The 63,508-nt window shown below is 41.9% G+C and overlaps 2 protein-coding genes across 16 annotated transcripts; both read right to left on the bottom strand.

The window, feature by feature from the left end:
* Nucleotides 1-4,372: 4,372 nt before the first annotated feature.
* On the bottom strand, nucleotides 4,373-37,248 carry LOC122420279 (zinc finger protein 234-like). Of its 13 annotated transcripts, XM_043435244.1 has the most exons (11): nucleotides 37,049-37,229; nucleotides 36,053-36,116; nucleotides 30,137-30,236; nucleotides 28,628-28,754; nucleotides 27,650-27,742; nucleotides 23,549-25,241; nucleotides 14,542-14,587; nucleotides 11,451-11,573; nucleotides 10,581-10,650; nucleotides 5,850-7,904; nucleotides 4,373-4,521 (listed from the first exon to the last, which is right to left on the bottom strand). In XM_043435244.1, exons 3-11 carry the CDS (start codon nucleotides 30,149-30,151, stop codon nucleotides 4,490-4,492), a joined length of 4,254 nt encoding a protein of 1,417 aa, XP_043291179.1. In that variant the 5' UTR covers nucleotides 30,152-30,236; nucleotides 36,053-36,116; nucleotides 37,049-37,229; the 3' UTR covers nucleotides 4,373-4,489. The 13 variants fall into 13 exon arrangements, with proteins under 13 accessions (XP_043291179.1, XP_043291178.1, XP_043291180.1 ...); XM_043435243.1 differs by lacking the exons at nucleotides 4,373-4,521; nucleotides 10,581-10,650 and having other exon boundaries at nucleotides 5,708-7,904; nucleotides 11,447-11,573; nucleotides 37,049-37,228; XM_043435245.1 differs by lacking the exons at nucleotides 4,373-4,521; nucleotides 27,650-27,742 and having other exon boundaries at nucleotides 5,708-7,904; nucleotides 37,049-37,228.
* A 7,185-nt stretch (nucleotides 37,249-44,433) lies between these two features.
* Nucleotides 44,434-62,623, bottom strand: LOC122420283 (zinc finger protein 45-like). 3 transcript variants are annotated; one of them, XM_043435270.1, is made up of 4 exons: nucleotides 62,430-62,623; nucleotides 56,576-56,702; nucleotides 55,605-55,697; nucleotides 44,434-47,002 (listed from the first exon to the last, which is right to left on the bottom strand). In XM_043435270.1, exons 1-4 carry the CDS (start codon nucleotides 62,484-62,486, stop codon nucleotides 45,177-45,179), a joined length of 2,103 nt encoding a protein of 700 aa, XP_043291205.1. In that variant the 5' UTR covers nucleotides 62,487-62,623; the 3' UTR covers nucleotides 44,434-45,176. The 3 variants fall into 3 exon arrangements, with proteins under 3 accessions (XP_043291205.1, XP_043291206.1, XP_043291207.1); XM_043435271.1 differs by lacking the exon at nucleotides 55,605-55,697 and having other exon boundaries at nucleotides 62,430-62,622; XM_043435272.1 differs by lacking the exons at nucleotides 55,605-55,697; nucleotides 56,576-56,702; nucleotides 62,430-62,623 and adding an exon at nucleotides 51,250-51,447.
* Nucleotides 62,624-63,508: the final 885 nt, after the last annotated feature.

The following is a 63,508-nucleotide window of genomic DNA, read 5'->3' as shown; positions in this document are numbered from 1 at the left end:
GAGTAGGATGATAGCTTTAAAATGTAGTTTTAACGTTTTTAGATATGCGTGAAAGACCCCAAAATGCAATGGGGGAAGATCACCGATTTCTACTATTGTTAACAGAAAAGTCAAATAATTCAGAACTTGGCTGCTGAGGACACCTAGACATGAAGTGGAAAGACAAGTTTCGTAGCCTGTTTGATCAATTTCTCAATGCAATCAGGGCCTTTGTACTCAATCCTCAGAGTTACTGAATTTGAAAGATGAAAACATTATTGTTAATTAGCTGTTTAGTGGCCTCAGTCGTGTCCAACTCTTGGCCACCCTACGGACTGCAAGCCCGCCAGGCTCGCCTGTCAAGGGGATCTCACAGGTAAGAATATTGGAGTGAGTTGCCATTCCCTTCTCCAGGGGATCTTCCACCACCCAGGAATCAAACCCGGGTTTCCTACACCAAAGGCAGATTCTTTACCATCTGAGCCACCAGGGAAGCTCCTAGCTGTTAATTCTTGGGCAAATAAGATAAACTCACTAAAAGTAATTTAATTTTTAAAAAGCTGAAAGAAGAATTTTCCTTGTCCAAAGGACAACTAGACATGGAGTGGAAAGACAAATTTCATAGATTGTGTGATCAATTTTTCGATGCAATCAGGGCCATTGTAATCAGAGAGTTACTGAATTTGAACTTTTCCTGTGCTTTTTCTTATAGCAATTTCATAAAAAAAAAAAAAAAACAAAAAAAAAAACCCAGTGCTTTTGGATCCTTTCTCTAACCTTCTGATATGCATGAAAATTTTGTAAGACGCTAAGTAAGCTCTGTAGATCACAACAAACTGTAAATTTCTTAAAGAGAAGGGAATACCAGACCACCTTACCTGCCTCCTGAGAAACCTGTATGCAGGTTAAGAAGCAACAGTTAGAACCAGACATGGAACAACAGACTGGCTCAAAATTGGGAAAGGAGTAGTCAAGGCTGTATATATTGTCACCCTGATTGTTTGACTTATATGCAGAGTACATCATACAAAATGCCAGGCTGGATAAAGCACAGAAGTTTGAGCAGGCTGCCGGAGTTGGTGATGGACAGGGAAGCCTGGCATGCTGCAGTCCTCGGGGTCGCAAAGAACCGGACAACGAATGAGCAACTGAACTGATTGACACTCCTTTAATAATGCGGATAATGAGGCCAGGACAGGGTAAGTAACTACCACAAAATTATACCCCTAGGAAGTGGCAGAACTGGCTGGTAGTTGAGGGAGGCCAGTTGAAGCGCCGGGAGACCTTCAAACCAGACGACCAGCGACTGGGCAGTCCCCAAGTTGGGGCTACAGGAACTTCTCTAAACTGGAGGCTCAGCGGAGGGGAACACAAACTCTGCAGCCGGACGCCGTTTCTCTTACTCTCTCTGAGGACGAGGGTCAGAGACTCGCTGGCTTCACCACCAAGATTAGCCGGGCCCCGGGAATTGAAGACACTTCTACCCGAAGGGAAAGTGAGAGGTAGCCAGTCTCTCCTACAGCGAAAGCACCGCCTATCTGCTAGAGACAGCCGGTGGACCACTTCCCAGAATGCTCCAGCAGTCCATAACGGAAGTGCTCTGTGCTACACGGACCTCAGACTACACGTCCCAGAATGCCCTAGAGAAATGACTGCCACGGCCCCGCCCCCTGAGGTGGAAATACTTCCGAATACCCTGAACTTCTAAGTACTGAATTCTAGAATGCCAGCGCGGAGTTTGGCGAAATTGTTCCGTTTGGGGCTACTACTGCCTTTCTTGAGAATCCCAATCATTCTAGTATTGAAAACTGAACATCACTTTAAGCCACGTTCAAGGGGCTTGAGAGGAGGTCGGGGTAGGGAAGAGAAGTCAGTAGTAAAACGTCAAAGAACTGCCCTATAGGGATAAGTACATAGGGTAATGAATCCCTTTGCTGGAGACTAAAACCAAACTCTAAATTACCTCAATTACTTGAAATCGGATTAGCCTGAATCTTTTCTGTTAGTATCTTCAAGCACTTAAGTCCCGGCTTCCCTGGTGGCTCAGATGGTAAAGAATCTGCCCGCAAAGCGGGAGACACAGGTTCGACCCCTGGATTGGGAAAATCCCCTGCAGAAGGAAATAGCAACCGACTCCAGTATTGTTGCCTAGAGAATTCCATAGACAGAGGAGCCTGGCGGGCTACAGTCAGTCCATGGGGTCGCAAAGAGTCAGTCGGACACGACTGAGCTACTGACACTCAAGCACTTAAAGGGAACAAGTGACAATTCTCTCTAGGGAAGATAACATTATCCAAGGTTTCAAATTACTCCTATAATTTAAAAATAATTAATATAGGGCAAAGTAGTCCTTGAAGAAAAAAGCAGTATAAAATATACCAAAAAAGTTTATAAATGTCAAACTACCAAGAATGGGTTCACATAAATTATAAAGCAAACTTGGAAAAGCAAAACTGACAGAACCACAAGGAGAAAAATTCACTATCAGAATGGGAATTTTTAATACATAATTAGGAAGAAGTGTGGGATTTTGAAAGCATATACTAATAAGCTAATTATTAAAATGAAAAAATCACCCCTTGGTAATTTAAAAAATAAAAAAATACATAGTAAGTAGATGGAAGCAAATGCAGAGATCTATGGAATAGAAAACAAACAAGGACTTCACTGGATGGGGAAGGAAGATCCCATATGCAGAGAGGTGTGGCAAAAAAAAAAAAAAAAACTTTAAAGGCAGTAGTTTTCCAGCCCTTGACTTAACTCACTGAACTATAGAAATTACCTTGAGAGTTGGTGAGCTATTCTGATACCTACTCATAAAACAAAATATAGCATCTAGTGCAATTTGAGGTAGCATGGACTTTCATACTCATATGAAGATGTGGTCTAGGAAATGAATCTGGGAAACCTGCCTCTCGAGTTATATACATCCTCATTTTTGCTGAGTCAAGTTCTTTAACCAAACAAGTGTTAAACATCAGTGAAAAATGAACTAAGAACTAGGAAATGGTATTCAAACTCAACAGGTTGTTCCCATCATGCTTTGTTCTTTCCCTAAGCACATCTTTTCCTTAGGGAAATCTTTGACAAATTTTACCTCCAAGACTTACATATATCGACTCTTTATCTTCAGGTTTGCCCAATCAGTGTTACCTTGGTAAACAATTAAAACACTCATTTTGTAAATTCCTTCCGCCCCATAGCTCAAGTTTCTTTGGGCTTTACAGTACCTGGAATGAACCAGTTACTTTCCAAATCAAATCAAGCACCTGTAAGGAAAAGCCAGTACTCTGGATTATCCATCCATCAGCCCACTAAGGAACAGAACTAAGATGTATAAATTTCTACTGTTGGAATTAAAATAATCTTCTGGGCTGCATGGATTTATGCCTAAACTTCATTAGCTACAAAAATATATAGTTATACTAGCTGATATTCTTCGGAGAAGGCAATGGCACCCCACTCCAGTACTCTTGCCTGGAAAATCCCATGGACAGAGGAGCCTGGTAGGCTGCAGTCCATAGGGTCGCTGAGTCGACGACTGGGCGACTTCACTTTCACTTTTGTGCATTGGAGAAGGAAATGGCAACCCACTCCAGTGTTCTTGCCTGGAGAATCCCAGGGACGGGGGAGCCTGGTGGGCTGCTGTCTATCGGATCACACAGAGTTGGACACGACTGAAGCGGCTTAGCAGCAGCAGCAGCAGCAACTGATATTCTGTATCTTTGAACAACCATATAAATCTCTTTTTATAATTGATTCCCAGAGTTCTATTCCTTAACTTGGCCTCTATATACCACATTTTCTTACTGTGAGGGATTAGTATGACTAGTAATTTTCTGTGTTTTACATAGTTTTTACTACCTACAGTACTATAAATGTCACAGTATTTTACTGTAAAATTGATGCTTAATGAAAAATTTAAAATATGGAATCTAAAATGTGGAAACTCTCTGAAAATCCTGTCACTGTTTACATGAGGGTGAATATCCTTTCACAGATAACAGGATGCATTAACAAACACATGTTTAAGCTGTGGGATGTCCCTAAACTACATCAGCCTGTTACATGCTTTTGTCCCGAGTCTTGGACATCATTTTTCTAGATTTGGTTTCCTATACCAAAATGTATTTAAATAAACTCCTAGTGAATATTTATTTCACTTTTACAAAATTTAGCAGCATCCCTGATGTGCTACTCACCTTTTCTACTTGAATCTCTTAATTGTAAATTCTGCTTCTATGATTTCTGTATCATAGAAGTCACATCCTGTATTTTGATATATACTCACCAACTTCTCTTCAAAAAGCAATTTTTCAACCCATCGCTAGGAAAAGTGTGCAAGTCAGTCACTGAATCAACATATTTGATGAAATGACCAACTTCCAACAAATAATTTTTTTCCTTTTATTTCAGGCCAGGAAGGAGTAGTAATGGAGTAGAGAACTTGATGAAAGTAATCTACTTTATAAACAGCATCTCTTCTCAACTTTGGAAGTCTTGATGAAAGTTAATACCTTTGGAAGACTATCACATCAAAGCCTAGATGGAAATGGGGAGAATAAAAAACCAACAATTGGTTCATTTACCAAGAAATGTTTGTCCTTTGTCACTGTCAATAACTCCTGACTTGAAAAAAGAATCAATAGTATGTTTTCTGTACTGCAACATTAACAATCCATTTTTCAGTAAGTCTGTACTGTCACAAGGGCTTCCCTTGTGGCTCAGCTGGTACAGAATCCTATGTGGGACACCTGGGTTCAATCCCTGGGTTGGGAAGATCTGGAGAAGGGAAAGGCTACCCACAGTATTCTGGCCTAGAGAATTGCAAAGAGTTGGACATGACTGAGCAACTTTCACTTCACTTCACTTCATACTGTCACAAAAAGTAACTGAATTTGTACTGTATAAATCTGACAGAATACTAGACAAACTCTAAGATGGTAAGATCCAACTGGAAGCAAGGCTAGGCAAACAAGAGGAGCTAATCAAAATGGGATTAATACCTCAGACTGCAGTACTGAGTGGTTTACTTATACTTTTAACTCTTTGTCTCTCTGAATTACTTTTAAGGCCACATTTAATTACCTGTTCTGAATAAAACTTTTAATTTTGAGGGTGATTGCAATATAATTTATAAAACATTTTTCATTTACTAATTCAACAAAATTGAGCACCTATGAAGTATTATGGGTTTCCCTCGTGGCTCAGCTGGTAAAGAATCCACCTGCAATGTGGGAGGCCTGGGTTCAATTTCTAGGTTGGGAAGATATCTTGGAGAAGGGAAAGGCTACCCACTCCAGTATCCATGGCCTGGAGAATTCCATGGATTGTATAGTCCACAGGGTTGCAAAGAGTCAGACATGACTGAGCAACTTTCACATGAAGTATTACTTGGCCATGATCAGACTATGCAGATTCAGAACAAAGTCTCTGCATTCTGGAGAGACTACTGGGCATCGAGAGTTCTAATGGGCATTAGTTTTGACCCGTCCATCATACTTTTGTACAAGGCCTGATAAAATCATACTAAGTCTTCTCTTCTGAGTAGTGTAAGGTCAAAGTTGAACTGAAGCCCTTACTATAACCCTTATAAGGGATCTCTGTTATGTGGCATCCTGACTACCGGGACATGTTGAGCTATGGTTAATATACTGACTTTTTAATGAAACAAATGATTTTTTTTTTTCTTTTGAACTTAACTGGAAGAATTCACATGACACTTGAGTTTTTAAAAAATTATTTTATAGAACTTTTTTCCTAAGTTGACTCTCTGATGGTCTTACCACCCCTATGACTTTTATAGGATTTATCAGCAGCATGGATTCTCTGATGAATTGTTAGATTGGAGCGCCAACTGAAGCTCTTACCACACGTCTCACACTTGTAAGGTTTCTCCCCTGTGTGGACTCTCTGATGAGACTGCAGTTGTGAAGACCGACTGAAGACTTTACTACACACGTCACATCTGTAGGGCTTCTCTCCAGTGTGGACACTCTGATGAAGCTGAAGACTTGAGGCCTGACTGAAGTGCTTCCCACACTCCCCACACTTATATGGTTTCTCTCCTGTGTGGACCCTCTGATGCATGTCGAGGTTCAGGCTCCACTTAAAGCCCTTCCCACACTCCTCACATTTGTATGGCTTTTCTCCAGTGTGGACTTTTTGGTGGGCTTGAAGGTGTGAACTCCGACCAAAGCTCTTGCCACATTCTTCACATTTGAATGGCTTTTCTCCACTGTGGACTCTCTGATGGGCCAGGAGATTTGAGGCCTGCCTGAAGACTTTTCCACACTCCTCACAATTGTACGGTTTCTCTCCAGTGTGGATTCTGCAGTGAATTTTAAGATCGGCTCTACGACTGAATCCCTTCCCACACTCTTCACATTTGTATGGTTTCTCACCAGTATGGATCAGCTGGTGGATCTGAAGTCGTGAACTCTGATTGAAGCCCTGCCCACACTCCTCGCACTTGTAGGGTTTCTCTACACTGTGGGCCTTCTGATGGATTTGAAGATAGGAACTCTGACTGAAGCCCTTCCCACACACTTCACATTTATAGGGTTTTTCTCCTGTGTGGACGACCAGATGAACTTGATAATGGGAGTTCCTCCTGAAGTTCTTCCCGCATTCCTCACATTTGTATGGTTTCTCCCCTGTGTGGACTCTTTGATGTGCCTGAAGGTTTGAACTCAGAGTAAAGCCTTTACCACACACATTACATACGTATGACTTCTCTCCAGTGTGGATTCCCTGATGGGCCTGAAGACTTGAAGGCCGACTAAAGCCTTTCCCACATTCCTCACACTTGTAGGGTTTTTCTCCTGTGTGGACTCTCTGGTGAATGTATAGATTTGAGCTACAAATGAAGCCCTTCCCACACTCCTCGCATTTGTACGGTTTCTCTCCCGTATGGACTCTCTGATGGGACTGAAGGTGTGAATTCCGACTGAAGCTCTTACCACACGCATCACAAATGAATGGTTTCTCCCCGGTGTGGACTCTCTGATGGTCTTGAAGGTGGGAGGCCTGACTGAAGGCCCGGCCACACTCCTCACAAGTGTAAGGTTTCTCTCCTGTGTGGACTTTACAATGAACGGTAAGTGCTGATCGACGACTGAAGCCTTTCCCACATTCCTCACATGTGAATGGTTTCTTTATGCTGTGGACTTTCTGATGAGTTTGCAGTTGTGAGCTCTGACGGAATTCCTTTCCACATTCATCACAGACACTGCATTTTTCTATGTGAACTCTCTGATGAATATGAAGAACTGAGCTATAACGGAAGCCTTTTCCACACTCATTGCACATGTGAGACGTCTCTTTTGAGTGTAACTGCTGGTGAAGATCAAAGGTAGAAAGGCTGGTAAAAGTTCTTTTACATTCGTTACACTGGTAAGGTTTTTGTCCTGTGTGAATCATACTATTCTGATCCAATGTGGAAACCTTCGTGCTGTCTTTTCTATAATCATTGTGGCAATAAGACTTTTCATTCTTGTGTACTCCTCGATCATCAAGGTGGAATAAGATCTGACCAATGCTGTCAACATCCTCTTTACACTGACACAGTTTACTTTGCGTGGAAATTTCCAGGTATCTATTCCGATAATTCTGTGACTCAGTCAAGGAACTTTTTCTCCAAGAATCCCAGGCTCTCAAAGATGCAAACCTTGGATTTCCAGTATCACTGGGACCACCTGCTTTCTCATTTAATATATAGTTCTCATCTTCAGAAATTTGAATAGACAGTCCTGCCCCAACCTGGTCGGGGGAATAACCTTGTTTGTGGAACTGACAACTATTTATCATGGAGTCTTGATATCTGGTTAAGTCATTCGCAATTTGTTGCCAGATTTGCCAGCAGGAAAGCTCTTCATGTAATCCTCTCTCTTGAACAGCCCTCAACTCACTTTGATTGTTTTCATCTATAACGACAGAGAATTGAGAGATGTGGTCAGGTGAAAGCTTTGTTTGAAGAGTTAAGATTTCATACTTAAGACACAGTATGAGACTTGAATGAACCCCAGCATGGTTTGACTTATCTTTTTCCCCACAAATAAAGTTCTCAGGTTTATATACTGACAGAAACCAAGAGATGGTCCATTAAACTCCCAAATACTTAACAGTAATGAAACCCATTTAAAACAAAATGCTATCTGACATACTATTTATAGCATCTTTCAAAAATTACATGTCGCTCCTATCACAGTACAGTATCAAGAAAGACAAGCATTTTGTTGTGCTCACAGGCTTCACAATGTCTGGCAGTTAGTTAGTCAGGGCTCAAGAAAGGCATGTACAGGTGAACCCCAGTTTGATTTCCAGGATGCTCGACAATTTTGAATTCCAGATTATGTCTGAATCAAGTCAGAGAAGCAAAAGAGCTTTCAGAAGGCAGGTGTCTGAAAGAGGAAAAGCACTGGAAAGTACAGCATGCTGAAAAGCTGCACCAGAGGCAGCAGTTCATCAAGGGAATTGTGCTGAGAAGGTTCAAGGTGCTAAGAATCAGTGGGGGGGAAAAAAAGCACAAAAACCTATACACTGTTCTGGCTTCTTAGTGCAGTAGGCAGCACGTCAGTATCATAATCTGAAACCTATACACTGGATCCTTCTGAGGTAGCTTTATAGCCTAATATGGCTCCATACCCCCACAAAGTAAAAATCAACATTTACAGGCTAGGGAAGAATGATGTCTCAGCATGGAAGGGACTTCCCTGGTGGTCCCCAATGCAAGGGTTCCAGGTTTGATCCCTGTTTGGGAACTAGATCTCACATGATGTAAGTAAAGAGTTTACCTGTTGCAACTCAGAGATGCCACATGCCACAACTAAGACCTGGCACAGCCAAATACATAAATAAATATTAAGAAAAAAACCAAACTGGCTGCTTACTTAAAAGAAAATAACCACAGCATGGAAAAATTTTGGACATAAATACACTGGCCTTTAACAAGAATGATTTCCAAAGTGAAGAAGGCAGTTTATGAGTGAGGTGGAAATATAAATTCCATAGCTTATGATAAGTATTTAGAAGAACACTAGACACTATCAAAGAATCATCAAAGCAGTCAATGTGAACAATGATCTGAAATCCCTTCTAAAGGATATGTACAAATCCCACACAAGCAAGATGTTTGTAGAGGTAACAACCTAAGATCCATTTCTGGGCTTGGGAGGAAGGAGATGGGATGAAGCTGGGAAAATCTTTTCAGGGCAAGGCTAACTCACCAGTTGGCTATTTTCTGAGACCTTTTCTCCCCGGATATGACGGATAAGGAAATAGAATTCTTTTTTCTTTTTATGAAGAGCTACCTAAGAAGTAGACATAAGAATTGTTCATTCAAAAAATATTTTCTCCCCAAATGAATATGCTTGCTACTAACGGCTAAAGGAAAGTCACAGGGAAAGCATTTCACTCAGTTTGGTTATAATTACAGGTTCTATGCATGTGTCTGCTCAAGTTGATGAGGGTCAACTTGTACGGAAAGGCAAACACCCACATATATACCATGGGACCTGAGAAGTTAGAATTAGGCTAGGAATTCATTTGAAGACACAAAAACATTTTGCAATATCCCTATTCACTCGGATTTGTTCACCAGCCACTGGCTATTTAAATGGTAGGCAAATTTCTCTATCCATTGACTCATCCATTTATTCAACAAATATTTAGAGTCCTTGTCATGTACCAAGACTATTCTAAGCAGTTAGGCTTGTGAGCAATAAATGGAACAGACCAAATTCCTCCACTCTGGGGACTTCCCTAGTGGTCCAGTGGCTAAGACTCCACACTCCCAATGCAGATGGCCTGGGTTTGTTCTCTAGTCAGGGAACTAGATTTCACATGGGCAATGAAGATCAAAAATCCAGCATGCCTCAACTAAGACTGGCACAGCCAAATAAAGAAATCAATATTAAAAAACAACAGTGACAAATTTCTCCATTCCTGGAATAACCTCCAGGGGAAGAGAGAGAAGTGAGAAACAGGTGAACCAAAATGTATGTACATGAGTGACAATCAGTACTCAGAGGTCAAAAAAGGCAGGGCAGAGAAAGAGAGAGAGAACTGGATTTTCTCCAGTGTGGTCCAAAGACAGCCCTCTCTTCCTCTTGAAGGTGAGTGACCTGAGGTAAGTACATAGGCCTGAAGGATTACAGGTGAAAGAGTATTCCATGCAGAGAGGACAAGGAGACACATCTCTTGTAGGTCTGAGAAACAGTAGGGAGGATGATGGAGATGGAAAAGACAGAGTCAGAAGGAGGAGAGGAGATGTACTCAGGGAGGTGGTGGGGTCGAAAAGCAGACCATAGGGGATTCCAGAAGTTGCTTTAGGTGGTTTTTATTCTAAGTAAAACAAGTCATAAGAGAATTTTGAACAGACAACTAACATAATCTGTGTTAAACTTACAAAGGATCCCTTCACCACTTCAAGAACAAACTGTAGGAAGGGAAAGGTGGGAGCAGGTGACAAGTATAGAGATTGTGCAATAACCTGGGAAAGAGATGTCCCATTGGGACCAGGTGATGGACAGCACAGGGCTGCTGAGAAGCACAACGTATGGAGAGTTAACCATGAGAATGAACAACTGCTTGGTGCTTACCTAAATTTCTATCTGGGTCGCTGAATTCATCATCCAAAGCCTCTCTTCTCTTTCTATATGTTTTGTATCTCTTTTGAAGAATGAGAACATGCAGAGGTGCAAGTTAAAATGAACACGTCAGAGCTAAAGTTTACTGGAAAATTGAGTTTCCAACTGCATATTTAAAATACTGAAGAGTGAAGTCTGAACAGCAGAGAAGAACAAACTGTAAACCAGGGACTAATGGTTCTGATTATATTTCCATTATCAAGGCTAATTGTTTTAAGAGATTTTGCCTTGATTATAACAATAATAAACAAATACCTTATGTTTCAAAAAAAGATACTGAAGGCCCTGTTTTTCAAACTTTGCATCATGACCCACTGAAGAAGTAGCATTTATTTCATGACTCAGACACATATGTAGGAATATGCATTACTAAAATGAAGGCTGAATGACCTATCTCTGACCAATGTCTATTTTCCTAAAATCTGTTCCCACTGGCTTTCACACCACTCATGCATCAATCAGGGTTTTTGCTGCAACGTGATCTACTCTTCCTAAGAAGCTCTTGATATTTTCTCTAATATTTGATTTAATTAAAAACACCATGTAAGGCTCGATAAGTTGGCTTTATAGTCCACTAATGGGACATGAGTGAAATCTTAAGAACAGGCAAGGTACAGCAGGATACTGTTCATTTACTGTTCTTTGACCAAAAAAAGAAAAAGACCTGAAACACACTGTTTAGAAAGACCAGAGATAGCCTCTCATGTCCCACTGGAACTGGAAAAGTCTGGTCTCCAAACTCAGGGAACCATTTCAAGAACCCCAGAGCCTTCAAACACCAAGGGCACAAGACACTTGCAGAAAAAGGCTGTCCTCACCCACTGAGACCAGGTTCCAGAAGTTCTCCACCATCACATCCTGGTACAGCTTTCTCTGGGCTGAGTCCAGCAACCCCAGCTCCTCCTCTGTGAAGGCCACAGCCACGTCCTTGAAGGTCACTGCCTCCTACAACAAACAATACCAGCTCAATCTTATAGCCAGTGTCCCATGGAAGAGCGGCAGCACCAGGAGGGAGAGGAGGAGGATAAGAAGTGGCTCTGGCTCCTGTGCAATGCGTAGACTTCCCAGTCCCGCCCCTTCCATCCTGCCAACACCACACACTGACTCTCCTTAGCCTCACCGCAAGTGCAGCTATGAAGAAGGAAGCTTTGTGTATTTACCTGGTGCTCTCAGTAAACTCATAAACAAACTCCCTAGAATTCTAACTGCTGCATCCTGAACTAAAAAGGCTTCACTTTTTATTTTTGGCCATGCCTTGCAGCTTGTGGGATCTTAAGTTTCCTGACCAGGGATTGAACCCGGGCCATGGCAGTGGAAGTGCAGAGTCTTAACCACTGGACCACCAAGTCAAAGTTGTTCAGTTGTGTCTGACTCTTTGCGACCCCATGGACTATGCAGTCCATGAATTCTCTAGGCCAGAATACTGGAGTGGATAGTCTTTCCCTTCTCCAGGGGATCTTCACAACCCAGGGATTGAACCCAGGTCTCCTGCATTGCAGGTGGATTCTTTACCAGCTGAGCCATAAAGGGAACTCCCCGAAAGGTTTCACTTTTTAATTACAATCATCAATTGTCCCTGAAACATTTACTAGTTTAGGCCCGGCAGTATTTGATGGTACCTGCCTCTCACTGAAGTAGGAACCAGGTGAGGTGGAGGGTCATATGAGGGAATTAACCAAAAGGCCATGCCAGGTTTCAAATGAAACCCTCTTTCTTTCCCCGTTTGTCTTTCTCTCATCTAATGGTATACTCTGACTCCAGAGTCTTGGCTTTCTGGATAAGTATGAATTGGTTCCTCATTTTTCACAACCCTTTTATTTAAAACAAAGATAAAACCAAGTACGTACCTCTTTAGACAACTGTTCTGAGGTGTCAATGCAGTGACAAGTGCTGTTAAGTACCACTGGACTTTTAAAATTAAGGTCATGGGTTATTTCGATCAGAAGAAAAAAAAAAACTGGGTTAGCCAAAAAGTTCATTCCATCTCTTCCGTATCACCATACAGAAATATAGGAAGAAACTTTTTGGCCAAGCCAGTACAAGATGGAAAAACAAACAAACCAGTAAATAAAATACACACAGGGTCTGATTCAAGCACAGGAAGACAGACCCTCACTCTTGTCATGAGAAACCTACCAATAGTTATTTTTTCTGTGTGAAGAGGCAGTTTTATCCTGCTGTGCCATATTTGGCTATTTTACCAAAAAATATTCAAGGCACCACTTATAAAATATACTTCAATTCTGCATATCTAGTATGTCAAGGGCAAAAACAGGCAATATTTTTCAGAATATATTTTTTGAGAAAAATGTTAAATCAGGAAAATCGTCACTGTAGCATTCGTAAAACAGTGAATAGTTTAAAAATAGGTACATAAGAAAGCTAAGCGCTGAAGAACTGATGCTTTTGAACTGTGGTGTTAGAGAAGACTCTTGAGAGTCCTTTGGACTGCAAGGAGATCCAACCAGTCAATCCTAAAGGAAATCAGTCCTGAATATTCATTGGAAGGACTGATGCTGAAGCTGAAGCTCCAATACTATGGCCACCTGATATGAAGAACTCATTCACTGAAAAGACCCTGATGCTTGGAAAGACTGAAGGCAGGAGAAGACGACGACAGAGGATGAGATGGCTGATGGCATCACCAACTCGATGGACATGAGTCTGAGCAAGCTCCAGGTATTGGTGATGGACAGGGAAGCCTGGCATCTTGTAGTCCATAGGGTCGCAAAGAGTCAGACACGACTGAGCGACTGAACTGAAGTTTTTTGGAACATAATAAAGCAATTAAAAGTGAATGTTAGGTAGTATTAAATGAGAAAAGTTTTAAAATTGTATCTATGTTATAAAGGAACTTCTCTGTAGCTCAGATGGTAAAGAATCGCCTGCAATGCAAGAGACCCGGGTTTGATTCCTGGGTTGGGAAGGTCCTCTGGCAAAGGGAATGGCTACCCACTCCAGTACTCTTGCCCGGAGAATCCATGGACAGAGGAGCCTGGCAGGCTACAATCCGTGGGGTCACTAAGAATCGGACATGACTGAGCAACTAACACAACTACTACTATGTTATAAATACAAATACACAGCTATGAATATATATGATGAAGAGATTACAGAGATATAAAAGCAGCTAATTTGTAAGCTGGGAAATAGTAAAGTAGAAGATGTTCCTCATGTCCCTTAATTTTTCTTTTACTTAGCAAATAAAAAATGATGAAATAAAACCAAAATTAAAACCAAAACTAATTACATAAGACAGAAAGTTTTTTAAAAAGCACACATGGCTCACAAATGTCTTCACAGGCTTAGACTCTCCTTGAAAAAGAAAAACCCACAGGGAACTACAGTCAGTATTCTGTTATTACAAAATATTTCCCTGTAAGGGAAAAGAATCTGAATATATATATATACACACATATATATACACACACATATATATAACTGAATCATTCTGCTGTACCTGAAACTAACACAACACTGTAAATCAACTATGAAAGTGAAAAGTGAAAGTGAAAGTTGCTCAGTCATGACCGACTCTTTGCAACTCCCATGGACTATACAGTCCATGGAATTCTCTAGGCTAGAATACTGGAGTGGGTAGCCTTTCCCATCTCCAGGGGATCTTCCCAATCCAGGGATTGAACCCAGGTTTCCCACATTGCAGGTGGATTCTTTACCAGCTGAGCTACAAGAGAAGCCCAAGAATATTGGAGTGGGTAGCCTACTCCTTCTCCAGTGGACCTCCCCGACTCAGGAATTAAACCAGGGTCTCCTGCATTGCAGGCGGATTCTTTACCAACTGAGCTATCAGGGAAGCCATACCTCAATTAAAAACAAATAAAGAAAAATCGATGTAAAATCTCTGAGTATGAAAATGGTATTTTTAACAGCAAGAGAGACAAGCTCTACTCACCATGAACATGTTCATCTTCTCTCTCCTTCCAGGGAAGCGCAGAGTCCTAGGAAGACAGAGAGGGAAAGGAGAAAGAAGTCAATGAAAACTGGCTTACAAAAATGTGACTAACCCAGGCGGGGCTCGCTGTCAATCAGCAAGGCACTCAGTCACCAAGTGGATGCAGCCGAGTGGGCTTGAGAGGGATCCTGCACCAATACCGGATGCCCCCGAGACCCCTCTCATTAGCTGTTCAGGGAGCACCTCGCCCACCCACACGCAGTGGCCCCATCAGTGTGCTGCGGCTTCCACAGTGGTCCTTCTTATTCCAAGGTGTAATCAGAGACCATGTGAGTAAGAGCAGGCTTTGGAGTCAACACGCACGGGCTGAAATCCGGGCTATACCACTCACTAGCAGTGTCATCTTTGGCAAATTATTAACATCTCTCTGCCTCAATTCTGTCATCAGCAAGTGGGGGAGAACAGGGGTATCCACCTCATGAGACTGGTGTAAGGCAGAAAGCTCAGAGAATCCCGTCAGGATTTTTTATTTCTCAGCAACTGTGGTAAAGCAGATGATATTGAACAATTTGAAATGATCCTTATAGATGCGGTTTCTAACAACAGAACACTGTCAAATACGGGCAGGTCCCAGGTGGTTGGCCCAAAATGCCAGTTTTTAGAGTTCTGCAAATCTCTGCTTGTATTCCTGGTAATTTTGTTACCACAACATTAATATTTAAACTGAAATAGACAACTTTTTATAAAAGATACAAAAATACATTGTTTCTTTTTAAGCAGGAAGTACCCTTTTGACAATTATGCACAGATGTAAAGAGAACTAATAAAAGCCTGGATTCTGCAACAATAATAAAAAACACCTCAACACTCCATACCAAAAAATTCCATACAGGAATCTGAATTATAAAGAAAGAAATGTTTAAAAAATAAATGGATGAGAAGAGAGAGCTCCTCCCCATGGCAGAACGCAAACTAATAACTGTAGAGTGAAAGACAGAAAATCAATGGGTGCTAAAATTTGGAAAGTTTAGTGAGGAGTAAGACAGCCACATTGTTTCAAAATATTAATTGCAAAAAGGACAACAGTTACTCGGCAGACACCTTAACCTTACTCAGCAGACACCTTAACCAAGCACACAAAACTGAAATCACCAGCTGGGACAAACCCACAAACTGATGTTTGCTTGGTATGATGCCTTAGAGGGCTGCCTCACCACTTCTGGGGCATCACTGTTAATAATGCATAACCTGAATCCAATTATGAACAAATATTAGATAAACCAGGGCTTCCCCGGTGGCTCAGTGATAAAGAATCCACCTGCCAGTGTAGGAGATGAGTTTGATCCCTGGTTCAGGAAGATCCCACATGCTATGGAGCAACGAAACCCATGTGTCCCAACTACTGAGCCTGGCTGTGATCTAGAGCCTGTGAGCCGCAACTACTGAGCCTTTAAGCTGCAACTACTGAAGCCCATGTGTCCTAGAGCCTGTGCTCCACAAGAGAAGCCACCGCAAGGAGAAGCCCGTGCACCACAGCTAGAGAAAAGCCTGTGCAGCAACGAAGACCCAGCACAGCCAAAAACAAATTAAAAAAAAAACAAAACATTTTTTTAATGCATAACCTGAATCTAATCATGAACAAGTATCAGATAAACCACAGCTTCCTTGGGTGGCTCAGTAGTGAGGAATCTGTCTACCAATGCAGAAGACACAAGTTCTATCCCAGATCTGGGAATATACCACATGCTGCAGAGCAACTAATCCTGTGTTTCACAACTACTGAGCCCACAAGCCATAGAGCCTGTCTCCACAACAAGAGAAGCCACCACAATGAGAAGCCCGTGCACCGTAACTAGAGTGTAGCCCCTGCTCACCCATGCAGCAACAAAGACCCAGCACAACCAAAAACAAATAAATAAATAAAATTATTTTAAAAAATAACATATAACCTGAACCTAATCATGAACAAAGGTCAGAGAAACCAAAAAAGTGGGACCTTCCACAACATAATTTACCAATACTCTTCAAAAATATCAAAAGCCAAAAAGTCTGAGGAATCATTCTAGACTAAAGAAGACTAATGAAATGAAAATTAAGTGCAACGCATATAACTGGATTACACCTTGAAGAAGAAAACTGGCTCACCAAGACTTTATTAGAACCAACAAGGACCTACTGTACAGCACAGGGAAATTATACTCAACATTCTGTAGTCACTTGTAAGGGAAAAGAATCTGAAAAATAAATGAATCACTGTGCTGTGAAATAAACATGATATTATAAATCAACTAGATTTCAATTTTAAACAAGATCTTAAAGAAAAGACTAATAAAAAATGTAAATATGGGCTGTGCGTTAAATAATAGTGTGTTACCAATGGCATTAACCTCCTTTTGATTAACTGGCTCTGCAAACGAAAAAATATGTAAGTATGATAAAGCCGTGAAAAGCCACACTGCACTGAGGGCTAGCAACAGAAACAGCTCGAACTTGGTGTTTTCAACTGATCAACAAGAATCGTGTTGAAATGAGAAAAAGACAAGCTGCACCACAACACAGACAAAAATAACCAAAGAACTGGGACTTCCCTGGTAGTCCAGGGCTTGAGAATTCACCGTCCAATTTAGGGAATGTGTGTTGGACCCCTGGTCAGGGAACTAAGATCCCACATTCTGTGGAGCCACGAAGCCTACTTGCTGCAACTAAGACCTGATGCAGTCACTAGTAAATAATATTAAAAAAAAACAAAGAACTGTCCTCTCAGCAGACATGAGTGATGGACCACTTCATTAATAATGACTCCAGTCCCATGTTGTTTCTCTCATCCACTAGATACAAATCATTATGATATTCAGTAGTCAATTGCATCTCCTTCTTGACACCATCCAATCCAGAACAAACCCTTACTGCCTCAAGCTCTCCTCAACTCAGTTAACACAAACTGAAACCACAGAAGCAGCCGTACCTCACTGCCTCTCACCAGGACACCAGTGCTGCATAGGCGTCCTTGCTGCAGTAAGCTAAAACAAAGTGAGCTTTTTGATTACAGGTATGTTTCTGGTGGCTGCTGGCTGGCGGTCACAAATGAGCAACTGAGCAAAACAGAAATAATTGGTGACTCCACATAAAGAGTATATGAGAACTCCTTATGCTATTTTTGCAACTTTTCTCTAAGTTTGAAATTATTTTTATATTATTTCCTAATATTTTAATGAAAATAGTTATAGAAAACATTTAACACAGTATATCAACTATACTCCAATAAATATGTTAAGAAATAAAATTTAAAAAGAGAAGCTAGGAATTAGTCATAGTAATAACAATAGTATTAATAGTAGTGGCTCAATGATGATGACTATGGCAAAAATATCTAGTACTAATTAACAATAACTACTAGTTAATCTTCCCACTTTAGGCACACTTTAGCCTAGTTTATGAGGCTTTCTAGGTGGCTCAGTGATAAAGAATCCGCCTACCAAGCAGGAGACTCGGGTTTGATCCCTGGGTGAGGAAGATCCCCTAGAGAAGGAAAAGGCAACCCACTCCAGTACCCTTGTCTGGGAAATCTCCTGGACAGAGCTGCCTGGTGGGCTACAGTTCATGGGGTCCCAAAGAGTCGGACACAATTTAGCAACTAAAGAGCAGCAACAGCACTCTAGTTTAAACGACAGCAATGAATCTACCCCCAAAAGCCTGGAAAGGATATATCTTCACATCTAATAAACTTCCATTTTGATTCTACACTTGCTAGCTACCTTTCACTCAAGTCAGGATTTTTTGCAAGGATCCCCGACAACTGACAATCATTAGTGGGGTAATAAAATCCTCGGACTAAGTAAAGCTCTGCTTTATCTGCGACATCCAGCAGGGTCAATTTCCTCAGCCTCAGTTTCCAGACAAGATCTCTCCTGAGCGTCTCATATTTTCACATGCAGGGGAGTTACTACAGGATCTTGCTGGAATGCAGACTTCTAGGCCCCCATGTAGAAATTCTAAATCAGAAGGTCTTGAATGGGGCTCAAGGCTGGGCCTTTCTACCCAAGTGATGCCAATGCTGCTGGTCTGTGGACCACAATTTGAGTAGCAAGGCAGTGTAACCTCAGTCTCAAAGAAAACAGCCTCCACTAAACAGACACATAAACAAAGGGTAACCAGACAAAAAGGCACTAAAACATTAACAGCTGTTATCTTTACACCCTAAACTTACGGGTTGGCAAGGAGATCCAACCAGTCCATCCTAAAGGAGATCAGTCCTGGGTGTTCATTGGAAGGACTGATGCTGAAGCTGAAAGTCCAATACTTTGGCCACCTCATGCGAAGAGTTGACTCACTGGAAAAGACTCTGATGCTGGGAGGGATTGGGGGCACGAGAAAAAGGGGATGACAGAGGATGGGATGGCTGGATGGCATTGCCGACTCGATGGACATGAGTTTGAGTAGACTCCAGGAGTTGGTGATGGAGAGGGAGGCCTGGCGTGCTGCAATTCATGGGGTCGCAAAGAGTCGGACATGACTGAGCGACTGAACTGAACTGAACTGAAACTTATGGGTAATTAAAATTTTTCCTTACATTTGCATTACTGTAATGATTGTTACTTCTGTAATATAAACATTACTTGAAATAAAATAAATGACCCAGTTGAGAAAACCATCTTAAAATTGATAGAATAGGGAATTCCCTTGGGGGTCCTTGGTTAGGACTCGGTACTTCCACTGCCATGGGCCCTGGTTCAATCCCTGGTCAAGGAACTAAGATCCAGCAAGCTGTGTGGTGAGGCCAAAGAAACCACACACACAAAACACAACAAACAAACAAAAAAACTTCACAGAATAACCTAAACCTTGCTCTCAAGGTCCCCACAGTTAAGTCCCAACCTACTTTAATGAAGAGATTCTAGTCAGTTCCCTATGCTCAAGAAGAATATATCAAAGAGATTAGCAAACCCAGGTGTTGGCCTCAGCCTACTTGGGGTTACAACCGCACCTCTGCCTCTTACTATTCAGGTGAGGATGGGCCAACAGGGTTGTGTTCCCTAGCTCCATCTTCTTATCTCTAAAGCAGGGAAACAGCAGTACCGATGTACACAGCCAGTGTGATAGAAACGTGTACATCTGTATAAAGCTTTTGGAATGGAACTTAAGTGACCAAGGCTTAGTTACAATCATTACTCATGCCCCATACGTTCTACAATTTATGTATCTTAAATAGAAGAATGCCAAGTTCTACTCCCTTGGGTCTCTGTTGCCTCTTCCTTCGTGTAGTGCTTTTTGAGAAGTCAGGGCTGGGGAAGGAAAGAAGGTTGCGAAATCCCAGGATTGTGTTTGCATCCCCTATATTTCACACCCTCTTGTACCAGCTAGAAGGAACCCTCCCTTTTCTAAACAAGTCCGGAGTCCAGGACAATTCCGTTTCCTGGGCTCACAGAAACTCACTGTGAGAATCCGGGTGCTTCTGAATTACAGTAGCATTAATAACAATCATGCATCAGGCAATTGTTGACCTTTTGCTATCTCTTTTTTCTCCAATACTGTATTAAGAATTACTTTTATTTCTCTTTTACAGAACAGCAAGGGAGGCACAAAAGGGTTAAGCAACTCACCCAATGTGACAGAGTATGAAGCCAAAGAGCGAGCTTCATTAGTAGGAGGTCAGGTTAGTGGTGCAGAAAGCCGAGGAGACCCTCAAATCCCAAAAAGCACAACATGAGCCCGCCCCATCCCGGGACGCTACCAAACGCTCCGCCCAGGGGCACGAACATCATCACCCTTGGCCGTCAAACCTCTGCTTCTAGCCGCTGCTCCTCTTTCTCTCCAAATGAAAGATCAGGAGCTGCCGGCCCCAAGCGCATTTCGGGGGCGTTTGAATGGATCGTGAAAAGCAGACCTGAAACATCATCATCAAGCGAAAGATGGCTGCTACGTCGTCCTCCTGGGGCCGAAGGGCCTGCGAGTACCCGGAGCTCCTGGACTACACTTCCCAGAATTCCGCGGGGAGATATTCGCAGTCCAGCCTTATTATAGCTGCAGTATGCGAGCCTACTAGAGAAGGAAATGGCAACCCACTCCAGTATTCTTGTCTGGAAAACCCCATGGATGGAGAAGCCTGGTGGGCTACAGTCCATGGAGTCGCAAAGAGTCGGACACGACTGGGCGACTTCATTTTATGCGAGCCTACACGGAGCTTTGGACTACACATCCCAGAATGCAAAGGGAGTGTGTGTGGGCCCTCCACACTACTGCCCTCTTGGACTACACTTCCCGCAAAGGTCCTCGCGGAAAACAGTCAAAGCCTCACCCCCTGATGAGGAAGTGGCCAGTTCCCCTGGTTTTCACTTCCCTTAACCCCTAAGGTTTCAGGCAGATGTCTTGCCATTCTACCGCGTCAGCCTTAGAACAGGCTTACACGCTTAGAAGCACTTTGGACGTGTTCAAGGACCTAAGTGACATAAATGCATTACCAGCCATAGAGGCTTTCTGGTAAACCCGAGTTTTACTGTTGAAATAAAAGAGAAGGAAACTGGGCTTTCTTTGGAACGGGCTTAAGTCAAAAGTCAACATACCTCAATCACTGAAATGTGACCAAACATGCTATGTCCTTACTGGTTCCACATCGAGAGGGTCCTCTGTTCTAATTCTGTGTTCCCTCCTCACGCACATCTTTTCAACAGGAAAAGTGAAGGTTGCTCAATCGTCTCCAACTCTTTGCGACCCCATGGAGTATATGGTCCATGGAATTCTCCAGGCCAGAATACTGGAGTGGGTAGCCTTTCCCTTCTCCAGGGGATCTTCCCAACCCAGGTTTCCCACATTGTAGGCGGATCCTTTACCAGCTGAGCCACATATGTAAAGAATCTACCGGCAATGCAGCAGATGCAGGAGACACGGGTTCAATACCTGGGTCGGGAAAATCCCCTGGAAGAGGGCATGGCAACCCACTCCAGAATTCTTAATCTGGAGAATTCCATGGACAGAGGAGCCAGTCAGGATACAGTGCACAGGGTCGCAAAGAGTCAGACATCACTGAAACAGCTGAGCACACTGTATGTGTATCCACTTCGTTTCCAGCTGCTAAATTTCTGCTCTCCATGTCCTATATTTATAGTTAAAGTACAGCAAAAAGATTCAATGGTTGAAGCATAAATTTATCTGTGTATGCAAAACAATCAATTTTTTAAAAATTTTGAATTGGCTTCTGGGATCCTATCATAATTTTGATCTTTATATGCCTTATGACAATACAGAACAATCATCTTATGAGGTGTTAACTACAAGGGATATTTAGTAGTAATTTTTTCAAACTCTATTGTAATTTCCTGCTTTGATGGTACTATTGAATGAAAAAACTGTAACATGAAGTCATAAAATGAAAAAATACCACAACATGCTCCTAACTACGGAAAACCACTATGGAAGAGTATCCCTTTACACATGATCTTATGCATGTCTACATACAGATGTGTGCATGCACACACATACACACACATACACACATACACACACAAAGATTCAATTATACTCCGAAGGTTACAATCTGTGACCTCTCAAAGCCCATATTATGTATCTCTTGCCATTATATTTGCCAGAATTTTAATGGCTTCAGATTAATATAAAAATATAGCAAAACTCAAATTCCTACAGCTGTACACTTATTTCCATTTAAAAAATTCAGTGACATCATTGATGTGGTGCTTATCTTTTTCATATTTTAACTTCATAATCAAAAGCATTCAATTGTATGATTTTGAGATCAAAGAGATATATAACCTATATACTGATAAGTACTCCTTTCCCAAAACCATGCTTTACTGCTACCAACAGGTCAAAGGACATAAATGTCAGTCTTGCCTCAATAATACATTTAATAATTTTATCAAATTCCTACAAGTTTCCTGGGTATTTTCCTCATGGACGTGTGTGAAGAATATGGCATAGCCCCTACCTGAGAAGTTTTGACAGAAGAAAAGCTACAGCATTTAGTAAGCAAACATTTCAAAGTCTGGATAAAAATGCAGGGAATTCGAAATCAGTAAGTTCAAGGTTGACCAATAAAATTTTTTCTAGTGACAATTTTTGTGACGTTTTCAAAATGTTACAGTAAATCCTGCCTTAACATTGACTGACTCACAAAAAGTCAATTGTACAGTTACCTATTGTTGCAAAGTTAGTAACATTTTCAGTTTGTACTGTCAGAAAAAAAAAATCACAAGACAGCTCAATTTATATCAGACACAATCCTTGGAAAACTGGACAGGGCCTCAGACAATAACCCTACTTGAGAACGGAGGCTGTGGGAGGCAAGGAGCCAGTTGCAATAGGCTCATATCATATTAATACTGCAGATTATAATATCAAGTGGTTTTCTGTACTTCAACAAATGATCACTTCCTGAATTAATTTTACTTGGTAGGTTTCCTCCTCTGAAACAATTTTCATATAGTGTACACTTCCCCCTTTTGGTTTATTTAACATACATGAACTGAGCACACATACAAGCAAGAGTCGATGTTAAGGTTGTGTAGATTCAACATCCAAGTCCCTGCCCTCATGGAGCTCACATTCTCTTGGACATCAGTTTTGACAAGCCCATCCTTACACTTTCATTAAAGGCAAGACCAAACTCTTCCTCTCTAAGTGCTATCTCCCTAACTGGTATCTAACAAATGTCAAAGTTCTGAATGCAACCCTGACTGCACCACTCAGAGGAGGTTTCTGCTGTGAGGTCTGGTGAACACTGGGATATATTCAGCTACTGCTTCAACACCCAATACCTTCCCTCCTATGAGACCTGACACTTGCAAGAACTCAGGGTTGCACATGAGTTTTTTGAAACAATCATTTTGTGGAACTTCTTTCCTCTGACAGTTCCCTGATGTTCTTACCACTCTCATCACTTTCATATAATATATCTCCAGTATGAATTTTGTGATGACTTACAAGATTGGAACGCCAACTGAAGCTCTTACCACACGTCTCACACTTGTAAGGTTTCTCCCCTGTGTGAACTCGCCTGTGATACTGAAGCTGTGAAGACCGACTGAAGACTTTACTACACACATCACATCTGTAGGGCTTCTCTCCAGTGTGGACACTCTGATGAAGCTGAAGACTTGAGGCCTGACTGAAGTGCTTCCCACACTCCCCACACTTATATGGTTTCTCTCCTGTGTGGACCCTCTGATGCATGTCGAGGTTCAGGCTCCACTTAAAGCCCTTCCCACACTCCTCACATTTGTATGGCTTTTCTCCAGTGTGGACTTTTTGGTGGGCTTGAAGGTGTGAACTCCGACTGAAGCTCTTGCCACATTCCTCACATTTGAATGGCTTTTCTCCACTGTGGACTCTCTGGTGGGTCAGAAGATGAGAAGCTTGACTAAAGACTTTTCCACACTCCTCACAATTGTACGGTTTCTCTCCAGTGTGGATTCTGCAGTGAATTTTAAGATCGGCTCTACGACTAAATCCCTTCCCACACTCTTCACATTTGTATGGTTTCTCACCAGTATGGATCAGCTGGTGGATCTGAAGTCGTGAATTCTGATTGAAGCCCTGCCCACACTCTTCGCACTTGTAGGGTTTCTCTACACTGTGGGCCTTCTGATGGATTTTAAGATATGAACTCTGACGAAAGCCTTTCCCACATACCTCACATTTATAGGGTTTTTCTCCTGTGTGGATGACAAGATGAACTTGATAATGGATTTTCATCCTGAAGTTCTTCCCACACTCATCACATCTGTATGGTTTTTCTCCTGTGTGGACTCCCTGATGAGCTTGAAAACTTGAACTGTAAATGAAGCCCTTACCACATACTTTACATACATATGGTTTCTCTCCCGTGTGAATTCTCCGATGGGCCTGAAATTGTGAAGGTTGAATGAAACATTTACCACACTCCTCACATTTATAAGGCTTCTCTCCTGTGTGGACCCTCTGGTGGATATGCAGATTTGAGCTACAAGTGAAACACCTCCCACACTCCTCACATTTGTATGGTTTCTCTCCAGTGTGGACCATACAATGACTGTTAAGTGCTGATCTGCGGCGGAAGTTCTTACTACATATATCACATTTGAATGGTTTCTCCCCAGTGTGGATTCTCTGATGTTCCTGAAGATGTGAAGCATGAATGAAGGCCCTTCCACATTTGTCACAATTGTGAGGTTTCTCTCCCGTGTGTAATTTACAATGAACAGTAAGTGTTGATCTATGACTGAAGCCTTTCCCACACTGCTCACATCTGAATGGCTTCTCTACAGTGTGGACTTTCTGATGAATTTGCAGCTGTGAACTCTGGCTGAATTCCTTGCCACACTTATCACACTTATAGCGTTTCTCTCCCGAGTGAACTCTCTGATGAATGCGAAGTGCTGAGCTGTAACAGAAGCTTTTTCCACACTCACAACATGTATGAGACTTCTCTCCTGAGTGTATTTGTTGATGAAGATCAAAGTTGGAGAGATCACCGAAAGATTTTGTACATTCATTACACTGAGAAGGTGTCTGGCTAGTGTGAATTACAGATAGTCTGGCCCCATTCTGGCCAGGTGAGTCATGTTGGTGGTGGAATTCAGAATGTTTTATCCTGGAGTCTTGACACCTGGTTAAGTCACTTGCAATGTGTCGCCAGATCTGCCAGCAGGAAAGCTCTTCATGTGGTCCTACTTCTGAAATAGTCTCCATCTCACTTTGGATCTTTTCTTCTGCAAAGACACAAAATTCAGAGATGTGGACAACTGAAGGTTCTGTTCGCTGTTTTCAAGATTTCACATTTAGGAGAGAGTATGAAACTTGAATGAATCCAGAGAATGTTCCGTTTGTCTCTTCCATTGTGTGTCATGTGCTCTAGTTTGCATGCCAATGGAAACCAAGTGGTGGTCCAGGTGGCTCCTACCCACTACCACTAAACCTAACAAAACCCATTGGTGCGAGTTTCCTACATGAGGTGCAAATTAAATGTCAAAAATTTAACTTGAAAAATTGATAATTAGATGCAAACTGTTCACCTATAGACACTTTCTATTGGGTCAAAGGCAGTGTAGAATCTCAGATAGTAAACTTTATCGTTAGTAAATGATGCAGACAAAAAGTTATAGAGATAATAAAATATGAATCAACTAGAACTTTAAGAGAAAGCAAAAACTTTACTTTTTCCAAGTAAACAAAACTTGGAAGCAACTAAGATGCCCTTCAGCAGGTGAATGTATAAATAAAAAGTATGTATAAATAAATAAATAAATGTATAAATAAAAAGTATTCCACACAATGGAATACTATTCAGTGCTAACAAGAAATGTACTACCAAGCCAGGAAAAGATGTGGAGGAAATGTAAATACTTATTTCTAAGTTCCAAAATGGAAGCCAATCTGACAAGCATACATACTGTATAATTCCAACTATATGACATTCTTGAAAACCCAGTGCAGCCAAATGAAATAAAGTAAATAAAACTACATGTTTAAAAAGAAAAAAGAACCAGCATCATCATCAATAGGAAAGGGGTCATCACATGAAATACCTATGAAAGTGATATATATAAATCTCCAACACCTGAAATGCAGGTTTTGGTTATCACAAAGCATGCATTTCTTACCATGGTTCAGGTTTTTTTTTTTTTTTAAACCCTCAAAAACTGCGTTTAACTTCTTGAATTACTTTGCTATACTGCAGAAATTAGCACAACATTGTAAATCAACTATTCTTCAATTTAAATTAAGGAAAGAATCTAAAATAGAAAAAAATTGGGAAAATTGACTAAATTTTAAAAACTAAAAGGAAGAAAAAAAGAAAGTAATAAGATAGGCAATCATCAAAAGACAAAAAATGCTCTGCAACCTCCTTCCTTCACTCTGGTTTTTACATGACCTATAAATATCCCATTCACACTGAGAGAAACAGAGGTCTCCCATCACATCCATCAAACTTACAGAGTCAACAAATATTTACAGATGCCTGCCACATACTGGGCTGCTCCCGGTACTCAACAGGACAGACAAAACTCCACACTCCTGGTGATCACACTCCAGTGCTGAGAGAGGAGTGATAAATAAGCAAAGTCTGTGAGATCCAGTAAGATGCAGAATGAGGAGAGAAAGGAGAGGATGGAATTTTACACAGGGTGGTCAGAGAAGACCTCTCTCATGATGTTGGAACTGAGCGGAGACCTGAAGGCAGAAAGGGAGGGAGCTGGAAGACTAGTGGTAGAAGAGTAGGTCTGGCAGAGTTAAGGGCTCAGAGGTGGAAGAATCTGCTGTGATCACAGTAACTGTCCCCCAAAGAACTCACATCCTGATTTTTGGAGCCTAGACTATGTCAGACTATGTGGCAAAGGGGAATTAAGATTTCAGACAGGATTAAGGCTGCTGATTAGCTGACCTTAAAATTAAGTGCACCCTCTACTTTGGGGTGGAGTGGGAGGCTCAATGCAATCAAAAGTCTCCTATGAACCAGAAGCGTGATGCAGGAAAAAAGCGAAGAGGGACACGTGACAAGGGAAGATGGGGCAGAGACAAGCGATGTCGCTAGCTGTGAAGCTTGAGGAAGGTGGCCATGAGCCACTGGAAAGGCAAAGACACAGATTCTCCCCCAGAACCTCCAAAGTGAAACCATGCCACACCTCTGACCTCTGGAAGTATAAGATGTTCAACGTGTGTTGTGTTAAGCTATGGTGTTTGCAGTCATTTGCTCAGGCAGTCATAGGTGATGCAGCATCCCTGGCAAGGCTGAGCCTGGCGTGGTGTGCAGCATGGGTGGGAGACAAGGAGCGAGAGGAAAGGAATCAGAGGGACAGTGGGGGACCATGAGCAGATCCTGGAGGACTCCAGAAGCCACTTTAAGAGGTTTAACTTTAAGAAAAATAAGAAGCTACAAAAGGCTTGGAAGAGAGGAATGGCATCACTTTCCTAAGTGATTTCCTCATGGCAGTCCTTCCTAAGCATCACTCTTGGCTACTACCTGGAGAACAGACTATAGGAGGGGCAGGGCAACCAGTACAAAGGTGTGTTAAAGAAGAGGTCTGGCAGTTTGGATGAGATGACAGCCAAAGGGTTGGAGAGAAGTAAAAACACATGGGAGGGCTTCTCTAAGGACCCCCATCTGCCTGGTTCTTACCTGACTTCCCTTCTCTTTGAGTTGCTGTCTTTACCACCCAAAGCCTTTTTTCCTTTTCTAAGTGGAATATGTGATATCCGAAGCGGTAACACCCTGTGAACATGCAGAGTAACATATTTAAAATGAACACACTCTGTGGCTGATTCATGTTGACGTTTGGTACAAACCAACACAATACCGTAAAGCAATTATCCTTCAATTAAAAACAAATAAATTTAAAGTCAGGAAAAAAGAAAAGAAAATGAATATACTAACAGTACAATTTACTGGAAATTAAGATTCCTGTATCTAAGGTTGGTCAATGAGTCAAAACGAGCATAATGAAAATATTTTTAAGAAAACATGACCTATTTGAAAAAATACTGGAACTTCTCTGGTGGTCTAGCAGTTAAGACTCAGAGTTTCTATGCAGGAGACACGGATTTGATCTGTGATCAGGGAACTAAGATCCCTCATGGCCCAAGGTGCAGTCAAAAAGTAAAAAGGAAAACAAAAAAAAAACCCCAAAATACCAATATTTCAAGACCTGGACACATAAATACAGTAAGTACTACAGAAACCAATTTCTCACCAGTGCCTATTTTCATTAAATCTCTCCCTCACTGGTTCTTATATGACTCACACAAATGGCCAGAGTATTTCCTGCAATGTATTCCATTCTTCCTGACAAATTCTGATATTTTTCTCCCTTATTTTATTTTGTTAAAAAGACTTTGGTATGAAACTCAGGTCCCAAGTGCCATTTCAAGACCCCAAAAGCCTTCCACATCTGAGGACACAAAGCCAAACCAGGGAGATGACCTTGTTAGAAAAGGTGCCTGGGACCTCTCTGGTGGTCCAGTGACTAAGACTCTGCACTCCCAATGCAGGGGGCCTGGGTTTGATCCATGGTCAGGGAGCTAGATTCCACATGCCGTGACTAAGACTCGGAGCAGCCAAGTACATATTTTTTAAAAAAGACAGGGCGCCTGTGCTCACCCACTGAGACCAGATTCCGGAAGTTCTCCAGCATCACATCCTGGTACAGCTTCTTCTGGGCCGAGTCCAGCAGCCCCAACTCCTCCTCCGTGAAGGTCACAGCCACATCCGTGAAGGTCACTGCCTCCTACAACAAACAAACTCAGCTCAATCTTTCAACCAATGTCCAGTGGAAGAGGGACTACGCCAAGGAGAGGTGGTTGATGGGAAGATATACCAGCTCCTGTGGAAATGTGTAGACTTTCCAGCCCCCATCCTTCTGTCCTGCCAACACCACACACTGACTTTTCTCAGCCTCTCGGGAAGTGAGGCTATGGAAAAGAAAGGATGGGTGAGAGGTGAGTTAAGATTCTGAAGGATTTCAGTCAATTTGTAGAGTTTCCAGCCCTTCTTCTATCCTGCCAATGCCACACACGGATTCTCCTCAGCCTCAGTGGCTTCCTCCGTGATTCTCCTTCCTCAGTGGCAACAGACTGACTGAAGTCCCTCAGACTCTGGACTCACTTCCTACCCATCCTCTCCACCTTCTTGGCACTTTCCCTTTTTAAGTAGCCACTGATCCTAAGATGCACATTACATGTGTCTGGTGTTATACCAACATTTTTAAAAAATATATTTATTTATTCATTTGGCTGAACCAGGTTTCAGTTGCAGCATGCAAATTTTTAGTTGGGGTGTGTGGGACCTAGTTCCCTGACCAGGGATTGAACTCAGGCCCCCTGCATTGGGAGTATGGAATCTTAGCCACTAGACCACCAGGAAGTCCTCCGAAATCTTTTTAACAAACTAAAATCCCACAAGCCATGTGGTGCATCAAAAAAAAAAAAAAAAAAAGAGAGAGAGAGAAAGAAAGAAAAGAGAGATGTGCCATGTTGTTATTTGGATATTCTACCTAAGAAACAGCCAACACAACACAGATCAAATATAGTTCTTTCTATATTGAATGCATAGTACATCAAGGACAAAAAACTGACATTGTTTTCACAACTGATTTGAGGGGAAAAGGTATCATGGAAGAAAGCTGTCACTGAAGGGTTGCCTAGAACAGTCAAATTTGTAAACCACCTAAATGTCTACAGGTAGGATGTAGTCAAAAATAAAAAGCTGCCAAAAAATAAAAAAAAGGTGTATCAATACAGTGGCAAATGTGAAGTACCCATTTAAAAAAATATATAATATTAATGGAACAAAGTCAAAATTTAAAGTTAGATGTACACCTGAATACAAATACAGTTATAAATGCACATGAGGAAAAGACAAAGAGAAAATAACAGTTAGTTTGCCAGTAGGGAAGTAATGAAATGGGAGAGTTATTCATTTCTAGTCATTTTTCTACTCCATAAAATATATAATAATCACATAAAATAAAAACAAACACAAAGAAAACTCAAGAAGGACAACGTAATGTCTCCCATGTCTCCTGTTCTGCTTGAGGCATCCCAAAACAAACGTGCAACTATCTGAGCAACGAGATGGAACTTTAAAGTGAGAAAGGCAGGTACTACTCACCTTGAGTGTGGTCATGTTTCCTCCTATGCCTAGGGATGGGCACAGTCCTGAGTTATACAGGTTCTAGGAGGTCAGAATTGTCTGAGCGAGTTCTGAGAGTCTGAAAGGTAGAAAAAGACATGAAAGAGTAGCTTGGGTCACAGATGCTTCTTGTGAATGAGTGCATGAAAGTTCAAAGCAGCATTACTCATAATAACCTACAATTGGAAACAACTGGAATGTTGGCCTATGTATGAATGAACAAACAGAAGACAGACACAAAAGACTACATACTGTATCATTCTATTTATATGAAATGTCTAGAATAGGCAAATCTATGGAGACAGAAAGTATGTTAATGGTACCCTGGCTTTCTGGGGAGAGAATGGGGGTTAACTAAGGAATCCAACTGCAGAAATGAAATTGTTCCAAATTATCATGGTGATAGTTGTGCTGCTCAGCAAAGTTACTAAAAATCATTAATCTGTACACCTGAAATGGGTGAATTCTATGATACATATATTTCAGGCTGGTAAAAATAAATGTTTATTAATCTACATGTCATTTAGGTTTGCAATATGAATTTATGGATTGAGTCAATACTAATATTTATATATGAATAAATAAATAAGTAGGGAAGGAGAAGGTTCTCTTTACAGTAGAATGTAAGTTAATAAATGTATCTCCCTATTAAAAAACTTTAATAATTAAAAAAAGAGATAACTTTACAATGAAGAAATCTGACAGACATTACCTGAGTCTAGTAAACAAAGCTGAGTTTACTAATATAGGGATATACTGATATCCTTTGGCTCCAGCTATGTTGCAGTGACAAGGACACCTCACACTTCTGTGAAATCCCTGCCAACAGTGCATAATCTGAACTTAAAAATGGAAAACAAAACATCAGACGAACCTTAAATGAAGAACTTTCTCCAAAATAACTTGACTAAAAAATAAATAAATAAATAACTTGACTACATACACTCCAAAAACATAGACAGCATATTAAAAAGCCGAGACATTATGTTGCTGACAAAGGTCCATCTAGTCAGAGCTACGGTTTTTCCAGCAGTCATGTATGGACCTGAGAGTTGGACCATAAAGAAACCTGAGCATCAGAGAATTGATGCTTTTGAACTGTGATGTTGGAGAAGACTCTTGAGAGTCTCTTGGACAGCAAGGAGATCAAATCCGTCAATCCTAAAGGACATCAACCCTGAATATTCATTGGAAGGACTGCTGCTGAAGTTGAAGCTCCAATATTTTGGCCACCTGATGTGAAGAACTGACTCATTGGAAAAGACCCTGATACTGGGAAAGATGGAAGGCAGAAGAGGACAACAGAGAATGAGATGGTTGGATGGGATCACTGACTTGATGGACATGAGTTTGAGCAAGCTCCAGGACTTGGTGATGGACAGGGAAGCCTGGCATACTGTCTGTGGGGTCATAAAGTCAGACACGACTGAGTGACTGAACTGATACTCCCCCAAAATATCAAGAACAAAAAAGACAAAGATTGTAAAATCATTCCACATTAAAGAAGAACCATGTGATTATCTCAATAGATGCAGAGAAAGCCATTGAGAAAATTCAACATCCATTTATGATTAAAAGGAAAAAAACCCTCCAGAAAGCAGGAATAGAAGGAAGATACCTCAAAATAATAAAAGCTATATATGACAAACCCTCAGCAAACATTACTGTCAATGGTGAAAAATTGAAAGCATTTCCCCTAAAGTCAGGAACAAGACTAGGGTGCCCACTCTCACCACTACTATTCAACATAGTTTTGGAAGTTTTGGCCACAGCAATCAGGGCAGAAAAAGCAATAAAAGGAATCCAGATTGGAAAAGAAAAGTAAAACTCTCATTGTTTGCAGATGACATGATCTTCTACATACAAAACCCTAAAGACTCCACCAGAAAATTACTAGAGCTAATCAATGAATATAGTAAAGTTGCAGGATATAAAATTAACACACAGAAATCCCTTGCATTCCTATACACTAACAATAAGAAAACAGAAAGAGAAAGTAAGGAAACAATTCCATTCACCATTGCAACGAAAAGAATAAAATACATAGGAATAAATCTACTGAAAGAAACAAAAGACCTATATATAGAAAACTATAAAACACTGATTAAAGAAATCAAAGAGGACACAAATAGATGGAGAAATATACCATGTTCATGGATTGCAAGAATCAATATAGTGAAAATGAGTATACTACCCAAAGCAATCTATAGATTCAATGCAATCCCTATCAAGCTACCAATGGTATTTTTCAGAGGATTAGAACAAATAATTTCACAATTTGTATGGAAATACAAAAAACCTCAAATACCCAAAGCAATCTTGAGAAAGAAGAATGGAACTGGAGGAATCAACCTGCCTGACTGCAGTCTCTACTACAAAGCCACAGTCATCAGGACAGCGTGATACTGGCACAAAGACAGAAATATAGATCAATGGAACAGAATAGAAAGCCCAGAGATAAATCCATGCACCTATGGACACCTTATCTTTGACAAAGGAGGCAAGAATTTACAATGGAGAAAAGACAATCTCTTTAACAAGTAGTGCTGGGAAAACTGGTCTGCCACTTGTGAAAGAATGAAACTAGAACACTTTCTAACACCATACACAAAAATAAACTCAAAATGGATTAAAGATCTAAATGGAAGACCAGAAACTATAAAACTCCTAGAGGAAAACATAAGCAAAACACTCTCTGACATAAACCACAGCAGGATCCTCTATGACCCACCTCCCAGAATATTGGAAATAAAAGCAAAAATAAACAAATGGGACCTAATTAAACTTAAAAGCTTTTGTACTACAAAGAGAACTATAAGCCAGGTGAAAAGACAGTCTTCAGAATGGGAGAAAATAATAGCAAATGAAGCAATGGACAAAGAATTAATCTAAAAAATATAAAAGTAACTCCTGAAGCTCAATTCCAGAAAAATAAATGACCCAATCAAAAAGTGGGCCAAAGAACTAAACAGACATTTCTCCAAAGAAGACATACAGATGGCTAACAAACACATGAAAAGATGCTCAACGTCACTCATTATCAGAGAAATGCAAATCAAAACCACAATGAGGTACCATTACACGCCAGTCAGAATGGCTGCTATCCAAAAGTCTACAAGTAATAAATGCTGGAGAGGGTGTGGAGAAAAGGGAACCCTCTTACACGTTGGTGGGAATGCAAACTAGTACAGCTACTATGGAGAACAGTGTGGAGATGTCTTAAAAAGCTGGAAATAGAACTGCCATATGACCCAGCAATCCCGCTGGTGGGCATACACACTAAGGAAACCAGAATTGAAAGAGACACATGTACCTCTATGTTCATCACAGCACTGTTTATAATAGCCAAGACATGGAAACAACCTAGATGTCCATCAGCAGATGAATGGATAAGAAAGCTATGGTACATATACCATATGGTATATGTATGGTATATATATGTACCATATTCCATATGGTACAATGGAATATTACTCACCCATTAAAGAGAATACATCTGAATTAGTTCTAATGAGGTGGATGAAAGTGAAGCCTATTATTCAGAATGAAGTAAGTCAGAAAGAAAAACACCAGTACAGGATACTAATGCATATATATAGAATTTAGAAAGATGGTAATGATAACCCTGTATGCGAGACAGCAAGAGAGACACAGATGTATTGAACAGTCTTTGGACTCTGGGAGAGGGTGAGGGCAGGATGATATGGGAGAATGGCATTATCATATGTGAAACAAATCGCCAGTTCAGGTTCGATGCATGATACAGGATGCTTGGGGCTGGTGCACTGGGATGACCCAGAGGGATGGGATGGGGAGGGAGGTGGGAGGGGGGTTCAGGGTGGGGAACTCATGTACACTCCTGTTGGATTGAAGTCAATGTATGGGAAAACCAATATTATGTTGTAAAGTAAAATTAATTAATTAATTAATTTTAAAAAATTATGTCAAAAAAATGAAAGAAGAACATTAAGAAAAGTATGAGAAAAGTTCCGTAAAATGTTTATAAACAAAAAATACAACATACAGCATACTAACACATATATATGGAATTTAGAAAGATGGTAATGATAACCCTATATGCAAAACAGAAAAAGAGACACAGATGTACAGAACAGACTTTTGGACTCTGTGGGAGAAGGCAAGGGTGGGATGTTTCGAGAGAACAGCATCGAAACATGTATATTATCTATGGTGAAACAGATCACCACCAGGTTGGATGCATGAGACAAGTGCTCGGGCCTGGTGCACTGGGAAGACCCAGAGGAATCGGGTGGAGAGGGAGGTGGGAAGGGGGATCAGGATGGGGAATACATGTAACTCCATGGCTGATTCATGTCAATGTATGACAAAACCCACTACAATATTGTAAAGTAATTAGCCTCCAACTGATAAAAATAAATGAAAACAAAATATAACATAAGGCATAAAATTGGACTTTGAACTTGGGGGGAAACCAGTTATGAAGACATTTAGTTAAAAAACATAACAAAATAAATACAAGACTGTGGATTATTTAATAGTATGTTATCCAATATGCTATCTGGCATTACTTACTTATGATTAACTTAATAGATATCAACTAGATAAACACTATTCTTTAGTATAATATCTAACATTACCAAGTATGTGATGCTAAAATTCTACAATCAGTCTTTCTCAAATCCCTCTTACCAAGACACCTCCTGATTTCATGGTATATGGGCTTCCTTCATGCAAAAAGTTAAGATAAGCTGTCACTGAATACAGGTAACTTCCTGGTGTTATTTGGCTGATGGAGGTACAAAGCAGATAGGCAAAATCAGCGAATTTGGGTAACAGGTATATGAGAGCTCCTTATACTATTTTTGCAACTTTTCCATAGGTTTAACATTATATAAAGATAAAATAGCCTTAAAAGTCAGAAAACAGTCATAGGAATGGAAATAATGAAAATAGTAAGACTAATCAAGAAATTATATGGAAGTTCATTAGTTTATTTTTTCTTATAGTGATCGGGAATTCCCATAGTTAAAACACATAATGGGAAAACCACTGAGAAAGGCGTGATTTAAAAAAAAAAATCTGTAAAATGTTTATAGACAAATATACAAAAAGAGCCACTAAGCAAAAATGTATTAGAAGCTTAACACTTGCTATCATTACACCCTGGATTAATGAGTAATTAAGAAATTTTCTCTCTCAAATTTCTTAATTCCTGAATGAAATAAGAAATACTATTCACAATAAGGGAAACAAAATAGTTGACAATGACTTTAAAAACTCACAGGAAAGTCTGAGCCCATCTTATTTGATTTAAGGCCCTTCACGATCAATTCCTAACTATGATGCCTGATGCCACCTGGTTCCTAAGCCTTAAGGACTAAAAGCCTATGAACTCAACTCTGGACTGATTGCCTGAATTTCAACCTCAATTGAGCCCCTGACTTTGTGGGTGACTATGGGCACATAATTTACAGCACTCTGAGTATCAATCTCATTTTACAGAAGGGGGAAAAAAAGCAACATTTCTTTTCAGAGTCATGGTGCGGCACAATGTATTTATTTCTGTAAAGCCCTCATCATTGGGGTTTCCTTGGTGTCTCAGAGGGTAAACAATCTACCTGTAATGCAGAAGAACCGAATCAGATCCCTGGATCAGGAAGATCCCCTGGAGAGAAGACAAAGGCTACCCATTCCAGTATTCTTGCCTTGAGAATTTCATGGACGGGAGGCCAAAGGGCTACAGTCCATGGGGTCGCAAACAGTTCAACAGGACTCAGCGACTAACACTTTCACTCATTGAAGTTAAAGATTAAGGGTTAATTATTATCTATGCCCATGTCCAATTACACATCGGACACATTCTCTGATTGATACAACCGCCATTGTAAGAGAAAAATATCAAGTCCTACTCACGTGGAGCTTTGCAGTTAGTAGCCCAGGAGCACTCCTACCTCCTGTAGTTCTTTTTGAGGTCACGCTGGGGAAAGAGAGAATGCTAGGAAATGCCAGGACCGAGCCCTCATCTTCGTTAAAAGTTAAAGTCTCCCTTCCCTCCGAGCAGTCTGGAACCTTCTCTTTCAAGTCAGAAGGGGTGCAGGATGACCCAGTGTGGCACAGACATAGAAAGAAGGGTAAGGGTCACTAAAAGTGGATCTCTGATGCTAGCCCGGGCACCTGACAAATCTTTGAGAAATTAACAGCAAGAAGAAATCAGCACTCACTATTTGCCAGGAACCGGCTAAGACTTTTATTTCTATCACCTCTTCCCAAAACAACTCTATTACTTTTTAAAGAAAAGTAATGGGTGGCTCAGGCAATAAAGAATCCTCCTGCAAAGCGGGGGATATGGGTCCGATCCCTGGTGAGGAAGATCCTCTGGAGGAGTGCGTGGTAACAGTATTCTTGCCTGGAGAATCCCATGGACAGAGAAGACTGGCGGGCTACAGTTCATGGGGTGGCAGAGTCAGACACGACTGAGCGACTAGGTGCGCGCGCACACACACACAAACACACACACAAAACGGGAGGCACGGGGAGATTAACTCACACACACACACACACACACACACACAAAACGGGAGGCACGGGGAGATTAACTCCCCATGTGAGGATGGCAGAGTCAGACACGACTAAGCGACTAGGTGCGCGCGCGCGCACACACGCACACACACACACACACACACACACACACACACACACACACAACGGGAGGCACGGGGAGATTAACTCCACATGTGAGGAAGTAGAAGCGTGCGTGGAAAGCTGAGAGGCGGAACTGGCTAGCCCAAAGACACGTAAACACATAATCTAGGAGATATGCGAGGGGAGTTGGTCCTCTCTCAGAGTCTCCAGAATACCCCAACCGCTCCGCCAACGGGAACGCACACCGCTGCCTTTGCTCCTCCGCACCTGCACTCTCCGCTGAGGATTCTTTTCCCCTAAGTCGATTGCCAGGTAATTGCGCATCCCACGCACAGATCCAGAACATTTGGAAGGGCCACCAAGACGCGGAACTGACAAGCCCGCCCCACGGAAGAGACACCAGCAACCTCACTCTCCCTGGACGGAAGTCCTAGGCGTTCACGGGGCGTCTGGACTACACTTCCCAGAATCCATCTGATTTCCCCTTCTTGAGCGGCAGTGCAAGAAACTAACAGTGTCAGAACTACACTTCCCCGAATGCCAAGGGACACTAACCAGAGTCTCAATTTCCAGGAAGAAGTGTTGGAACTACGGGAGCTGCTTGACTACACTTCCCAAAATTCCACAGCGGAAAGAACCCCACAGTCCGGACTCTCGGGGTGGTAATGAGGTTCCCTGCACGGGGTCTGTTAATTTTCCTTGAGTTCCCCAGTGAAAATACTCCATAGACACGACTTTCTGAAATCAAAATGTCTCCCAATTATGGCAGGAGTGTTGTTGCAAAGGGAACAAGTAGGGAGATACAGTCTTCAAGATATTAACTGCTTAGGGGACACAAGGTGATTGAATGCAGGCTCATTTTAGTCTAATCTGATGTTAGGAGGCTAAAGGTGTGAGGTAAAAGAATAGGCGAAGAGGAATGATTTGGGAGGGTCAATGAGGAAGGAAGGAGGTAGCAGTGCCAGCTCCAGACCCTGTGGTACCACTGCTTTGGCAGGAAAAACAAACTTGAGAGGGCCAAAATGGAAACTCGTCCTCATGGAAAAGCGCTCTTCCCTCACCTAAACTTTTCATTGAGGTTGATATGATCCCTGCTTTGGATGTGAAAGCACCAAATTTCAGAAAGTTAAGAAATTGTCTGCTATCTCAATGCAAGCATAATTGCTGAAGAGCTTGGCACTGGAGTCACGGTGATTCCCAAAGCCTATGATTTAATGCCAGAGCACTGAGGAGAATTCTATTGGTGAGGGAGGATGTTTAATATGAAATATTGTATTTAGTATATTAAATATTAATATTTTCTGGTTAAAATCGTTATTATGGGTAGTAATTTTAAAACATATGTTCAGTTCAGTCGCTCAGTGGTGTCCAACTCTTTGCGACCCCATGAATCACAGCACACCAGGCCTCCCTGTCCATCACCAACTCCCAGAGTCTAGTCAAACTCATGTCCATCGAGTTGGTGATGTCATCCAGCCATCTCATCCTCTGTCGTCCCCTTCTCCTCCTGCCCCCAATCCCTCCCAGCATCAGGGTCTTTTCCAATGAGTCAACTCTTCGCATAAGGTGGCCAAAGTATTGGAGTTTCAGCTTCAGCATCAGTCCTTCCAATGAACATCCAGGACTGATCTCCTTTAGGATGGACTGGTTGGATCTCCTTGCAGTCCAAGGGACTCTCAAGAGTCTTCTACACCACAGTTCAAAAGCACCAATTTTTCAGCGCTCAGCTTTCTTCACAGTCCAACTCTCTCATCCATGTTACTGGAAGCTAATTAAAACAGTATAAAGCAAAATGGGGGGATGGGGTGGGGTGGAATGATACTTAGATTCTGTCCCCTTGAAGATAACCAGATTTTTTTCTCTCCCTATAAACATATTTAACATATATCAACACACAGACTTGGTTTTTTTGTTTTGCCCACACTATATGGCATGCAAGATCTTATATAGTTCCTTGTCCAGGGTTTGAACCCACACCCCCTCCAATGGAAACACAGAGTCTTAATCACTGGACCACCAGAGAAGTCCCCACTTGTACTTGTTCTTCAAGTCTCGTATTTTGCCTCTATTTCTCTAAATTCAATATAAGCTAGACATTTTCCAATAAAAGCCACTGAAAATCTAAAACCTATCATTGAATGAATCTGAGAGGTGACAACAAAACAGCCCCTGACATGTGGAAGCTGGCATGGCACTCCAACTAGGGCACTGTTATTTTCCTTTAGGATATAAACCAATCACAGAATACCATCCTCAAATGAGGTGTCTCTGAGACTATGGGTAAAGTAAGACAGAACAAGGGCCTCCTCATAATTTTGTTTAGACAGACAAAAATAAGGTCACTGTGCCACCCACATAATACCAAGTGTCACCCTCTTGGCTAAAAGAGTGACTGCTACTTCTTTACGACTTTAGACTTTATCTTTGTTTTGTCTGCTCTCCCAAAGCTTTCTGACAGCATCCAACCTAGAGTGAACCCTGCTTCCTTAGGCTCTGTCCCAAAACACCCAACCAAAGCCCAAATCCGGTAACAGATTGAGCAGGGACATTTCCACGTGGCATGGTGGAGATGCAAGGGCTTGTAAGTCCTGTTGTCCCTTGGCAGTACCAGTTCCCTGAGTGAAAAACTGAGCTGCTGCCTACCCTCTGGCCACATGGGGACAAACAGGATATACATAAGCTTCCTGTTACAAGGGATAAGCTGGTGCAGTGGGTGCGGACAGAAGTCTGAGAGGTGACTCCTGGAAGAGAGGGAGACTATATCCTACCCAGGCTTTTGACCAAGCTCAAACTCCCTTGTGTGCAACTTGCCAACTCCGATGATGTCCCAGGGGTTGCAATGTCTGGAAGAAATACAAGGGTCCTGTGCAGGAAGCTCTATCCGGTCCAGGTCACTCACAACTCTCATTTTTGTGCAGTACCAAACGACTGATGGCTTTACTGAAACATTTGAGATAATCTCCTCCCTGAGGGAGAAATTTAAAAATTGAAGTATAGATAAGGACAGAAGCTAGTAAAATCCCATGCTAACTGGATGCTGCATCTTATTCAAGGGGACATTGCAGATTCAAATGTCTCCAGCCAAATAACATACTTAGGGATGGGACCAAGGTCTCCGTGTCTTCACCAGAGACAGTAGCCCTATTCTCTAAGATAAAAGGGGAAGAGGAATTAAGACTTTTCTGGGAATTCTGGATGCTGCATCCCATATGGTACTTTTTCTAGGCCTCTGTAGGTCTAAAGATTAAACTGGTGACACTGGGCGTTGGGGATGAACCTGGTACCTGTAGTGCTTATGTGCTTGTGTGGCCTATGTGCCTGATGTGGTTGTGGGTGCGATGCTTTGGGACATTTTAGGTGCCAGTCACTCTGGTTTCCATAGGCAAGTGCAATGTGGGCATGGACATTTTGGCTGCTTTTGGCTCAGAATGACTCCAGCTCCTGAGTGAGTAGGCTACCTCAAAGGAAAGAATTCAAGCCATAACAGTGACTCCTGCCTGCCACCTAAATTACCCAATCCCCAGTGGGCTTTTCAATAAAAGCAGTGCTACATACAAGGTCAAACCATGGATAAGCTAAAATGATTGCCCTACACCTCAAAATTGCACAGTTTCTCCAACAAGATTTTATTCACACTATCTCAAGCCACTGTACTACAAAGATAGTGTTTAAAAAAAAAAAACTAACAGGTCCAAAGTGGAGTCATTTGTTTCACACACACAGTCAGACACACTCACACTGGCTTAAGACTCAATATTAAAAAAAACAAACATCATGGCGTCTGGCCTCATTACTGCATGGCAAATAGAAGGGGGAAATGTGGAAGTAGTGACGGATTTCCTCTTCTTGGGCTCCAAAATCATTGCACACAGTGACTGTAGCCATGAAATCAGAAGGCGATTGCTTCTTGGCAGGAAACTAATGACAAACCTAGGCAACGTATTGAAAAGCAGAGACATTACTCTGCTGACAAAGGCCCATATAGTCAAGGCTATGGTCTTCCCAGTGGTCACATAGGATTGTGAGAGATGGACCAGTAAAGAAGAAAGAACACCAAAAACTTTATGTGTTCAAACTGCAGTGCTGGAGAAGACTCCTGAAAGTCCCTTGGACAGCAAGGAGATCAAACCAGTCAATCTCAAGGGAGATCAATCCTGAATATTCACTGGAAGGACTGATGCTGAAGCAGAAGCGCTAGTATTTTGGTCATCTGATGCAAACAGTTGACTCACTGGAAAAGTCCCTGATTCTGGGAAAGATTGAGGGCAGAAGGAGAAGAGGGGGTCAGAGGATGAGATGACTGGAGGGCATCACTGATGCAATGAATATGAACTTGGGTAAACTCCAGTAGATGGTGAGGAATAGGCAGGCCTGGCGTTCTGTAGTCTATGGGGTCACAAAGAGAAACAACTGGGCAACTCAACAACTGGTTTAATTCTCAAACCACTGTACTACTGAAAAGGAAAAGTTAAAATTTTACATAACTTCCTGCTCATTCTGCCTCGGTAACTCAGCTTCCTCCTTGCAAAGTCTGGATCACGTAGGTCACATAGTCTCAGAAAGTGGGGACTTACAATACTAGGAAGTGGAGGTTATCTCACTCATCTTGTCCTGCTCTTTGCAATTGCCCAGCCCCTGCAAACCTGCTTAATCATGCCTGTCCATGTAAAGGTATGGCATCCCCCCTCCCCATCTTGACAGCTGGTCCTGTGTGTGCAAAACCCCTTAGTTTAAACCAGCCTGTTAGCAGCTAGTGTTGCCCACTATAGTCTGTCTATAAAATCTCTGTAACCCCTTTGTTCGGGCTTTGCTCAGAGCTTGGAGAGTTTACTCCGCTGAGCCCACCGATGTAATAAACCTGAGGTCTCCAACTCTCCCAGTGCGGTACTTGGTTTCTTGATTCCTGGTTTCTGCAACTCTACGAAGGTAGTATTTTTTTTTTTTTTAAGGCCTATAGTGGAGTCATTGTCACACACACACACCACAGCAGCAAATCGAGACTTTATTTCAGTTTTCATCTTTCATAGAAATGTAATCTTAATCAACTAGGTTGGTATTTTATGGTTAGCACTAAAATTTCCCTCCCCCTCGGAACAGGTATCCGCACTATAAGCCCTTGCCATTCCCATCCCTCCCCCAAAAAGATGTCATGAACTAAAATTATCCTTTCTTTTCTTTAACTAACAATTCCTTTGCCCAACTCTTTTGCTTAAGGAAAAAAGTGTCCATTTGAATAACCCTCCTATGGTGACCAGTCCGCTTCATAAAGGCAAATTAGATCTTTAAATTTACCCATTGGAATTTTTTTTTGGGGGGGGGGGTGGCCGCGCCACGAGCGGCTTGTGTGATCTTACCCCCCTGACCAGGAATCCTACCCAGGTCCTTAGCAGTTAAAGTGCGGAGTCCTAAGCACTGGACTAAGAGAGAATTGAATCTGATGTTTAAGAGTAATAACCTCATCCGAAACTTACGGAAAGCCGTTAGAGAAGGAGAAATTTAATTCATCCAATGTTCCACTGCGGCAAATGACAGAGTGAGATGGACAGCGTGCAGCCTGGTAGGAGGGTCCTCACGGGGAGAAATCTGGAGACCCTCCAACTAGACCAAAACTGACCCATCCACATCCGGGAACGGAGAGGCCTCAGCCCAAAGGAATCACCTTCCACGGCCCACCCCTCAAACCACTGCTCTCTGAAGTAGCTCTTGCCCCCAAACTGATGACTGGGTTAGACGGGTTCCCAAAGAAGTTCCCACGGGTCGCAAAACGCAGAAACCACTCACCGGTGCCAGGTAGGAGAGGGGCATAACAGGACCGCCCAAAGCATAAGTTCCGCCCAGAGAGGAAGTTCCGCCCAGAGCGGAAGTTCCATTCAGAGGCTGCTCTGGGGACACACTTCCCACAATTCCCTTGTCGGGGTCGCGCCTGTGCGATAGCCGACAGCCTACCGAACTTGTTGACTACACTTCCCAGAAAGCCAAGTGGGCATACCCCCCCCCCCCCCCCCCCCCCCCCCGCCGCCCCCAAGAATTCTCAGAAGGCCTGCAATCTGAAGCCTGCAGTGCAGGAGACCCAGGTCCTATCCTTGGGTCGGGAAGATTGTGTGGAGAAGGAAATGACAACCCACTCCAGTATTACTGCCTGGAGAATTCTATAGACAGGAATCTGGCGAGCTGTAGTCCTTGGGGTCGCAAAGAATCGGACACGGCTGAGCGACTAACACTTTTCATTCTTTCCACTGGAAGTATTTAAGACCCTTCACAGATGTTGGACTATAGTTTCCACAATGCCCTTGCAGGCAAAGTTTATGCAGTCAACTTCCTGGGCAGTAAGGTGGTTTCCTACTAGAGGCGAGTGTTACCCTCTCCTGAATCCAGGAGCGGGGACTTTGTATGTTGTTTAAGCCACTGTTTGTAAGCAAAACTATATATCATTTGAAAGTTTAGTTCAAACTCCAGTGATGGACTTCAGATTCTCTGAAAGAACATCGCACAAGGTGAAGGCTCAAGAAGCTGCACGTTTGGAAATCTACATCAAACTGTTGATAACAACACTTTAAGGTTGTATTATAGGGACTTCCCTGCTGAGTCACTGGTTAGAATTCCAGGCTTTCACTGAAGTGACTTGGGGTCAATGCCTGGTTGAGATTAGAGATCCTACAAGTGTGGTGAGGCAAAAAGCATACAAAGCTCAAAAGTGTATTATAACCTTCATGGGCCCAAGAGAATACAGTGATTTGGTTGATTCTTTATTGTGTCTCTCACATGAGTCTGAGTCACCAAAGTCAATGAGTCAGAGACTTTCGTGGTAGTTCAGTGGCTAAGATTCCAGCTTCCACTGCAGAGGGCCTGGGTTTGATCTGTGCTCAGGGAACTAGATCCCAGAAGCCCGTAATAAAGATGCCACATGCCGCAAGAGCGAAGATCCCACGTGCCACCAATAAGACTTGGCACGGCCAAATAAATGAATATTGTAAAAATATTAATTCAAATGGATCATAGACCTAAATGTAAAACCTGAAACTGTGCAGCTGTTAGAGTAGGGAAAAAAAGTGGGGGCAGAAAAACCTTTGTGACATTAAATTAGGCAGAGTTCTTATATCTGACATCCAAAGCACAATCACAGAAGAGAAAAACTGAACTTCATCAAAAATTTAAAAAACTTAAATGCTCTGTGAAAAATACTGCTAATGGGGCAAAAACAAAAACCACACACTGTGACAAAGTATCTGCAAAACACATGAGAAAGGACAAGTGTCCAGAACATATAAAAAACTCAAAAATAAAGAACAAGAAAATAGTTCACCAAAGAAAATAGGTCTATGGTTATCAAACACTCATGTATAAAAATGCTCAACTTAGTCATTAGGGAAATGCAAATTAAGACCAACATGAGAAACCACTACTACTGAAATGCTAAAAAATAAAACCCTACTATGCACTGGTGGTGGGAGTGCAAAATGGCATATCCACTTGAGACACATCTGTTTTTCACAGTTAGACATACTCTTACAAACCAACAATCCCACTCCTAAGTATTTACCAAAAAAAGAAAACCTGTGTTGATACCCAAATATTGTTGGACAGATCTAGTTAATACACCATATAGAAATTATCATACTTGCTGCCACTGGAGGTGGAACTGACAAGAACGGTACACAAGGAAACATTCAGGTTTAATAGAAATGTGGTATATATTGATTTTGGTGATGATTACACAAACAGATTTGTCAAAATTCATGAAGCTGTAAACGTGAGATTTATGCATGTGCTTGCATGCAAATTACACCTCGATAAGGAACTGTTAGCATACAAAATTGCTGGCCACACACAACCTGGTGATTCTGTAGCCATTAATGGGTTATGACCTTCAGTTTGACAAGCACTGGTTCAGAAGATCTGCAGGGTCTGGACGATGACCCCAATGTCTAATCGAATCCTCCAAGCCTTGGAGAATTCCTCTGTTTACAAGTTTACAGAAAATTTTAGAGAGGAACTGAATAAAAATTTCAACAGTGACTGTTCTCCCTTTCACTCATTTCACATTGCTCGACACCTGCAGTGTGGTAAGCACTGAAGAGGCAGAGTGGACTTGCTGTAAACAAAGTCCATGCCTTCTGGGAGCTTCTGTTCTAGTTGAAGAGACTTGGGCATTTCTGTCTTAGTACTTTTGGTTGCCTCCAGATTGGACCCATCCTTCCCATGCCTCTCATCCATGTAGTTATCTGCTAAATGTCAAGGTGCTGAATGAAGTTCTCTTTCTCCACGCTCATGAGGCTTCTCTGCTATGTGGTCACCCAACCACCATGACACTTTACGAGTTCTGGAGGAAATAAATGTTTTGTTTTCTATGACAGGACTATTTCAGCACGCATGTGAGATATTAACACATGCAATTTTATAGAGATTCTTTGCTGTATGTATTCTCTGATGAAGCAAAGTCCTTGTCACCCTCATCCCCAGCATGGACTCGCTGATGAATTGTAAGACTGGAGCTCCAACTGAAGCCTTTCCCACACTCCTCACATTTATATGGTTTTTCCCCTGTGTGGACTCTCTGATGGGCCTGGAGGTATGAGCTCCAACTGAAGACCTTACCACACTCCTCACACTTATATGGTTTCTCTCCAGTGTGAACCCTCTGGTGGGCTTGAAGGTATGATCTCTGTCTGAAGCGCTTACCACACACATCACATCGGTATGGTTTCTCTCCTGTGTGGACTCCACGGTGAGCCAGAAAATTTGAGGCCCGACAGAAGCCTTTCCCACACTCCTCACAGTGGTAGGGTTTCTCTCCAGTATGGCACCTCTGATGGGCCTGCAGCTGTGAGCCCACACTGAAGCCTTTCCCACACACTGCGCACTGATATGGTTTCTCTCCAGTGTGGACTCTCTGATGCACTTGAAGGCTTGAGAACTGACTGAAGGCCTTCCCACACTTCTCACATTTATAGGGCTTCTCTCCTGTGTGGATTCGACAATGAACATTAAGATCTGAACTCCGGCTGAAGCCCTTCCCACATGTACCACATTTGTACGGTTTTTCTCCAGTGTGGCCTCTCTGATGGGCCAGAAGATTTGAGGCCTGACTGAAACCTTTCCCACACTCCTCACATTTATATGGTTTCTCTCCTGTATGGACTCTAAAATGAATGTTAAAATCTGAGCTACGACTAAAGCCCTTTCCGCATGCATCGCATTGATAGGGTTTCTCACCACTATGGCCTCTCTGATGGTCCAGAAGATTTGAGGCCCGGCAGAAGCCCTTCCCACACTCCTCGCATTTGTAAGGTTTCTCTCCCGTGTGGCTTATCTGATGGGCCTGGAGGTGGGAACCCACACTGAAGCCTTTCCCACACTCCTCACACTTATACGGTTTCTCACCTGTGTGGATTCTACAATGGATGTTTAGGTGTGAGCTATAACTGAAGCCCTTGCCACATGCGTCACATTTGTAAGGTTTCTCCCCAGTGTGGATTCGCTGATGAGCCTGCAGGCGTGAATGCCAACTGAAGCCTTTCCCACACTCTTCACATTGATAAGCTTTCTTTTCCGTGTGAACTCTCTGATGGACATGGAGATAGGAGCACTTACTGAAGCCTAGCCCACATTCCTCACATTTATAGGGTTTCTCCAATGGGTGGGCTATCAGAGGAGCCTGAAAATGTGAGCTTTTTCTGATGTTCCTCCCACACTCCTCTAACCTGTGTGGATTCTCTCCAGTGGGGACTGTTTGATGTTGATGAAGATATGACCTCTGACTAAAACCTTTATGCGGCGTATCATGATTGTTCAGTTTTGCTCTACTGTGGACTCTCTGATGGGCTTGAAGACTTGAAAACCGACGGAAGGTGTTTTCACATTTTTCACATTTATAGGGCTTCTCTCCTGTGGAGGCTGTCTGGTTCATTTGAAGGTGAGAGCCCCATATGAAATCCTTCCCACACTCCACCCCTTTATATGGTTTTCCTCCAGTGTAGTCTCTGCGCTGAACTTGAAGATGTGAACTCTGAGTGAAGTCTTTACTGAACTCATCTTTGTAGAGTGTGTCACTTTCTTTTTCCAATTGAGAGCCAATTCCTTGGATAAGTCCCATGGAATCTCGACACCTGGTTAATTCCTCTGTAACCTGTAGCCAGATTTTTGAGCAGAAAAACTCTTCGTGGGGCAGATACCTTAATCCAACTTCTCGAAGAGTCTCTATGCCATTTAGATTCTGATTTCCTAAGAGGATAAAGAAAATTAAGAGATGGGGCATATGAGTGCTTTGCTCAGAGATGCCAAGGTTATAAACTTTCACCCACACTCTAAGTCCTTATGGGGACATAAAAACTTCTATTTTTCTTCAGCATCATGTATCATTTGCATACCTCCAGACACTGAGAGCTGTTCCACCAGGCTCCCTTTAACTACTCATTAGGGGGATCCATTTAGAATCATAATAAGTTTCATAGGTGAAATAAAAATTAGAGATCTAATAGCTACAGAGCAAGGAAAATACCTCCTAGGGAATGTTTACCAAGATGAGGCTGCATGTTACTGAAAGCTTTACTTTCTCTGCTGCAACAAGTGTTTAATAAACAGCTTTCAAATAATTGCACATCTGATCCAAATGCTCAAAAGCTCAAGTAAGACCCTTACTGACAGATTATCAGAAGACATCCCCAGGCAGTGTTGAAAACTTTTGCTTTATTAGAAGTTTTCTCCACTGGAAGGAGCTTTGGAGGCCCTGGTAGGTTGGAAAGATACATGTTTGGGAGAAAATAATTTATCACCTAAGGGCCTAAAGTTCAGAGAACAAGCAGATAGAGTGGTCTTTTGTTTCCTGCTGGGAAATATCCTTCAGGAAGACAATATGCAGAGAAGCTTACTATAATGACATACACTATTCTAAAACTTCACATCAGAAAACTTTCTACAGCTTCCATTGGGGAAATAAAAAAGACTGAAAAATTAGAAGATACCCTAATTTTTACAACAGAGTAAGACCTTGCAAGGAGGAAACAAATAGGGCAGAATACAGATTTTAAGTCAATATTGGCAGGAAGTTACATTCTCCTTGGAACTCGGTTCCACCAATTAGTCATATAGCTTTCTACTAACTTCTTTTTAGGTGTCTTTAAGTGTCATAAGTAATGCCTTATCGGTGATGCCTCTCTTATTACCATACAATATCATATACTAAATTCTCCCTATGTATTCTACATTCCTGGAAATTTCCATTAGCCATACGCTATCTGGTTTTTACATAGCATATATTCCCATCTGACATACTGTATACATTGTATAGGGCCTAAGGGCCGGCGACTACCCAGACCTCCTGGACTACACTTCCCAGAATTCCGCGGGGAGACATTAGCAGTCCAGCCCTACTATAGCTGCAGTATGTGAGCCTACACGGAACTTTGGACTACACATCCCAGAATGCAAAGGGAGTGCGTGTGGGCCTTCCACACTACCGCCCTCTTGGACTACACTTCCCATGAAGGTCCGAGAGGAAAACCGTCAAAGCCTCAACCCCTGATGAGGAAGTGGCCAGTTCCCCTGGTTTTCACTTCCCTTAACCCCTAAGGTCTCAGGCAAATGTCTTGCCAGTCTACCGCATCAGCCCTAGAACAGGGTTACAAGTTTAGAAGCACTTTAGACGTGTCCAAGGGCCTAAGTGACATAAATGCATTACCAGCCACAGAGGCTTCCTGGTAAACCCAAGTTTTACTGTTGAAATAAAAGAGAAGGAAACTGGGCTTTCTTTGGAACGGGCTTAAGTCAAAAGTCAAAATATGTCAATCCCTGAAATGTGAGTAAACATGCTTTGTCCTTACTCGTTCCACATTGAGAGGGTCCTCTGTTGTAATTCTGTGTTCCCTCCTCACGCACATCTTTTCAACAGGAAAAGTGAAGGTTGCTCAATCGTCTCCAACTCTTTGCGACCCCATGGAGTATACGGTCCATGGAATTCTCCAGGCCAGAATACTGGAGTGGGTAGCCTTTCCCTTCTCCAGGGGATCTTCCCAACCCAGGTTTCCCACATTGCAGGCAGATTCTTTACCAGCTGAGCCACATATGTAAAGAATCTGCCAGCGATGGAGGAGATGGGGTCAATACCCTGGTTGGGAAAATCCGCTGGAAGAGGGCATGGCAACCCACTCCAGTATTCTTGCCTGGAGAATTCCATGGACAGATGAGCCTGTCAGGATACAGTCCACAGGGTCACAGAGAGTCAGATACCACTGAAACAACTGAGCATACGTATCTACTTCGTTTCCAGCTGCTGAATTTGTGCTCCCCATGTTATGTATTTATAAAGTACAGCATAAAGATTCAATGGTTGAAACACCAATTTATCTGTGTATGCAAAACAATTTTTTTTTTTAATTATGAAATTGGCTTCTGGGATCCTATCATAATTTTGATCTTTATATGCCTTATGAAAATATAGAACAATCATATTATGAGGTGATAACTACAAGGGATATTTAGTAGTAATTTTTACAAATTCCATTGTAATTTCCTGCTTTTATAGTACTGCTACTGCTAAGTCACTTCAGTCGTGTCCAACTCCGTGCGACCCCGTCCCTGGGATTCTCCAGGCAAGAACACTGGAGTGGGTTGCCATGTCCTTCTCCAATGCATAAAAGTGAAAAGTGAAAGTGAAGTCGCTCAGTCGTGTCCGACTCTTCGCGACCCCATGGACTGCAGCCACCAGGCTCCTCTGACCATGGGATTTTCCAGGCAAGAGTACTGCATTGGGGTGCCATTGCCTTCTCCGTTGATAGTACTAGCCAATGAAAAAACCGTAACATGAAATTATAAAATGAAAAAATACCACAACATGCTCCTAAGTAAAACCACTATGGAAGAGTATCCCTTGACACATGATCTTATGCATGTCTACATACAGATGTATGTGTGCATGCAAACATATATACACACACACACAAAGATTCAATTATACTCTGAAGGTTACAATCTGTGACCTCTCAAAGCCCATATTGTGTATCTCTTGCCATTATATTTGCCAGAATTGTAATGGCTTCAGATTAATATAAAAATATAGCAAAACTCAAATTCCTACAGCTGTACACTTATTTCCATTAAAAAAAATTCAGTGACATCACTGATGTGGTGTTTATCTTTTTCGTATATTAACCTCATAATCTAAAACATTCAATTATATGATTTTTAGATCAAAGAGATGTATAACCTATACACTGATAAGTACTCCTTTCCCAAAACCATGCTTTACTGCTACCAACAGGTCAAAGGACATAAATGTCAGTCTTGCCTCAATAATACATTGAATAATTTTATCAAGTTCCTACAAGTTTCCTGGGTATTTTCCTCATGGACGTGTGTGAAGAATATGGCATAGCCTCCACCTGAGAAATTTTGACAGAAGAAATGCTACAGTTCTTAGTAAGCAAACATTTCAAAGTCTGGATAAAAATGAGGGAATTAGAAATAGGTAACTTCAAGGTCAACCAATAAAACTTTTTCTAGTGACAATTTTTGTGACATTTTGAAAATGTTACAGTAAATCCTGCCTTAACATTGAGTGACTCACAATAAATCAAAAATCAAAAACTCACAAAAAATCAATTGTACAGTTACCTATTGTTGAAAAGTTAGTAACATTTTCAGTTTGTACTGTCAGAAAAAAAAATCACAAGACAGTTCAATTTTATATTAGATTCAATCCTTGGAAAACTGGACAGGGCCTCAGACAATAACCCTACTTGAGAACGGAGGCTGTGGGAGGCAAGGAGCCAGTTGCAATAGGCTCATATCATATTAATACTGCAGATTATAATATCAAGTGGTTTTCTGTACTTCAACAAATGATCACTTCCTGAATTAATTTTACTTGGTAGGTTTCCTCCTCTGAAACAATTTTTAAATAGTGTACACTTCCCCCTTTTGGTTTATTTAACATACATGAACTGAGCACACCTACAAGCAAGAGTTGATGTTAAGGTTGTGTAAATTCAACATCCAAGTCCCTGCCCTCATGGAGCTAACAATCTCCTGGACATCAGTTTTGACAAGCCCATCCTTACACTTTCATTAAAGGCAAGACCAAACTCTTCCGCTCTAAGTGCTATCTCCCTAACGGGTATCTAACAAATGTCAAAGTTCTGAATGCAACCCTGACTGCACCACTCAGAGGAGGTTTCTGCTGTGAGGTCTGGTGAACACTGGGATATGTTCAGCTACTGCTTCGACACCTAATACCTTCCCTCCTATGAGACCTGACACTTGCAAGAACTCAGGGTTGCACAAGAGTTTTTTGAAACAATCATTTTGTGGAACTTCTTTCCTCTGACAGTTCCCTGATGTTCTTACCACTCTCATCACTTTCATATAATATATCTCCAGTATGAATTTTGTGATGACTTACAAGATTGGAGCACCAACTGAAGTTCTTACCACACACGTCACACTTGTAAGGTTTCTCCCCTGTGTGAACTCGCCTGTGATACTGAAGCTGTGAAGACCGACTGAAGACTTTACTACACACATCACATCTGTAGGGCTTCTCTCCAGTGTGGACACTCTGATGAAGCTGAAGGCTTGAGGCCTGACTGAAGTGCTTCCCACACTACCCACACTTATATGGTTTCTCTCCTGTGCGGACCCTCTGATGCATGTCGAGGCTCAGGCTCCACTTAAAGCCTTTCCCACACTCCTCACATTTGTATGGCTTTTCTCCAGTGTGGACTTTTTGGTGGGCTTGAAGCTATGACCTCCGACTGAAGCTCTTGCCACACTCTGCACATTTGAATGGCTTTTCTCCACTGTGGAGTCTCTGGTGGGTCAGAAGATGAGATGCCTGACTAAAGCCTTTTCCACACTCCTCACAATTGTACGGTTTCTCTCCAGTGTGGATTCTGCAGTGAATTTTAAGATCGGCTCTGTGACTGAATCCCTCCCACACTCTTCGCATTTGTATGGTTTCTCACCAGTATGGATCAGCTGGTGGATCTGAAGTCGTGAATTCTGATTGAAGCCCTGTCTACACTCCTTGCACTTGTAGGGTTTCTCTACACTGTGGGCCTTCTGATGGATTTTAAGATATGAACTCTGACGAAAGCCTTTCCCACATAACTCACATTTATAGGGTTTTTCTCCTGTGTGGACGACAAGATGAACTTGATAATGGATTTTCATCCTGAAGTTCTTCCCACACTCATCACATCTGTATGGTTTTTCTCCTGTGTGGACTCCCTGATGGGCTTGAAAACTTGAACTGTAAACTTGAAAACTTGAATCCCTTACCACACACTTTACATACATGTGGTTTCTCTCCCGTGTGAATTCTCCGATGGGCCTGAAATTGTGAAGGTTGAATGAAGCATTTACCACACTCCTCACATTTATAAGGCTTCTCTCCTGTGTGGACCCTCTGGTGGATATGCAGATTTGAGCTACAAGTGAAACACCTCCCACACTCCTCACATTTGTATGGTTTCTCTCCAGTGTGGACCATACAATGACTGTTAAGTGCTGATCTGCGGCAGAAGTTCTTACTACATATATCACATTTGAATGGTTTCTCCCCAGTGTAAATTCTCTGATGTTCCTGAAGATGTGAAGCATGAATGAAGGCCCTTCCACATTTGTCACAATTGTGAGGTTTCTCTCCCGTGTGTAATTTACAATGAACAGTAAGTGTTGATCTATGACTGAAGCCTTTCCCACACTGCTCACATCTGAATGGCTTCTCTACAGTGTGGACTTTCTGATGAATTTGCAGCTGTGAACTCTGGCTGAATTCCTTGCCACACTCATCACACTTATAGCATTTCTCTCCCAAGTGAACTATCTGATAATGTGAAGTGCTGAGCTGTAACAGAAGCTTTTTCCACACTCACAACATGTATGAGACTTCTCTCCTGAGTGTATTTGTTGATGAAGATCAAAGTTGGAGAGATCACCGAAAGATTTTGTACATTCATTACACTGAGAAGGTGTCTGGCTAGTGTGAATTACAGATAGTCTGGCCCCATTCTGGCCAGGTGAGTCATGTTGGTGGTGGAATTCAGAATGTTTTATCCTGGAGTCTTGACACCTGTTTAAGTCACTAGCAATGTTTCGCCAGATCTACCAGCAGGAAAGCTCTTCATGTGGTCCTACTTCTGAAATAGTCTCCATCTCACTTTGGATCTTTTCTTCTGCAATGACACAAAATTCAGAGATGTGGACAACTGAAGGTTCTGTTCACTGTTTTCAAGATTTCACATTTAGGAGAGAGTATGAGACTTGAATGAATCCAGAGAATGTTCCGTTTGTCCCTTCCATTGTGTGTCATGTGCTCTGGTTTGCATGCCAATGGAAACCAAGTGGTGGTCCAGGTGGCTCCTACCCACTACTACTAAGTGTAACAAAACCCACTGGTGTGAGCTTCCTAAATAGGTGCAAGTTAAACGTCAAAAATGTAACTTGAAAAATTGATAATTAGATGCAAACTGTTCACCTATAGACACTTTCTATTGGATTCAAAGGCAGTGTAAAATCTGAGGTAGTAAACTTTATAGTTAGTAAATGATGCAGACAAAAAAGTTATAGAGATAATAAAATATGAATCAACTAGAACTTTAAGAGAAAGCAAAAACTTTTTTCCAAGTAAACAAAACTTGGAAGCAACTAAGATGCCCTTCAGCAGGTGAATGTATAAATAAAAAGTATGGTACTTCCACACAATGGAATACTATTCAGTGCTAACAAGAAATGTACTACCAAGCCAGGAAAAGATGTGGAGGAAATGTAAATACTTATTTCTAAGTTCCAAAATGGAAGCCAATCTGACAAGCATACATACTGTATAATTCCAACTATATGACGTTCTGGAAAACCCAGTGCAGCCAAATAAAATAAAGTAAATAAAACTACATATTTAAAAAGAAAGAAGAACCAGCATCGTCATCAACAGGAAAGGGTTCATCACATGAAATACCTATGAAAGTGATATATATAAATCTCCAACACCTGAAATGCAGGTTTTGGTTATCACAAAGCATGCATTTCTTACCATGGCTCATGTGTTACAAAAAAAAAACAAAACCCTCAAAAACTGAGTCTAACTTCTTGAGTTACTTTGCTGCACTGCAGAAATTAGCACAACATTGTAAATCAACTATTCTTTCATTTAAATTAAAGAAAAAAGGAAGAAATTAAAATAGAAAGGAATTGGGAAAATTGACTAAATTTTAAAAACTAAAAGGAAGAAAAAAAAGAAAGTAATCAGATAGGCAATCATCAAAAGACAAAAAATGCTCTGCAACCTCCTTCCTTCTCTCTGGTTTTAACATGACCTGGTTTTTAACATCCCCTTCACACTGAGAGAAACAGAGGTCTCCGGTTTCATCCATCAAACTTACACAGAGTCAACAAATATTTACAGATGCCTGCAACATTCAGAGAAGGCAATGGCACCCCACTCCAGTACTCTTGCCTGGAAAATCCCATGGACAGAGGAGCCTGGTAGGCTGCAGTCCATGGGGTCACTAAGAGTCGGACATGACTGAGTGGCTCCACTTTCACTTTTCACTTTCATTCATTGGAGAGGGAAATGGCAACGCACTCCAGTGTTCTTGCCTGGAGAATCCCGGAGATGGGGGAGCCTCGTGGGCTGCCGTCTATGGGGTCACACAGAGTCGGACACGAGTGAAGTGACTTAGCAGCAGCAGCAGCCACATACTGGACTGCTCCCGGTACTCAACAGGACAGACAAAACTCCACACTCCTGGTGATCACACTCCAGTGCTGAGAGAGGGGTGATAAATAAGCAAAGTCTGTGAGATCCAGTAAGATGCAGAATGAGGAGAGAAAGGAGAGGATGGAATTTTACACAGGGTGGTCAGAGAAGGCCTCTCTCATGATGTTGGAACTGAGCGGAGACCTGAAGGCAGAAAGGGAGGGAGCTGGAAGACTAGTGGTAGAATAGTAGATCTGGTAGAGTTAAGGGCTCAGAGGTGGAAGAATCTGCTGTGATCACAGTAACTGTCCCCCAAAGAACTCACATCCTGATTTTTGGAGCCTAGACTATGTCAGACTATGTGGCAAAGGGGAATTAAGATTGCAGACAGGATTTAGGCTGCCGATTAGCTGACCTTAAAATTAAGTGCACCCTCTACTTTGGGGTGGAGTGGGAGGCTCAATGCAATCAAAAGTCTCCTACAAAGCAGAAGCATGATGCAGGAAAAAAGCGGAAGAGGGACACGTGACAAGGGAGGAAGGGGCAGAGACAAGGGATGTCGCTAGCTGTGAAGCTTGAGGAAGGTGGCCATGAGCCACTGGAAAGGCAAAGACACATCTCCCCAGAACCTCCAAAGTGAAACCATGCCACACCTCTGACCTCTGGAAGTGTAAGATGTTCAATGTGTGTTGTGTTAAGCTATGGTGTTTGCAGTCATTTGCTCAGGCAGTCATAGGTGATGCAGCATCCCTGGCGTGGGATGCAGCATGGGTGGGAGACAAGGAGCGAGAGGAAAGGAATCAGAGGGACAGTGGGGGACCATGAGCAGATCCTGGAGGACTCCAGAAGCCACTTTAAGAGGTTTAACTTTAAGAAAAATAAGAAGCTACAAAAGGCTTGGAAGAGAGGAATGGCATCACTTGCCTAAGTGATTTCCTAATGGCAGTCTTTCCTAAGCATCACTCTTGGCTGCTACCTGGAGAACAGACTATAGAGGGGCAGGGCAACCAGTACAAAGGTGTGTTAAAGAAGAGGTCTGGCAGTTTGGATGAGATGACAGCCAAAGGGTTGGAGAGAAGTAAAAACACATGGGAGGGCTTCTCTAAGGACCCCCATCTGCCTGGTTCTTACCTGACTTCCCTTCTCTTTGAGTTGCTGTCTTTACCACCCAAAGCCTTTTTTCCTTTTCTAAGTGAAATATATCATGTCTGAAGGGGTGACACCCTGTGAACATGCAGAGTAACATATTTAAAATGAACATACTCTGTGGCTGATTCATGTTGACGTTTGGTAGAAACCAACACAATACTGTAAAGCAATTATCCAATTAAAAATAAATTTAATGTCAGAAAAAAAGAAAATAAAATGAATACACTAACAGTACAATTTACTGGAAATTAAGATTCCTGTATTTAATATTGATCAATGAGTCAAAACGAGCATAATGAAAATATTTTTAAGAAAACATGACCTATTTGAAAAAATATTGGAACTTCTCTGATGGTCTAGCAGTTAAGATTCTGAGTTTCTATACAGGAGGCACAAGTTTGATCTCTGATTAGGGAACTAAGATCCCTCATGGCCCAAGGTGCAGTCAAAAAGTAAAAAGGAAAACAAAAAAAAAACCCCAAAATACCAATATTTCAAGACCTGGACACATAAATACAGTAAGTACTACAGAAACCAATTTCTCAGCAGTGCCTATTTTCATTCAATCTCCCCCTCACTGGTTCTTATATGACTCACACAAATGGCCAGAGTTTATCCTGCAATGTATTCCATTCTTCCTGACAAATTCTGATATTTTTCTCCCTTATTTGATTTTGTTAAAAAGCTTTGGTATGAAAGTCAGGTCCCCACATGCCATTTCAAGACCCCAAAAGCCTTCCACATCTGAGGACACAAAGCCAAACCAGGGAGATGACCTTGTTAGAAAAGGTGCCTGGGACCTCTCTGGTGGTCCAGTGACTAAGACTCTGCACTCCCAATGCAGGGGGCCTGGGTTTGATCCATGGTCAGGGAGCTAGATTCCACATGCCGTGACTAAGACTCGGAGCAGCCAAGTACATATTTTTTAAAAAAGACAGGGCGCCTGTGCTCACCCACTGAGACCAGATTCCGGAAGTTCTCCAGCATCACATCCTGGTACAGCTTCTTCTGGGCCGAGTCCAGCAGCCCCAACTCCTCCTCCGTGAAGGTCACAGCCACATCCGTGAAGGTCACTGCCTCCTACAACAAACAAACTCAGCTCAATCTTTCAACCAATGTCCAGTGGAAGAGGGACTACGCCAAGGAGAGGTGGTTGATGGGAAGATATACCAGCTCCTGTGGAAATGTGTAGACTTTCCAGCCCCCATCCTTCTGTCCTGCCAACACCACACACTGACTTTTCTCAGCCTCTCGGGAAGTGAGGCTATGGAAAAGAAAGGATGGGTGAGAGGTGAGTTAAGATTCTGAAGGATTTCAGTCAATTTGTAGAGTTTCCAGCCCTTCTTCTATCCTGCCAATGCCACACACGGATTCTCCTCAGCCTCAGTGGCTTCCTCCGTGATTCTCCTTCCTCAGTGGCAACAGACTGACTGAAGTCCCTCAGACTCTGGACTCACTTCCTACCCATCCTCTCCACCTTCTTGGCACTTTCCCTTTTTAAGTAGCCACTGATCCTAAGATGCACATTACATGTGTCTGGTGTTATACCAACATTTTTAAAAAATATATTTATTTATTCATTTGGCTGAACCAGGTTTCAGTTGCAGCATGCAAATTTTTAGTTGGGGTGTGTGGGACCTAGTTCCCTGACCAGGGATTGAACTCAGGCCCCCTGCATTGGGAGTATGGAATCTTAGCCACTGGACTACCAGGAAGTCTCCCCAAATCATTTTAACAAACTAAAATCCCACAAGCCATGTGGTGCATCAGAAAAAAAAAAAAAAACAGAGAGAGAAAGAAAGAAAGAAGAGCTGTGCTATGCTGTTATTTGGATATTCTACCTAAGAAACAGCCCACACAACACAGATCAAATGTACTCTTTCTATATTGAATGCATAGTACATCAAGGACAAAAAACTGACATTGTTTTCACAACTGATTTGAGGGGAAAAGGTATCATGGAAGAAAGCTGTCACTGAAGGGTTGCCCAGAACAGTCAAATTTCTAAACCACCTAAATGTCTACAGGTAGGATGTAGTAAAAAATAAAAAGCTGCCAAAAAATTTAAAAAAAAAAAAAGGTGTATCAATACAGTGGCAAATGTGAAGTACCCATTTAAAGTTAGATGTACACCTAAATACAAATACAGTTATAAATGCACATGAAGAAAAGACAAAGAGAAAATAACAGTTAGTTTGCCAGTAGGGAAGTAATGAAATGGGAGAGTTATTCATTTCTAGTCATTTTTCTACTCCATAAAATATATAATAATCACATAAAATAAAAAATAAAACCAAACACAAAGAAAACTCAAGAAGGACAACGTAATGTCTCCCGTGTCTCCTGTTCTGCTTGAGTCATTCCAAAACAAACGTGCAACAATCTGAGCAATGAGACGGAACTTTAAAGTGAGAAAGGCAGGTACTACTCACCTTGAATGTGGTCATATTTCCTCCTATGCCTAGGGATGAGCACAATCCTGAGTTATACAGGTTCTAGGAGGTCAGAACTGTCTGAGAGAGTTCTGAGAGTCTGAGAAGGCAGAAAAAGACATGAAAGAGTAGCTTGGGTCACTGCTCATCCACACAGATGCTTCTTGTGAATGAGTGCATGAACGTTCATAGCAGCATTACTCATAATAACCTACAACTGGAAACAACTGGAATGTTGGCCTATGTGAGAATGAACAAACTGTGGTATACTCATACAATGGAATATTATGCATCAATAAAAATGAATCCAGTACTGATTATGCTACAACATGGGTAAACCCTGCAAACGCTATGGAAAGCAAAAGAAGACAGACATAAAAGACTACATACTGTATGATTCTATTTATATGAAATGTCCAGAATAGGCAAATCTATGGAGACAGAAAGTATGTTAATGGTACCCTGGCTTTCTGGGGAGAGAATGGGGGTTAACTAAGGAATCCAACTGCAGAAACGAAATTGTTCCAAATTATCATGGTGATAGTTGTGCTGCTCAGCAAAGTTACTAAAAATCATTAAACTGTACACCTGAAATGGGTGAATTCTATGATACATATATTTCAGGCTGGTAAAAATAAATGTTTATTAATCTACATGTCATTTAGGTTTGCAATATGAATTTATGGATTGAGTCAATACTAATATTTATATATGAATGAATAAACAAATAAGTAGGGAAGGAGAAGCTTCTCTTTACAGTAGAATGTAAATTAGTAAATGTATCTCCCTATTAAAAAACTTTAATAACTAAAAAAAAAAAAACTTTACAATGAAGAAATCTGACAGACATTACCTGAGCCTAGTAAACAAAGCTGAGTTTACTAATATAGGGATATACTGATATCCTCTGGCTCCAGCTATGTTGCAGTGACAAGGACACCTCACACTTCTGTGGAATCCCTGCCAACAATGCATAATCTGAACTTAACAATGGAAAACATCAGACGAACCTTAAATGAAGAACTTTCTCCAAAATAACTTGACTATATACACCCCAAAAACATAGACAGCATATTAAAAAGCCGAGACATTACGTTGCTGACAAAGGTCCATCTAGTTAGATCTACAGTTTTTCCAGCAGTCATGTATGGACGTGAGAGTTGGACCATAAAGAAACCTGAGCATCAGAGAATTGATGCTTTTGAACTGTGATGTTGGAGAAGACTCTTGAGAGTCCCTTGGACAGCAAGGAGATCAAATCCGTCAATCCTAAAGGAAATCAACCCTGAATATTCATTGGAAGGACTGAAGCTGAAGTTGAAGCTCCAATATTTTGGCCACCTGATGCGAAGAACTGACTTATTGGAAAAGACCTGGGAAAGATGGAAGGCAGAAGAGGATGACAGAGGATGAGATGGTTGGATGGGATCACTGACTTGATGGACATGAGTTTGAGCAAGCTCCAGGAGTTGGTGATGGACAGGGAAGTCTGGCATGCTGTCTGTGGTGTCATAAAGTCGGACACAACTGAGCGACTGAACTGATACTCCCCCAAAATATTGTAGAATCATTCCACATTAAAGAAGAACATTAAGAAAAGTATGAGAAAAATTCTGGAAGATGTTTATAAACAAAAAATATGACATAAGGCATAAAATTGGACTTTGAACTGGGTGGGAACCAGTTATGAAGACTTTTAGTTAAAAAACATAATAAATACAAGACTGTGGATTATTTAATAGTATGGTATCCAATATGCTATCTGGCATTACTTACTTATGATTAACTTAATAGGTATCTACTAGATAAAACACTATTCTTTAGTGTAATATCTAACATTACCAAGTATGTGATGCTAAAATTCTACAATCAGTCTTTCTGAAAACCCTCTTACCAAGACACCTCCTGATTTCATGGTATGTGGGCTTCCTTCACGCAGAAAGTTAAACTAAGCTGTTATTGAATACAGGTAACTTCCTGGTGTTATTTGGCTGATGGAGGTACAAAGCAGATAGGCAAAACAATTGGTCAATTTGGGTAACAGGTATATGAGAGCTCCTTATACTATTTTTGCAACTTTTCCATAGGTTTAACATTATATAAAGATAAAATAGCCTTAAAAGTCAGAAAACAGTCATAGGAATGGAAATAATGAAAATAGTAAGACTAAAAGAAATTATATGGAAGTTCATTAGTTTATTCTTTCTTATCAGTGTTTGGAAATTCCCATAGTTAAAACACATAAGGGGAAAACCATTGAGAAAGGCGCGATTTTAAAAAAAGAATCTGTAAAATGTTTATAGACAAATATACAAAAAGAGCCACTAAGCAAAAACGTATTAGAAGCTTAACACTTGCTATCATTACACCCTGGATTAATGAGTAATTAAGAAATTTCCTCTCTCAAATTTCTTAATTCTTGAATGCTCACAATAAAAGGCTGTAAGAAAAAGAAATACTATTCACAACAAGGGAAACAAAATAGTTGACAATGACTTTAAAAACTCACAGGAAAGTCCAAGCCCATCTTATTTGATTTAAGGCCCTTCACGATCAATTCCTAACTATGATGCCTGATTTCACCTCGTTCCTAAGCCTTAAGGACTAAAAGACTATGAACTCAAGCTCTGGACTGATTGCCTGAATTTCAACCTCAATTGAGCCCCTGACTTTGTGGGTGACTATGGGCACATAATTTACAGTCCTCTGAGTATCAATCTCATTTTGCAGAAGAGGGGAAAAAGCAAGATTTCTTTTCAGAGTCATGTTGTGGCACAACGTATTTATTTGTGTAAAACCCTCATAATGGCGAAGAAGGCAATGGCAACCCACTCCAGTACTCTTGCCTAGAAAATCCCATGGAAGGAAGAGCCTGGTAGGGTGCAGTCCATGGGGTCTCAAAGAGTTGGACACAACTGAGCGGCTTCACTTTCACTTTTCACTTTCATTCATTAGAGAAGGAAATGGCAACCCACTCCAATGTTCTTGCCTGGAGAATCCCAGGGACGGGGGAGCCTGGCGGGCTGCCGTTATGGGGTCGCACAGAGTCGGACACGACTGACACGACTTAGCAGCAGCAGCAGCTCATCACTGGGGCTTCCCTGGTGTCTCAGAGGGTAAACAATCTGCCTGTAATGCAGAAGACCAGAATCAGATCCCTGGGTCAGGAAGATCCCCTGGAGAGAAGAGAAAGGCTACCCATTCCAGTATTCTCACCTGGAGAAATTCATGGACAGGAGGCTGAAAGGCTACAGTCCATGGGGTCGCAAAGAGTTGGACAGGACTGAGCATCTAACACTTTCACTCACTGAAGTTAACAGTGAAGGGTTAATTATTATCAATGCCCATGTCCAGTTACACATCGGACACATTCTCTGATTGATACAGCCGCCATTGTAAGAGAAAAATATCAAGTCCTACTCACGTGGAGCTTTGCAGTTAGTAGACCAGGAGTCACTCCTACCTCCTGTAGTTCTTTCTGAGGTCACGCTGGGGAAAGAGAGAATGCTAGGAAATGCCAGGACCGAGCCCTCATCCTCGTTAAAAGTAAAAGCCTCCCTTCCCTCCGAGCAGTCTGGACCCTTCTCTTCCAAGTCAGAAGGGGTGCAGGATGACCCAGTGTGGCACAGACATAGAAAGAAGGGTAAGGGTCACTGAAAGTGGATCTCTGATGCTAACCCAGGTACCTGACCATTCTTTCAGAAATTAACAGCAAGGAGAAACCAGCACTCACTATTTGCCAGGAACCGGCTAAGACTTTTATTTCTATCACCTCTTCCCAAAACAACTCTACTACGAAGGTCATAGTATTTTAAAGAAAAGTAATGGGTGGCTCAGGCAATAAAGAATCCTCCTGCAAAGCGGGAGATCTGGGTCCGATCGCTGGTGAGGAAGATCCTCTGGAGGAGTGCGTGGTAACAGTATTCTTGCCTGGAGAATCCCATGGACAGAGGAGCCTGGCGGGCTACAGTTCATGGGGTGGCAGAGTCAGACATGACTGAGCGACTAAGCGCGCGCACGCACACACACACACACAAAATGGGAGGCACAGGGAGATTAACTCCACATGCGAGGAAGTAGACTAGGCACGCGCGCACACACACACACACACACACTTTAACTCCACATACGAGAAAGTAGACTAAGCACGCGCGCGCACACACACACACACACACGGAGGCACAGGGAGAGTAACTCCCCATGCGAAGAAGTAGAAGGGCGCGGGCAAGGTTGAGAGGCGGAACGGGCTAGCCCAAAGCCACGGAAACTCTTAATCTAGGAGATATGCCAGGGGAGCTGGTCCTCTCTGAGTCTCCAGAATACCCCAACCGCTCCGCCAACGGGAACGCACACCGCTGCCTTTGCTCCTCCGCACCTGCACTCTCCGCTGAGGATTCTTTTCCCCTAAGTCGATTGCCAGGTAATTGCGCATCCCACGCACAGATCCAGAACATTTGGAAGGGCCACCAAGACGCGGAACTGACAAGCCCGCCCCACGGAAGAGACACCAGCAACCTCACTCTCCCTGGACGGAAGTCCTAGGCGTTCACGGGGCGTCTGGACTACACTTCCCAGAATCCATCTGATTTCCCCTTCTTGAGCGGCAGTGCAAGAAACTAACAGTGTCAGAACTACACTTCCCCGAATGCCAAGGGACACTAACCAGAGTCTCACTTTCCAGGAAGAAGTGTTGGAACTACGGGGAGCTCCTTGACTACACTTCCTAAAACTCCACAGCGGAAAGAACCCCACAGTCCCGACTCCCCGGGCGGTGATGAGGTTCCCTGCACGGGGTCTGTTAATTTTCCTTGAGTTCCCCAGTGAAAATATTCCATAGACACGACTTTCTGAAATCGAAATGTCTCCCAATTATGGCAGGAGTGTTGTTGGAAAGGGAACAAGTAGGGAGATTCAATCTTCAAGATATTAACTGCTTAGGGGACACAAGGTGATTGAATGCAGGCTCATTTTAGTCTAATCTGATGTTAGGAAGCTAAAGCTGTGAGGCAAAAGAATAGGCGAAGGGGAATGATTTGGGAGGGGCAATGGGGAAGGAAGGAGGTAGCAGTGCCAACTCCAGACCCTGTGGTACCATGCTTTGGCAGGAAAAACAAACTTGAGAGGGCCAAAATGGAAACTCGTCCTCATGGAAAAGCGCTCTTCCTTCACCTAAACTTTTCATTGAGGTTGATATGATCCCTACTTTGGATGTGAAAACACCAAATTTCAGAAAGTTAAGAAATTGTCTGCTATCTCAATGCAAGGGTAATTGCTGAAGAGCTTGGGACTGGAGTTACGGGGACTCCAAAAGCGTGTGATTTAATGACAGAGCACTGAGGAGGATTCTATTGGTGAGGAAGGATATTTATATTAATATGAAATGTTGCATTTATTAGATTAAATATTAATATTTCAGGTTAAAATCTTTATTATAGGTAGCAATATTAAAACATA

The sequence above is a fragment of the Cervus canadensis genome, chromosome 18 (genome assembly GCF_019320065.1).
Source record: "Cervus canadensis isolate Bull #8, Minnesota chromosome 18, ASM1932006v1, whole genome shotgun sequence".
NCBI classification, from domain to species: Eukaryota; Metazoa; Chordata; class Mammalia; order Artiodactyla; family Cervidae; genus Cervus; species Cervus canadensis.
The sequence above is the reverse complement of the archived record's forward strand: the minus strand, read 5'-3'. Positions and strand labels throughout refer to the sequence as shown.

Excerpts from the sequence above, each read along its gene's own strand:
- LOC122420279 (XM_043435243.1), bottom strand. Across the intron at positions 27,743-28,627 it reads CCGGAATCTGGTCTCAGTGG|GGTGTTACCGCTTCGGATAT; the intron begins GTGAGCACAGGC and ends GCATGTTCACAG. Across the intron at positions 14,588-23,548 it reads TCACAGCTTCAGTATCACAG|GACTCTGCGCTTCCCTGGAA; the intron begins GCGAGTTCACAC and ends CTGTCTTCCTAG.
- LOC122420283 (XM_043435270.1), bottom strand. The coding sequence starts at position 62,486 with ATGCGCAATTACCTGGCAATCGACTTAGGGGAAAAGAATCCTCAGCGG. Across the intron at positions 56,703-62,429 it reads ATCCTCAGCGGAGAGTGCAG|GAGGCAGTGACCTTCACGGA; the intron begins GTGCGGAGGAGC and ends TGTTTGTTGTAG. Across the intron at positions 47,003-55,604 it reads TCAAAGAGAAGGGAAGTCAG|GAAATCAGAATCTAAATGGC; the intron begins GTAAGAACCAGG and ends TTATCCTCTTAG.